The sequence below is a fragment of the Aulonocara sp. 'chitande type north' Nkhata Bay genome, linkage group LG23 (genome assembly GCF_057382095.1).
Source record: "Aulonocara sp. 'chitande type north' Nkhata Bay isolate Kocher_YH1m ecotype deep benthic linkage group LG23, A_spYH_male_GT1.1, whole genome shotgun sequence".
Lineage (NCBI taxonomy): Eukaryota > Metazoa > Chordata > Actinopteri > Cichliformes > Cichlidae > Aulonocara > Aulonocara sp. 'chitande type north' Nkhata Bay.
The window spans coordinates 39,501,232-39,573,320 of NC_141365.1; the positions used below are offsets into that span (position 1 = coordinate 39,501,232).

The 72,089-nt window shown below is 40.6% G+C and overlaps 2 protein-coding genes across 2 annotated transcripts; both read left to right on the plus strand.

Moving 5' to 3' along the window:
• Positions 1–712: 712 nt before the first annotated feature.
• Positions 713–43,143, plus strand: LOC147302395 (FERM and PDZ domain-containing protein 4-like). The gene is made up of 16 exons (XM_086282875.1): positions 713–1,285; positions 2,351–2,473; positions 11,291–11,442; positions 12,642–12,744; positions 14,473–14,518; positions 19,091–19,195; positions 19,417–19,524; positions 21,646–21,777; positions 23,687–23,806; positions 24,335–24,471; positions 27,083–27,209; positions 29,933–30,022; positions 30,131–30,313; positions 30,446–30,584; positions 35,577–36,551; positions 38,393–43,143. The coding sequence occupies exons 1-16, from the start codon at positions 1,212–1,214 to the stop codon at positions 41,743–41,745; spliced, it is 5,967 nt and encodes a 1,988-aa protein (XP_086139001.1). The 5' UTR covers positions 713–1,211; the 3' UTR covers positions 41,746–43,143.
• A 2,031-nt stretch (positions 43,144–45,174) lies between these two features.
• LOC147302396 (uncharacterized) lies at positions 45,175–48,215 on the plus strand. The gene is made up of 6 exons (XM_086282792.1): positions 45,175–45,574; positions 45,808–45,918; positions 46,089–46,219; positions 46,331–46,492; positions 46,638–46,864; positions 47,451–48,215. The coding sequence occupies exons 1-6, from the start codon at positions 45,508–45,510 to the stop codon at positions 47,551–47,553; spliced, it is 801 nt and encodes a 266-aa protein (XP_086138918.1). The 5' UTR covers positions 45,175–45,507; the 3' UTR covers positions 47,554–48,215.
• The last annotated feature ends 23,874 nt before the right edge of the window (positions 48,216–72,089 follow it).

Below are 72,089 nucleotides of genomic sequence, written 5' to 3' on the forward strand. Positions count from 1 at the left end.
AAGGAATAAGAAATGGGGCAAGTACTCATTCACAGTATGTATGTTTGACATGTTTAATACAACAGGACAGATAATACAGAAATGATACTAGTGGGGTTTTTTTGTTTGTTTTTTACACATATCACTTTTTGTAAAGCTAATGCTGCTTTTGAGCCATTAAAACTCCTCATGCACCCCCTTAAGTCTTGGCTGTACTTTGGCCACTGTGTATTACCAGAGGTTTGACACTAAGTAATCAAATTACAATTGCTAAATCATTATCTTTTGAGGGGTTGCATGCTAGCATTGTCATTCTAAGCACATTTAACTTCTTATGCTAACACTAGCATTTATTTTATAACTCGCTCATCTTTTTAGTTTTATTGTACGACATTCCTGTCTACTTAGGGAAAGTTCTTGTTTTTTTTTCCCCTTTTCTGCAAAAAGACCAAAAGTGGCAAGTAAAGCAGCGATGGCGTCCAGGTGAACTTTCAGTTTCCTCTTCCTGCTTCCTGCCGTGTGACTCCAGCTCTCAGCTGGAGCGGCGTTTCCATACACGCGGTGCTGGTCTCCCAAAATCCTCTTACTTCCCCCCTCCACACACACACACACACACACATCCTCACATAGTTATATACAGCTGAACACGCTCACACACAGAAACACTCATGCTCACACTCGCAGACACACACAGCGTGGATTTGTTTTCTCTGTGATGAGAGGGATTATGGGATAAAGGAGACGAGGCCACAGCAGTTTAGTTCAGGTTGGACCAAAGCTGCTCTCAGCAGCAGCAGCACCAGCAGCAGCACAAAGACAAATAGATGAATGTCTGGCTGCACACTGGAGATCTGCACAGCCGTTAACGCCATGGCCAGTGTGTCTTCTGGGTGCAAGAGCTTCTGATTGGGATTCTAAAGTGGAGAGTGGATATGTTTTTCTTCCAGATGACTGAAGATCAGCAGAAACAGAAGCATCTAAGCGTAATCCGTGGAAGGAAACCGAATAGAGAGGAGTGGAACTCAAAAGCCGGAAAGTGTTGAAATGGATCTGTTGCTTCTAAGGATAACTCCAAAATCAGCTGTTCATCTTTTTAAGCTCTGCAAAATGCGAAATATTTGTCGGGAGACAGCTGAAACATCCCTTTTAGACTTTATTTAAGGCCAGCATACACTTTGAGTCAAAGGACAGTTTTCTGTTTCATATACAGCACGCTATGATATGACTGACTGATGTATTCAACCCATCAAGAGCACAATATGGGAATGGATTGGCTGGATTCGTACGGCGATGATGTCCTCATCTAGTATGCAATTTCACCTGCTTTAAAAATGTGTGTCAGATAGTGACTGAACAGCTTGCCTCAGTCACTTTTGAGAAAAGCAAGAGCGGGAACATTAAATGTGCAGAAAGCACTGGAGAATCAGCTGTTCGATCAAATACAAGTCTGCATTTTGCCACTGAAATGCCGCTAAGACTAATTCTTACCGTAGCTATGCTCCGGCAGGCATAAACTTCTCCTGGTTTGCGGCAGAGGGAGTAGTCTAAACAAAACAAATCAAACAGTAAAGATGAGCACATGCAGATGCTGCACATTATTTCCGTGGAGAGTTAGGGGATGGGTGCTTAATGATCTGTGTGCGATTAGTCACTGTAGCATGTGAGACTTACTGTAAAGTCACTGAGTCACTAGGATGATACATCCAGTTCTCATCATTTTCTTTTCTGGTATAATTCCCACTGAGGTGCCACAGTGGCTCTTCTCCCATCTCTTCCCCTTTGACTCCGTGGACTCCCACCCTCCTGAAACCCATAATGGCATTGTTAGCTTAATCTGCAATAAGAGAATCAGCTGTCACATCGGTGTGTTCCCTCACCGTGTGCGTACCGTTCTGCTGAGCGACCACCGCGGAGCCGCTCGTGCGTGCAGCCATCGATTGCCTATCTGCGGAGTCGATGAGCTGTTATTTGACTGCGGTCGATTGCACTAAGCAGTGCGATCTCACACCGGGAGAGAAGAAGTCTTACTAATTGGAATGAGCAAAAATCAAACTAGAGGTGCACAAAGTGTCTCTGAGAGTTTATTTTGAATATACTAGTTTTATTTAAATGCTGTATGATGATCGCATTTTCCAAATGGAGTAAAATATGGGTAAAATTGTTACACTGTAGTCTTGAAATCCAGTAATGCTATCCATCTTACCAGGTTTTCACTGTCTTGATTAAAGATGACGGTCGCTGTTTGTCTTTATTACCCAAAACAAAAGGCCAATCGATACTTAATCGAACAGTTATTTTTAGTCTGGAATACATTATTTGCTTTAATTCTCTCTTAAAATGTGCTTGCTTTTCCTTTGCTCCATTTCTTTAGCCATAAGAACAAAACATCAGGCTGGCCGCCTCCTGGCCCAGGCTCCTGGGGAGGACTGCAGGGGCCCCCATACAGTTGGGACAGCATGAACAGCGCCAGGGAGGGACGGGAATGCCTCACCAAGTATGTATGATGATAAGCACTGGCATGCATGTGTTTAAATGTGTGTTGTCATTCTGTTTATGCACAGTTATGCACTCATGCAATAATTGTGCATAAATTATTGCATGAGTGCATCACATGTGGATGCATCATGGAAAAACTACAGTATATGAACCATAAGTGTGAAAAAAGTCATGTTCAGTGAAGTCTAAATGTTTAAGGTTTTTGCAGTGCAATTATCTTTATATGGCTAGTTGCTTTGATGACTTACACTGTGGTTAATGTGATTAGGTTAACAGATGATCCTATGTTGGCCATAGGTGTGAATGTGAATCTGACCTGTCCTGGGTGTACCCCGCCTCTCGCCCTATGGCAGTTGGGATAGGTTTAATTGAATAAGTGGAAATGGATAGTAGGCTACTTTGGTAATGCTGATATACAACATCACAATGTAACAGTTTTAGAGTAGTTTACCAAGAGTTGTGAACAGAATCATTAATATAAAAAAAAACATCCCAATTGTGAGAAAAAAAGACTAGTATGTGGAATTTATAGTACAGGGTGGGCCATTTATATGGATACACCGTAATAAAATGGGAATGGTTGGTGATATTAAAGTCCTGTTTGTGGCACATTAGTATATGTGAGGGGGCAAACTCCTCAAGATGGGTGGTGACCATGGTGGCCATTTAGAAACCGGCCATCTTGGATACAACTTTTGTTTTTTCAATAGGAAGAGGACCATGTGACACATCAAACTGATTGGTAATGTCACAAGAAAAACAATGGTGTGCTTCAACGTAACTTTATTCTTTCATGAGTTATTTACAAGTTTCTGACCATTTAAAAAAAGTATTCAATGTGCTGCCCATTGTGTTGGATTGTCAATGCAACCCTCTTCTCCCACTTTTCACACACTGATAGCAACACCGCAGGAGAAATGCCAGCACAGGCATCCAGTATCCGTAGTTTCAGGTGCTGCACATCTCGTATCTTCACACCATAGACAATTGCTTTCAGATCACCCCAAAGATAAAAGTCTAAGGTGGTCAGATTGGGAGACCTTGGGCGCCATTCAACTGGCCCACGACGACCAATCCACTTTCCAGGAAACTGTTCATCTGAGAATGTTCGGACCTGGCACCCATAATGTGGTGGTGCACCATCTTGCTGGAATAAATCAGGGAACGTGCAAGCTTCAGTGCATAAAGAGGGAAACACATCATCATGTAGCAATTTCAAATATCCAGTAGCCTTGAGGTTTCCATTGATGAAGAATGGGCCCACTATCGTTGTACCCCATATACCACACCAAACCATTACTTTTGTTGTTCTAGCAGTCTTGGAGGGATCCATCCAATGTGGGTTAGTGTCAGACCAATAGCGGTGGTTTTGTTTGTTAACTTCACCATTCACATAAAAGTTTGCCTCATCACTGAACAAGCATTGAAATCTGCTGCAATGACCCGGTTACTGCGTTCACCAGATATCAACACAATTTCGATCCGCTCCTCACGTGTTAACCTCTTCAACATGTCAATGGCTGTGAACAAAGAGAAACTTGTAAATAACTCATGAAAGAATAAAGTTGCTTTGAAACCAAGCACACCATTGTTTTTCTTGTGACATTACCAATAAGTTTGATGTGTCACATGGTCCTCTTCCTATTGAAAAAACAAAAGTTGTATCCAAGATGGCCGACTTCTAAATGGCCACCATGGTCACCACCCATCTTGAGGAGTTTGCACCCTCACATATACTAATGTGCCAAAAACAGGACTTTAATATCACCAACCATTCCCATGTTATTACGGTGTATCCATATAAATGGCCCATCCTGTATATATAAACCATTAGCGTTAACCCGTTAATGGAAATTTGCCGCGTTAATGCGGTTATGGCGTTAACGTCATTTTAACAAGATTAACACTGGCAGCACTAATATATATATATATGAACAGTTATATATTTAAATAGCTGTCAAAAAGGAATATAAACAACAGTGGAAATGCAGTATGCATGAAGCAGTGTAACAGTCCCAAAGCAGTGGGGTGGGCATTGTTTCAGCGGCCTACAAAAGTAGCCATTGTTTGAGGTAGTTTGCATTCCATCAGTGCATATGCAGGCTGTTGTCTCTGCAAATTTGTCATGCAGGAAAACACCTCCTGCCATAAGGACATGCTCAACTCACTGGCAGCGAGGTGCTGGCATAAAGAACACTATGCACATGCTCAGCTGCGTGTAGAGTCTGTGGGATTCTGTTAAGATTTCTGATTTCTCTATTAACATGAGACGAGTCCCTTCGGTCTCACAGACCTAGAGACCGGTCTCTGTAACCATCTTTTAACCTCCATTCACTAGGGAAGAATGTATATTTTCCCAACTGGCTAGGGACTGGTTACTGGAGGTTGGTGCCTGTCGCTGGCTGAAATTGGTGGTAAAACGGTGCTTGTGTAGAAGATGTTATCTGCAAATACTTGTCAACTATTCAGTGAATGATAAAAAGTGTGAAGCAAAGCAGAAACAGAAAACACAAGTCTTTCTTCATAGTAAAACTGTGCCTTATTACTGCTGCCAACACATTTCAAAAGGCCCAGCTTTTACTTTTAAGGTGAACAGTCTCTGTTTGTTGTTTGCATCATACCCTTCACAAATTTACCACCGGTAAGCTAGCAGTTGGCAAGTGTTTGCAGATAACTTGGCGACTTCACAGGCAACCGTGGCAATACATTTTTCCATAGCAACCTGTAGTTCTAGTTTAACAATCAATTTAATCATTGGTTATTATGAATCTTTGGCTCTCTTCTACAGTGTGTCTTATATACTGTCATCTTCCCATCACCCCAGACAGCAGACCTGAGTCTGGATCTATCAGAGGTTCCTTCCTGTTAAAAGGGAGTTCTTCCTTCCCACTGTCACCAAGTTATTGATCAAAGGGGGGTTGTTTGATTTTTGGGGTTTTCTCTGTATTATTTTTGGGTCTTTACTTTCCAGCATTAAGTGCCTCGAGATCACTGCTGTTGACTGCTGTGATTTGACACTATATAAATAAAAATGAATTGATTTGAACTGATAGTTGCCGTGGGATCACTGACTGGTCTCTAGGCCTGTCTTACGAGGGCTTTAGTTTTCAGGATTTTGAAAACTTAGATTATTACAGTTGTTGCCCAAGAACCATTAAATACTATAATATATAAATAGCAAGCTAAACTATTTCTTAATTACATTTCATATTGTTTTTAATCAAATCTTGCCCATCACACTGGCCTTTTGCCCTTTCCTTGATTCATTTATAGTATGAGGCATTGGAAGTAAATTGGAAGTAAGTCAAAAGCTCGCCACAAACTTTGCTTTCATGAAGCGCAGCCTGTCAAGAGAAGAGAAGAGCCATGGCTTGCTCTGAGATGAGCTGCCAAGTTGCAGATATACCCATCACTCACCCATCCCTGCTGTCCTTTCCTTTGTGTTTCCCCAAAACAATTATAAATAATGTCAAAAATCCAAATAACAAATGAGTTTGTCTCTATTAGCCAGTATATACTTGCCATATTTTTGAACTGGTTTTGCGATAGTGTGTATTTTACAAACCATAGCATTTTCTATTAACTTCCAATATTAATTTGCTTTCTTTGGACAAGAGGTTTCTTTTTTTCAGTAATCAATAAGTCATATGTCCAATGACTCGATCCTAATCATTTAAACAGAGCAGAAAAACTGAATCAATAATTACACGTCTTTATAGCAGCATACACCTTTAAACTGTGTGGAACCTGATAGTCAATACTAGGTTAGCTGGGTCTGTTAAGCCTGTTATATAACTCTAATATGCTCTGCTTTGTTCTTGACTGTATTACATTTTTTTGCCCAGTTGTTGGGTATCTATTGAAATTAACTGATGAAAGATGACTCTATTGTTTAAATGCACTCACTTAAATCTGCGCTTGAAAGGAAGAGAGCCAACCATTGCTTCCAGGAATCGTGTTTTGTTTTTTAATAAACTTCTTAAATTATTATTATTATTTTTTTGCTCAATCGTTCAGTTATTTCTCTAGCATCTATTACCATGTGTCACACTAGGCTGAGGCCTAGTGGTAGAAACCTCAGTAATGGCTACCGCGCCAGTAAGGCAAGAACCTGGAATTTCTGAAACATTACCAGGATCTGACCTTTTGTTTCCAGCTTTCCCTTGACCCCGTGATGCCCTCGTCTTTCCTTCTGCGGGATTAAATCCCACCGATCCTGACGGGGAATATGAACCGGCATTGCAGATTGGAACATGCTCTGTCACGGACAGATTTACTCTGAGATTTCTGTGCCGAATGTACAATAGAGATCAATGTGATAATGGGCTAGGGAATGAGAATGTGGAATAAATGGCATAAAAGAAGTGGGGCAGAGATTCAGATTGATTGGTCAGAGATGAAGGTATACTGTGGATGCTTGGAACATGTTTCATGCTCTGAGCAGATTTAGGCAAAGCTGTAGATATACTATAATAAATAGATATATTTCACTGGTTCCTAAATAAAAGTCTCAAACCACCTGAGACAGTAAAAGAAATTATTTTTGTGAGTATTCATATAGTTGCACATAAATGTCAGTATGCACGAGGCAGAAATTTCACATGATCTACTGTATGGATTGTAGGCACTGAACAATGGGATGGATGCTGGCCAGGCAACAATAGACACCCTGCACTGGACTTTATGTGCAGACAGGAAGCAGCAGCTGCCAAGGGAGCCTTTTAAGCTGCAAAAGAGAAAGGAAGCTAGGATAGAGACAGAGAGAATGAGTTAACCCCACTGAAAGTGTGTATCAGCTCTTAATTAACAGGCAGTCTGCATTCTCAGTGTCTCAGCTGAGACAGACGTCTGAGGTTCAGCGGGCAAGAAGTAATTTAATACAGTACATTTACATTTTAGTGGTGCTTTCACCCCGAGTGCAATGACTTGCAATAAGACAAAGAAAATGGCGATGTGAAAAATTTAATATTAACCTATATTTAATAGAGGTGACCGCATATAGCCGCCAACAGCAGAGAACTATTGATTCACAGCAAGAAGATCTGGCTGATGCAGGGTGTTTCTATTTGCATGTTCTCGTGCTTCCACTGGATTCCTCTCCAAGCGCCAAAACATGCACTAAAGCCCTCCTTAGAAGTAGTGTTGGTCCTGGGGGGCACGTGGCTGCTGACTGCTGCTAAACACACAGGGCAAGTTTCTTAATAATTTCTCTTTTTTTTCTGGTTGTTTCCATTTTCAAGCTTTTTGGAGAGAATTAAATCCTTTTATTTCACAGTAAATGTGAGAAAGGAGTAAGGGTATGACTAAGTACTCACTTCCAGTACTGAAAAACTAAACCTAATGGCCACATTTTTGTATAGCTTATTTGTTGGGATTTTCTTATGGCTTAAAATCCAGGGTGTTTCTGCCTAATTAACTCATTGAACTGGACCGCTCCATTGAGATTGTGTTGTTGGCATGTTTTAAGAGCATTTTTAATATAATTATCCAATAAAAAATATGCTTTATATGTGGAGCAGACAGTCTAAGAAGTTTGTATGCTAGTTTTGGTGAGTAAAAGCTAGTATTTTATTATCTTCTTAGGAAATATTTTGATGTTAAATACCCATTGGCCCGCTGCCTTTTCTAGATGTCTTGGCACGGTTGAAAGATCCCAAAATAAAAGCTGAACTGACATCGGTTCAAGTTGCTCCTTTAATATCTCCTGGATGTCATTGTTAGCAATAGAAAGCTAACATGCACTGTGTTAAAGAACTGTTTTATGCTATCTCATTACTGATTGGAATAAAATCAAAGAAAACATTTCCTGATTAAAAAGAATGAGAAGAAATGAAAATCAGAGTCAAAACTTCAAACTTTTGGGTCCACCACTTATCTTCCTGAGCTAATGACTTTTATCTTTAAACAAAAGCATTTTGAGTTTGTGATGCTAGCATCGCTTACAGATGCTATAATTATAAAAGTCACGCAACAGATGAAATTTACATTTACAAAAAATATAAATAGCTTAAAAGTGTGTTTTTGTAATGCTAGTCGATGATGGGCGATCGTGGCTCAAGAGTTGGGAGTTCGCCTTGTAATCGGAAGGTTACCGGTTTGAGCCCCGGCTTGGACAGTCTCGGTCGTTGTGTCCTTGGGCAAGACACTTCACCCGTTGCCTACTGGTGGTGGTCAGAGGGCCCGGTGGCTCCAGTGTCCGGCAGCCTCGCCTCTGTCAGTGCGCCCCAGGGTGGCTGTGGCTACAATGTAGCCTGCCATCACCGGTGTGTGAATGGGTGGATGACTGGATATGTAAAGCGCTTTGGGGTCCTTAGGGACTAGTAAAGCGCTATATAAATACAGGCCATTTACCATTTTACCATTTAGTCTGTGTATGTGTGGTCACAACCATCTACTAACCACATTAGTTATCGTTGCTTCAAAATAAAACAAAGAAAGATACATTTGATCCCTTCTTTGCAACACTTATATTTCCTTACTTCCAAACAGTTTTCCACCTCAGTTATCTCTTGAGCTGCATCCGTGTGTCCCTGTTGCTTATGTTAGTTTGGAACTGGTGTTTCCCACTCCTCAGAAGGATTCAGGAAGGCTTAGGTCATCTATGAAAGAGATCTGCCAACTGTTCTTATCCTGAACAGCCTGCAGACTTTCATACAGCTTCAAAAGACAAATTGCCTCCAGACTGCAAATCTGAGCGATTAAGTGAACAGAAGACCTGTACTCTCTTCTATAAGTGGCTTTTAAGCATAAAATGTTTGAAACCTGAGCCAGAGCACTGATTTATGACCAGCTGACTGCACAGCTCATATCATTCATTCCAAGTTTAAGGATCTCTGTCTCAGCTAAAATGATTTCTTCTGTACAACTGAAATTTAGTGATTGAATTCTAATGTGCATTTAGTCATATTCTCCTAGAAAACCTTCTTTATCCTGCGGGACAGATTTGATCCCTGTAATAGTCATTGTGCCCATTATGTCATCGAGAAGAGAAACTATTTGGCAACTTATTTTATGTCACTCTTCGTAAGTAGGTCAGCAAATTGTCTGAACTGAAAGTGAATTGAAGCCAAAGTTAAAGGAAAGGCGTCCTTTTTTTTTTTTTTTTTTGCCTTTTTAAATAGTGTAATTAAATTTGAGATATTGAAAATTATATTATACAAAATGATATTTCTAAGCTTGTGTTTTTTGTGGGGTAGATTTACATAATCCCATCCAATCTTTTTACACCCAAACAACAAACAGTAACCTTCCTTTATTTACTCAATATAATTGCAAAGCAGGCAGCTTCGTGGGTAGCAGAACAATTTCCCCATCGCTTTTTTCTACATGGAATTTCTAATAATGCTGAACATAGAATTGACTGGAGTCTCTTGAATAAATGCTCTATTCTATTATCTCATGCAATGACCAGGGGCAGCTCTAGAATTTTTCCATAGGGTGCCTGGATGGAGGCCACTAAAAATATTGGGGTGGCACACCAAAAACAAAATTTCCAGTTTTATTATGCTGTTGTCAAATATAGGTTACTTGAAAAATATGTGAAGAAAGAGAGAAAGAAAAAATATATGCCTAGTTGATTTCCTGCTATTAATATAAATTGATATCACTGAGAAAATGGTAAATGGCCTGTATTTGTATAGCGCTTTACTAGTCCCTAAGGACCCCAAAGCGCTTTACACACTCAGTCATCCATCCATTCACACACTGTTGAAAAAGTACATATGAAAACCAAATAAGATTTTGAAACCCATAATAATCTATTTTGATTGATTGATTGATTGATTGATTGATTGATTGATTGATTGATTGATTGCTTGATTGCTTGATTGATTGATTGATTGATTGAAGGTCCCAACCATGCTTTAATGATTCTCAGCAGAGCTGACCAGAAGAAGCCAAAGATTCACTCTCTGAGAATGGAGTTAATGTTAAGAACAAACAAGCTTTTCTGCAACCTGATCAAATAACTATAAATAACATGGCAAACAAATGCTATCAATTACTTAGATCAGTAGTGCTTTCAGTGGAAATAAGACTTTTGAAACTTCAAACAGCACACAGAGACCTTCTTGTGTTTCAAAACCAACCATTTACTGGTTTTGGTATAGTCTTGCGGGGAGGGCAAATTTTGGGGGATGGCCAGTGCCCCCCCCCCCCCCAGCCCCACCTTGGTGACGCCCCTGGCACTGACCATGGCTTCTAACTGTTAGAAAATTTAGAAGTAATGTTTATTATGTCATAATAGCACTTAGTACTAAAATACAGTACCCATGAGCCTTGACTCAATTGGATTTTTTGCTTCTCAGCCTTTAAATCAGGCTGAAAACCAGCCAGCAGCTGTATGTCTGCTATAATTCAGTTCAGTTCACTTTTATTTACTGTATATAGCACCAAATCACAACAACTGTCACCTCAAGGTGCTTTAAATGGTAAGGTAAGAGAGAGAAAACTCCAACAATCAGACCATAGCAACTTCCTTTAAGATAAAATTTCAGTTTTTAGGGCGCTTTTTAACTTTTGCACCATGCAGACATATACCAAGTTTCAGTAAATAGCTCTTTGAAAATACTTTTGTAGATATAAAAATAGTATTTTATGTTTGTCAAACTGCGTTGTTTTTGACATGTTTATAGATTAAACTGAAGAAATGGGAACGAATTGGGAAATGGGAATAGTGAGTTGGAAAGTCCAAAGAAAAACTCTGAAAGACCTTCAGAAAGCTCAAGATCATTTGCACAGTACTATACATCAATCAGAAAACTGTTTATTAGTGTTGGAATTTTACTTGAATTTCCTTGCGCTCTGTATTTTCTAGCCAAGTATCGCAGAGCAGCTCCCTGGAGGAGGTCCACCTAGATGGGGTCCCTCCTGCCCCTCGTCTGGTGGAGATGAGACGGGACCCTGTCCTGGGCTTCGGCTTTGTGGCAGGCAGTGAGAAACCGGTGGTAGTCCGCTCTGTTACACCAGGTGGGTGTCAAGATTGGCTTAAACTAACAATCTTTAAAATGAATACTTTTATTTATTCATTTGGGCAACTGTTATAATTTTATTTAGTTGCAAACTAACTGTACACTTGCCTACCCCTAACACAGTAGTCAGTGATACACCTCTACTACACAAGTACAGCTTTATTCCATGTGGGAGTTTTGACTCTCTCTCACTTTTTCGGCATGCCTGTCAAATAATCAGAGACAATACGATATGTCTTTTTATTTTGGAATATTTGAGTCAGTTTTGATTGGATTTTACCACTTGTCTCAGCTTAAAGTCGTCTAAATAATTGATTTAATATTATAATAAATAAGAATATAAAAATAAAATCACAATAAAGCATTTAGAGCAACAAAAACTTCATTCACAGTGCAAAGTCAGAAGTCCAGTGATGGAAAGCCAGGAGAGTAGTCCTCAGAGTCACTACTTACTGAAAGCAAATCTGCCTCTGCTAAGATTTGATAAGAAGGCCAATAATATAACTTAGAAACAAAATAGGAAAATGAGCCATCCAGCTAAGCTAGTGTAGTGTGCAGATTGACTTATTTTGTTAGTTCTTTCTCCCCATCTGATTGGTTCTGATCAGCACATCAAATAGCTGCTGCTGTAGGAAACCGTGCGCTCTGTTGGGCTGTGTTTGCCTCAAGTAAGCAGCCACAGGCAAGAAAAAGCATGAACACAAATTCATGTTTGGAAGTCTATTTTCCACTAAAACTTTGATTTGACTGGCAGCTTGCCACATTGCTGCCAAACAAACAGTTCACAAACCCTTATTAAGTGTCAGCTTCATTGGCTGCACGGACACAGACAGTGATTAGGCATCTCAATAATCAATCAGTGCTGAATCCTAAGCAGACAATTGAACTGATGAATATTCTATTTACAATGGTTGGCCAAGGAAGGAAACGCATGTGCTAGCAGAGAGTAGATTAATGCTTACACCTATTACACGTGTCTAGACGAGCACAAACAACAAAGTATTTGCAAATTAGCTGCATATTTCACATCTGCAAAAATCACACACACACTCATTCGCCTTGTCAATTTAGCTGTAATTACTCTTGATTTTATTTGCAGGTAATCTTTGGCTGGCTAGACGACATCTGTCTGCCTGCTGCTTTCATGGAGCGCTTTGATCAGCTGTTGCTTGTTTGCGTGTGTTTGTATGTTGGTAGGTGGTCCATCAGAGGGGAAGCTGCTGCCAGGTGATGAGATCATCATGATAAACGACGAACCCGTCAGTTCGGCTCCTAGAGAACGAGTCATCGATCTCGTCAGGTAGATACAAAATCCAGATTGGTGAAAAATAACATTTAGAGAACACTTTTCCCCCTCACACTTTATCCACTGCTGCTTTCCCTTGCTTCTTCTGATTGGCCGCCCCTCTTAAATGACAAGTCTGAACAGCCAGTGGGTGGGGCTGTTGAGCCCAAAGTTCGAGCGGTTTTCATTGGATGACTACTCTATTTGACATCACACAGATACACCAGTAGAAAATACTGTCTGAAACCAGTGTTTAGAGTAGACTGGGATGACTTTTTGCGATGTGGGACTTGCTGTTTGAAAAATTGCTCATGTTTTTTGAATAATTTATATGAGCATCAACCAGGGTAATAGTGTATATAGTCTCACCAGCCACTTTGTATGGAAAATAGCTCCAAAAAAGATTAAATATCCAGTGAGCCACAGTTCTGTAGCTCACTGGATATGGCCAGGCTGCTTTGAGCTGACAGGAAGGCAACGGTAACTCCAGCTCTAAGAAGAGCGTCTCTGAACATAAAACATGTTGAACCTTGAAGTAGATGGGCTACAGCAGCAGAAGACCACATCGGGCCCCAGTCAGTGTCAGCTAAGAATAGGAAACTGAAATCTGTACAAGATCACCAAAATTGGAAAATAAATCTCAATTTCTGTGACATTCAGGTTGTAGTGTCAGAATTCAGCATAAACAACATGAAAGCATGGATCCATGTGGGTTTGTGTTAAATATTCAGGCTGCTGCTGGTAGTTTAATGGGGTGGGGATTATTTTCTCGGCAAACTTTGGGTATCTTAGTACCATTTGAGGACCACAAATTGCCTGTTGCTCACCATGTCCATTGTGTTATGACCACCCATCTGCTTCCAGCTGGATAATGCACCATGTCACAAAAGTCAGATCATCTCAAACTGGTATCTGATAACAAGTTAATTAAACTCAAATGGCCTCCACAGTCACCAAATCTCAATCCAGTGTATAGATGGAGGTATGGATGTGCAGTCAACAAATGTGCAGTCTTATGTCAATATGTACATAGACAGATAGATAGATCACATTGTTGGATAAAGTGAGTACAGTATGGGAGAATTTATACTGCAGACATGTGACAGAGTCACACAGAGTAGCGTAACATAATGTCACATTAAGCAACAATCTGTGCACTAGATTGCCCAAAAAAAGTAATTGAAACAAAAAGATAAATAAGCTCCAGGTAAAGTGTTTAGGGTCCCTTTAAATGGCAGGTTGAAAAAACTAAAAAGTTAATTACAAAAACACAACAACATTAGTGAAACGAAAGTCATAATCATTCATTTGCTTTTAAAATTATGAAGTTTATTTCCAAGTGTTAGCGATGCTTTCCACTCGCCTGCTCAGTAGTTAGTTAACTCAGTTCTGCTTGTCACCCCAACATATTCTGAATAAATAACAAGAAAAATGAGAATCCTTTTGCTCTTTCATTGAAAACAGTGCGCAACGAAACAAATCGTGTTTCACTTCACAGGAAGTACAACCCCTTTTTTTGTAATTAAATGGGGAAAGTAATGAGTGTCTGTGTGCTTTTGGTTTTAACTGTGTCTGTTGTAAGCAGTGTTTGCCCGAGGCGTTCAATTCCATTTCACCCAGGCTAATCAAGATCGTGTTGTTTATTTGCCGTTATTGTTGAGTGGAATCATTGGGGTTTTGTTGTTGTTTATTTCTTTTTTCATGATTTTGATGACTTTACGGTTTTCTGTCTTCTTGTTCCAGGAGCTGCAAAGAATCCATCATGTTGACTGTTGTCCAACCTTATCCTGTGAGTAGATCTCGCAATATATACAGATACATTTGTCAAAATGTGTTGGGATGATTTATAAATCTAGAAAAATGTTCTGTTTTTGGTGACACATACACAAACCACTTTTTCCATCCATTCGTATTTTAAAAATGTGTTACTTTATCATGTGTTAAATTTTTTTATTGTTTTCATATATATAAATATATATATATATATATATATATATATATATATATATATATATATATATATATATATATATATATATATACACACTGTATATGTAATAGTAGAACATGAAATGTGGTTTCTGCATTTTATTTTTGAAGGACTTTTTGTTTACTTTGTTCAACCAAATAAAAAAAATATTTAAAATCACACAAGACATCCTTCTGCAGGCCTCTAAAACTCACCTGCGTTTAAACAATAAGGTGATAGTGATATACAATATTTTTATTGCTGACAACAAATTACATAAAGAGACCAAAATCAACAGTGAAACGACAACACAGTGAAACCAGCTCCTGTATATAATTATAAACACCCATTACAGTATGATTATGAGTAATTTAAGTGCTACTTTAGTGTGTTCCTGATTCAGATGTGTTGTTGCTATGCAAAACAACGCAATGTTGGATGGTACCGGGAGAGAAGATTGGCTGTTATTGGCTCTTTTCCCCATGAAGGTCTCTCTGCTGCCCACTGTGTGTGTGCAGAGCCAAATTAAGAGAGCCATTCTATTTCTTATTCAGCCAATTTTACCAAAATTGGCTACAATTCAGCCAAGGGCATAGAAGAGTTGCTCAGAAGATAGTCTTCAATTAATTGGAATGAATGCAGAAAAATGCCTAAAATCGGCAATACTGTGCAAAAGTCTTGAGCCACCCATCATTTCTTTTGATGCAGGGTCATTCTGTCTCAAATCAACCAAACCTTCTGTCTCTAATGTGCATACAAATTTCATGGTAGGAAATCTTTATACTTTTTAAGATATTTTTGAAGTATGGTCCGGTAACACACTTTCAGGACTTTTTCTTCTTTTTTGCACATTGAAATCTGAGGCACTGCTTAAATATGAATATAAGCAGTGAATATAAAACATAAAAGCCTGAAAATTCTTTCTTTCTTACCAACAAAATGAGTCAGAAAATGGAACTTGAAACAGATAGATAGAAATGTTTACGCATCAGCTGGTTAAAATATGAAAGAAAAAAATGTGTCACTCAACTTTCATGCTTGGAGTTCATGAATTGAGCAAATATAACAAGTTGTATTACAGAAAAAAAAAAGATTCACAGATTCTGACCATTTTTTCCAAAAGAATATATCATGGAAACTATCTGATATATGAAGCTAAAAGTTCACAGCAGATATTATATATAATCAGACTTTGTACCATAAAATTTTTGAGACTGAATGATCCTGCACCAGTTTATTCAAACATGCGCTGTCATGAATGCAAGTATAGTTTTTGTCTAACGAGTTACAAAGTCACTATTTGGTATGAGCAACTTTCTTCTTTAACACACCCTCAATTCTTTTAGGACACCCAGATATGCTCTTTCTGGCAAGTTGTCTGATACATGTAGACACAGCATTGTTTCATACTTTGAGTTAAGTGTTTCTTCAGTGATTCATAGGTCAGTGTTACGTAGCTTAAAAGCAAATCAAGAAAAACATTCCTCTGAAAATGTCCAAAGACAAACTTTGATAGACTTTGAGAAAGCCTGGAGAACTATTGCCCAAGACCACCTTAGTTGTTGGAAGCAAACTATAAAGAAATTATCATGGCTCAAGTACTGACTACCGCCTTCTAGACTTTTTCCAGAAGGGCTTTGTTCCCTTTAAAGCAATTTATTTTAATTGTCATTGGTAGAAACAGCATCACTGACTCAAACAGGAATGACAAGCGAACTAGCCTGATGTGCTTTTTTCTTCTGGCCCCAGGTCAGTCAAACCTTGTCTTTAACAGTAGAGGTTTCCAGTGTGTTACCTCAGCATAATCAGAAAATGAAGTCATCCCATTTGTCTGTGATTGCTTAGGGCCACATTTACAAATGTCTTGCACCAGCACAAACTGGGCTTTGGTACTAAAAAAAGTTGCTGGTATTTACAAAAAAGATCACAAAGTGCTTCACAAGGAATGACAAAGTATAAAGCAAAAACAGACAAAAGTTAACAAAATGTAAATTCTAAAAAGATGTGTTTTTAGTTGTCTAAAGTGTCACTAGCATTGACAAAATGGTAGTATTTTATAACCAAGTAGAGAAGAGGAGTCGCTCTGCAAGCTAACAGCTTACAAGCTAGCAGTTAAGTAGGCCTATAAAGTTCAGGAGTCTTCCAAGAGGAAATAAAAGTGAGACTTGTGGAAGAAAATCAAATTTTTGTGCGAGATTTTTGCAACTTACCCTGTTCTATGTGTATTTCTGGGAGTTTCTCTTTCAAGATCTAAATCATTTAGAGAATAATTTACTGCTATTTAACGTGGGTTTTTTTTGTTTTGTTTTGTTTTTTGGTGTGCTGGGACTGCACCTGGGTTTAGTGCAACTTTTTTAAAACAGTAAATCTGGCCCATAGTTTTTTAATTCCACTACCTAATGGCAAGAATAAACTTCAGCTTTCAGCCACTATAGAGAAAAAGTCCTGTAAATACAGTGTATGAATGTTTTTGGAAGTAGTTTTTAGTTTGTTTTTAGTTTTAGCTATTTTAGGGGGATATCTCTGTGTGCAGGTGACTATTACTGTGCATAATTATTAGGCAACTTAACAAAAAACAAATATATACCCATTTCAATTATTTATTTTTACCAGTGACACCAATATAACATCTCCACATTCACAAATATACATTTCTGACATTCAAAAACGAAACAAAAACAAATCAGCGACCAATATAGCCACCTTTCTTTGCAAGGACACTCAAAAGCCTGCCATCCATGGATTCTGTCAGTGTTTTGATCTGTTCACCATCAACATTGCGTGCAGCAGCAACCACAGCCTCCCAGACACTGTTCAGAGAGGTGTACTGTTTTCCCTCCTTGTAAATCTCACATTTGATGATGGACCACAGGTTCTCAATGGGGTTCAGATCAGGTGAACAAGGAGGCCATGTCATTAGTTTTTCTTCTTTTATACCCTTTCTTGCCAGCCACACTGTGGAGTACTTGGACACGTGTGATGGAGCATTGTCCTGCATGAAAATCATGTTTTTCTTGAAGGATGCAGACTTCTTCCTGTACCACTGCTTGAAGAAGGTGTCTTCCAGAAACTGGCAGTAGGACTGGGAGTTGAGCTTGACTCCATCCTCAACCCGAAAAGGCCCCACAAGCTCATCTTTGATGATACCAGCCCAAACCAGTACTCCACCTCCACCTTGCTGGCGTCTGAGTCGGACTGGAGCTCTCTGCCCTTTACCAATCCAGCCACGGGCCCATCCATCTGGCCCATCAAGACTCACTCTCATTTCATCAGTCCATAAAACCTTAGAAAAATCAATCTTGAGATATTTCTTGGCCCAGTCTTGACGTTTCAGCTTGTGTGTCTTGTTCAGTGGTGGTCGCCTTTCAGCCTTTCTTACCTTGGCCATGTCTCTGAGTATTGCACACCTTGTGCTTTTGTGCACTCCAGTGATGTTGCAGCTCTGAAATATGGCCAAACTGGTGGCAAGTGGCATCTTGGCAGCTGCACGCTTGACTTTTCTCAGTTCATGGGCAGTTATTTTGCGCCTTGGTTTTTCCACACGCTTCTTGCGACCCTGTTGACTATTTTGAATGAAACGCTTGATTGTTCGATGATCACGCTTCAGAAGCTTTGCAATTTTGAGACTGCTGCATCCCTCTGCAAGATATCTCACTATTTTTGACTTTTCTGAGCCTGTCAAGTCCTTCTTTTGACCCATTTTGCCAAAGGAAAGGACGTTGCCTAATAATTATGCACACCTGATATAGGGTGTTGATGTCATTAGACCACACCCCTTCTCATTACAGAGATGCACATCACCTAATATGCTTAATTGGTAGTAGGCTTTCGAGCCTATACAGCTTGGAGTAAGACAACATGCATGAAGAGGATGATGTGGACAAAATACTAATTTGCCTAATAATTCTGCACTCCCTGTAGCTCCTAACAGCTGCACCATTTCTTTCTCTTTAAAGAAAACATGTCCTCCTCCTTCCACTGGAGGAAATGTGCTCTAGGTGGAATGCAACAGAAAGGTTATGATGTCAGTGTTTTCATGGCATTTGTTACTGTCACGAACAAAGGAGTTTAAGTTTAATCGTTTAAAGGAGTGGAAGTGATGATCCTGTATTTCCTAACACTTCAGAATTTCCTCCTGGGTTACATTTCTGCTAAATAAAGTATGAAGAGTCTGCTGTAAAAGTGCTGTTTTTGATTGATTTTGGGGGGGGGGGAAAGAGTCAAACATAGCTCTTATAGTCCATAAACTGGGACTGAAAACAGTTTTTTTTGTTTGTTTGAACATCGATTTTCCTGTTGATCTCTTTCTCTCCATCTGTTTGTCTCTTTCTTCCCTTCCTCTCCTCTCTTGCTTGCTTTCGCTCTATCACTTTTTGGACGCTTGCCTCCTAGTCCCCTAAATCAGCGTTCATCAGTGCAGCCAAAAAAGCCATGCTCAAGTCCAATCCGGTCAAAGTACGCTTTGCTGAGGAGGTCATTATAAACGGCCAGGTTCCGGTCAGTTCTCCCACACAAACACATGCACTCGCGCATACACACGAGCTTGTATGACCTATATAGGCAATGCCAGCTGGTTTCCACTTTAGACAGCGATTTCAATGGATGTAAGACAGTCACATAAATGAGTTACGACATGGCACTTTTATGAATTCCTTCCATGTATTGAACCCACGGCACGTGCACAGAATGAAAAGACTAATCCTGTCCCTCCTTTGCAGAACCCGATGAAGGACAACTCTCTTCTGTTCATGCCAAATGTCCTAAAGGTCTACCTGGAGAACGGGCAGACAAAGTCCTTTCGCTTTGACTGTAGTACCTCCATCAAGGTATGCGTGTGCAACAACTTAAGGCTTACGTCATGAAATAAGCAGCTTCTGCTGCATTTGTAATTACAGTAGGGGGATGTTATCAAGAGTCCAAATTAGTGAGTCTTAACACACGCGCGGACTGTGAAATTCACTTCCATTTGTTTGAGCTCTTTAGTTATTCAGTCAAGGCGACAAAGAGCGTATTCTCATTTTTTGACTTGTTAATTCTTATTCAGCTATGATCCTCTGAAACTCCCAGAGCGAATTCAGAAAGCAAGAGGCATAATGACTTTCTTTTCTCTCAACCTCACAGCAAAGGATGTCATCCTAACCTGGACAGAAATTGCCTTTTATCTTTCTTATTCACCGCTCTCCAGTGGGTGGGACAGAAATGACCAGTAGAATAAAGCTGCCAGGTGATGCCAAATGATCAAGTTGGGGTATACAGTGAATAGGAGACAGCATTTACTGACTAAAGAGATTTTCGGGATCAGAATGAGGTGCTGCACCTGGTCAAAGTGGACGATTCTTTGATGAACTCAGTCACAGCTGCTACATTTTCTTTTAACCTGAGCTCACCTATTTGATCGCTGCACACTGCTACTGTTTGAACTGCTGCTGTTGAGGTACACCTCATGCAAATGTGTTACTACCAAAGCTCCAAAAGCAAGCAGCAATCAGATGAGTGACAGGCCTGCTGGAAGCAAGACACCTTACTTACTAAAACATGCTTTGACCTTTTTATATAAAGTTACCACCAGAATAAGTTATCCTGCACTCCACACCGCTTTGTTGCTTCTGTCATTTAGTTTATGTTACAAACACAGGAAAAATAACAGTTTTGCATAAAATTCAGGCGTAATGCCATCATATCTTCCCTGCATGGAACTGTAGTCATGACCTACTTAAACACTTAGATATGCTTATATTGTAATCCAGTGCAGAATATGTTAAGGAATTAAGAGGGTAATTAGCAGCATAAGTGTTGCTGATCAGATGCTAATCATCACCAAGTATGAGCACTTCTATATATTCACTCCAGAGTCAGGCCTTGCAATGATTCACCATGCACAAGACTTCAACAGCAATTTCCTTCGGACAGATGAGACCAAAATGGAGATGTTTACCATAATGCACAGCATCATGTCTGGTGGAAATCAAACATAACACATCAGCACAAACACCTCATACCAACTATCAAGCACGGTGGTGGAGTGGTGATGATTTGGGCTTGTTTTGGAACTACAGGACCTGGGTATCTTGCAGTCACTGAGTCAGCCATGAACGTCTCTGTCTACCAAAGTATTTTAGAGTCAAATATGTATCTGTTCAAAAGCTAAAGCTTGGCCAAATTGGGTCATGCAACAGGACAATAAACCCAGGCAAGGCAATAAATCTATAACAGAATTACTGAAGGTTGAAGAGTTTTCTACAGACTTTTCTTCATCACTCAGTTTAAGACTGTTTTTCTTCTTTTGGCTATGTATGATGTCATAGAAAGTAATCTCAATAAGACATAGTTTTGGGTATGAGTGGAACCCTCACCCTTTAAATTGCTTTAAATTGTCTGATTGGCTGACTCTCACAAACAGGCAGCAAATCGGAAGATATTTGTCCTGAAGGGAAGGATGATAAAAAAAAGACATATTTCAGACTCGCCAAATTAGTGAAACCTCTCTTTCTGTCAGTGTGAAGAAGTTTAACAACACATTTAAATTCTGAAATATAATATAAGAAAAAGAAGTGCAAATTCAATAGTATGTGTAAAACATATGAAAACACAATTAAAAGTCCAACATTTATGAACACCTTTGATCACCTTTGTCATATTTTGCAATACAGTCCAGTGGGTTGGACTGCTGTCTTTGTCTGGCCGATTATGGCCCTCATGCCTTATGTTTGACTGTCATGGGTGAAGCCCATGAGAGTCCCAGTATAAGAGCAGTAGGTTTTTTTGATAGCCAATGAAGAATAAAAAGTTTCAGTAGAACCCTAGACTTAAAATATTAAGTTGGAAATAACCGTAATAGGTCCCTTTTAAGTGTGCTTAAAAGTCTTTTTTATTTTAAAGGTATCCTGAGGAAGGTTTTCAAGAACAGTTAAAATCTGTTATTGTGAGTTTTTCTATTATTCTTTCAGGAAGTTATCCTGACCCTGCAAGAGAAGCTGTCAATCAAATGCATCGAGCACTTCTCCCTGGTGTTGGAACAGAGGACCGAAGGCTCTGAGAGTAAACTGCTTCTCCTGCACGAACAGGAGATGCTTACTCAGGTCGGGGATGTTGCCTTGTTCTTTTCACTTTCTTTGCCTTCTTTTCTGTCTTTCACACACAACAACTGGCACACACACACACACACACACACACACACACATTCCTGCTCAGTATTCAAGCAGCATTTAGACCCCAGTGTCATTTATCAGCACTTGCACAGCAGTGGCGACAGCTCACATTACACCTACACAACCACACACACATACACAGTGCCCAGTATATTCTAATAGGGTTCATCACAGGAGGACAATATTAATATTCATGCCACACAGTTCAGATGTGAAGAGCTCTGCACGTGGCACACACAATGGCTGAAGACTCTTTGAGAGTCTGAAAACCATTCTCTATACTGTAATACACCCGAGTGTCACTACTGAGGACAGGTGTGTTTGAGGAAGCTGGTAACTCTTGAAGTGTATAGATTAAAAGAAAAAAAAAACTCTTGCCCTTTCTACACGACGCAATATTAAATAATTTACAAAATATGATCAATATTTAAAAGACGATGCCAGTCTTGTGGTTTTGTCTTGAATGGAGGATGGAAGCAAATGCATGAACAACCACAGCAAGCAAAGTGAGGTTTTTCTAGGTTACTGCTGCTGGATTGCACAAGCATGTCTTTAGGTTGCAAAGTGGTCTTAATACAACTAATATGGCTATGAATATACAAAACAAAACAGTGCCGCTGCTGCTGTCGTTGCTTTTGTACCATTACTAATGTTTCTGCAGCCAATGCTATATATGTTCACCACTGGTCATAAATGTATTCATAAATTTAAGACTTTTACTTGAAGATTCACATTTTTGGCAGTTTGATTTTGCACTGGTTTGACACCCATAATAAGTGGTTATTTTTCAGAGTTTATTTAGTTTAATTGGTTTTTAAAATACGACGCCTGGTAAAAACTAGTTAACTACCCTATAGGTTGTCACAAAATGAACCTGAGCTTTTAAGCTGACATGCAGTCATTATTAATTATTAACTTATTTTCTCATATAACTATTTATTAACTTCATTTCTTTGAATTAGTTTGAGTTAGTTTTTTACATAGACACAAATGCCATTTTTTTACGTTCTGTATTTAGTAGTGACTCGAACAAAAATTTAATCGCAAATACAAATTTTAGTAAATGTGAAGTTTTGAACAGGTGACATAAGTAGGACATTTGAATCATATGGAAAGTAACATAACATTCACTCGGTTATGATGATGAAATAAACTAAAAATCAAAAGGACTGAGATTCATGATAACTCTTTTTTAAGAACATATAGATCTTAGTAATGTATGTGTGATGATGTCTGTGAAAGGCTTGCTTCAGATTGGCCCACCCATACCTACATACATATACAAACACTAAGATAACAGGACGTCCGTGCATTCCCAAAATCCGGGAAGTAGACTTAATTGGAGTGTCATCCTACTTTTTCACTACTTCTCTTTGAAATTGAAAGAATATTTGAGCAGCTTAGGCCCCAGTCACACAGGCCTAGAAACCAATGATTGACCCTTTGAATCTCCTTTTAAAAATGACCCTTCTTCTCACTTGAATGAATACAACAATAAGACTTTTCTTCTTGGGTTTATGATCTTATTTAATAAGACGTGAAGCCAGTCTTATTAAATCAAACTAGCTTCAAGTCTTTTTTTTAATTAAAGGATGATGTTCATCTTTGTCCCATGTAAAAGAAAAAAAAAGGCAATAAAATGGGACATGATTTAGGGTGTTGCACTTACTGAAAAACCCCACATGACCTCTGATAGTGATTGGTACGATGACTCTCAAAGCTCGTAATGATCCAACATGAACTTTTGAACAACTTGAGTTTCTGCATATACTTACACATAGCTTGTTTACTGTGTTTTCACATGTTCACACTTCTCTTTGTCTGTGCTTTTCAACCCCAGGTGACTCAGAGACCCGGCTGTGACAAGATGAAGTGTTTCTTTAGAATCAGCTTTGTTCCCAGGGACCCAGTGGAGCTGCTGCGGAGAGACGCTGTTGCGTTTGAATACCTCTATGTTCAGGTGAGCGGTGGCAACAGTAGCAGCATGAGCACGAGGTGAGACTTGTCGACTGTTAAATATAAATACATCCAAATCCTCTGCTGCCAGATGGTTTGGAAATTATTTTTCATGATCTACAGACTTACTTAGTTTTGTGGAGAATTAATCCTTTCAAGACAAAAATCCTCATTTGCAAATAAAGTCTTTATATCAACTGTTGTATGAACTACTTCCCTCTGAAATAATAAATTGCTTCCTGAGGATTCCTTTGATAATTAGTCAAGTGAAATAGCCTGAGAGAAGCCAAGTTAATCATCTTTTTTTTCTTTCTGTCAGAGTTCACTATTTTGTGTTTCCGAGTCCTTCATCTGGGACTGGAAGCTACAGCGCATCCCTTTGAAGGGATCTCTAGCCACAGAGGTTGTGAACAACTTATTACAGCTCAGTGGGGATGCGCTGGTGCTCGAATAGCTCTTTGTAGAGATGAAATGCGCTTCACAAGCCCCAAAAAACTTAAGGACTCTTACGTAACTTTCTCCTTTGCTGCAGAGTTGTAACGATGTGGTCTTAGAGCGGTTTGGCCAGGAGCTCAAGTATGATGCTGCGCTGCGATTGGCTGCATTGCAGATGTACATCCTCACCATGACAACCAGACAGAGTCAGAAGGTCTCCCTGAAATACATCCAGTAAGTGTGCATGTAAATGCAGCTGTGGGTACGAGTGTGTTTTTGACACTCTTAACATGTCTGTAAATGTAAAACTCTTGTACAGGCTGCAGCTGCTCATTAATAATAAATAACAGAGTTTTTTTTCTAAAAGTTTTCTGATGGTTTTGCAAAAGTTTATCTGGCATTATTCGAATTCGTTGCCCTTGTTCCCTTCTTGGATGAATGCATCTTTCTGGCTAAACAAAAAAAATCACATAACAGAAAGAAATGTTTCCTTGAATAGTTTGCTGACACTGTCAGACTGTTGTTAATGGCAACTTGAGAAAATTTATGGCATTCTCAGATGTGCTTACATCAAAACTCATGGCTGATTATTAGTTTGAATATGATACGGGTAAAATAAAACTCCAAATAATACAAAAATATTTTCGAATAATCTTTGTACATGAATATATGACTAGCAGTGAGCACACTGTGTAGGGTTAGAAAATGTTCGCCTATAATGAAGAGACTTGAATTTAAAAGGTAATATTTTCTAGTTTCTTAAATTATGTTTTTTTCAGTATTCTGCAGTTCAGTGTTGAGATATTAACCCACCTCTAAATCGTCATCAGTGATTAAGTGATCAGCATTAATAATCACCATTGATGCAAGTTTTGCTCTAAAAAAGTTATCTTGTAAAAACCTGATACAGTTACAGTTGAGAATTGTAATCGAAGTCCATTCAATTACCAACAATTTGGACCCATTAGAAATACAATAGGAAGATGTAACTTAATAGTAGTCATACCCCATTGTGTATGTGGTACAACCAATATTGTCAGCTATTTATGTTGATTGTTATAGATATCTTTTCTGTTGCATGATCTACCCATAAAACCTTAAGAGCTTAATTACTACTAAATGACTGCTAAATGCATACCTGAAAATGGCATAGATTCTTGAACCTGCCCTAATCATGCAACTTCTATATCCAAATACAGATAAACAGAAACAGTTACTTTTTATGTGAGATAAATACTTTAATCAATCACCATGTTGATGTTATGGGGCGATCGTGGCTCAAGAGTTGGGAGTTCGCCTTGTAATCGGAAGGTTGCCGGTTTGAGCCCTGGCTTGGACAGTCTCGGTCGTTGTGTCCTTGGGCAAGACACTTCACCTGTTGCCTACTGGTGGTGGTCAGAGGGCCTGGTGGCGCCAGTGTCCGGCAGCCTCACCTCTGTCAGTGCGTCCCAGGGTGGCTGTGGCTACAATGTAGCTTGCCATCATCAATGGGTGAATGACTGGTTGTGTAAAGCGCTTTGGGGTACTTAGGGACTAGTAAAGTGCTATACAAATACATGCCATTTACCATTTATGAATCTTGGTACCCAAAGTAGTTTTTAGGCCAAGTTTAATCAAGATTGAGCCAGTTCTGGGAGGTCTGGGAACGATTATACATACATACATTGTAATAGTAGGATGATGATGCATCCAGAGGCACAGGTAAGGAGTGCCAAAGGAACCACGATAGAATAAAGTTTAGTCACCCGACACAAGCAAAGGTAAAAGAAATCAGTGCTCAGTACTCGAAGAGGCGGGGTTACATGGAGTAACTACTGTAACTACTACCCACGTAGACAAATTTTAACACTAAAGACACCTTTTTAAATGGTAAATTTCCTGTTTTTTGACAACAGTTAAACCGTTATTTTTAGTGGTGGATGCTCATATTAAAGATGGCCAAAGGATTAAATAATAAAATCATCATATTGCCCAAATGGGCTGAAGTCAGGTTGCGGCTGGATTTTATATGCCCTTTCACTCTGTTTCACACTTTATTTAATGTCACTCAGTGTGGATATCCCTAATATGAATGTTTTAAGGAAGCCCCACCCATCAATTAGAAAGCCAATTAAGAGAAACCTGGGTTAGAGGCAGGGTGGCCTTAAAGGCCACCAGTGTGTGAATGTGAGAGTGAATGAATAGTGGCATTGTAAAGCACTTTGGGTGCCTTGAAAAGCGCCATATAAATCCAATCCATTATTATTATTATTATTATTATTATTATTATTATTATTATTATTAAAGGGAGAGGAGCTAAAACAGGAGACAGTGGCTCAGTATGAGAAAAATGAAGAGTACTTCGAATTATGAAATATGCAAAGCTACCCTTGTAGAGTCTAAGTACAAAAAAATAGAGTTGTAAATGAGCATAACCGGTCACCTTTAGAAGAAGCATGACTTTAGCAAACAGTCAGGATGTTTGTTTGTTTTTTAATCAATTGAGAGTTACAAGAAAATGCTGTTATTGTACTTTTATATGGCAATATAATGTTGACACATCTGTTTCTGTGCAGTCCCAGTGTAAGTAAGGGAATCCGCCTGGCTGCCCTTATTTAACTTGTCCTCCAGCACTGAGTAAAGCACTGTAAATATTAGGGTCTCAGCGCATATAGCTCTCTCACATTTTTAAGGTCCTGTTGAGGAAACACTTTCCCCTTTGACAAAGCTGTCCACCTGAAAGTCAATTCATCGTTTTGTTGTTACTAACAGCTTCCCTCCCAATTTGTAGCTGTTTTTTAACCACTGTGGAAGGATTTTTTTTTCTAAGGGCTGCTTTATGCTGAAATCAATCTTCTCTCGACAGAAAAGAGTGGGGTTTGTCACTGTTTCTGCCTCCTGCTGTGCTGTCCAGCATGAAGGAGAAAAACGTCAAGAAGGCTCTGACACACATCCTCAAAACCAACCAGAACCTCGTGCCTCCAGGGAAAAAAGTAACCAGCTCTCTTTGTCTTTCCTTGCCCTTGTTAATAAGCTGACACACTCTGACACACACACATGCACGCAAACACACTGCCTCTCCGTTTTCTGACGCAATATCCTAAAATAGCATCGCTGCCATACTCCACCTTGTAAAGGTTCTCACCCTTGTCAACCTAAGACCCTTTGTCAAGCTAGACCTTGAATGCTAATGTGAATAACAATGGATTGTCAAACTTTATGCATAATAAGATATTTAAATTTAAAAGCGCACACATGTTCCAGTCAGGGGAAGCTAATCAAACTTGGGCTGAACTTTTTAGCTTTTTAAAAAAACAAACAAACAAACAAAAACTGTTTCAATGATGCAAGCAGCTGCCAGTCTTCTCATTCTCCAGCACCCATATTAACTTTGACAAGTACAAATCAGCAGCCGACCCTTGCAAGAGTTTCAGCGGCACCCAGTGATTTACAATCAGCTGTCATGCAAATTCTGTTAGTGAATCAGAGTTAGATAGAGTGTATTCATGGTAAGCCATCGGCACTTGTTTGTGAGTTCTTGCGGACTTTAATGTCCCATAGAGTCATGGGATAGGCCATGGGCTCACATTTCTGAGCCTCGCTGCGTAAATCAACTCTGGACATGTTGTATTTGATGCATGATGTAGGAAGTAGATATTATTTCTTAAATTCTAAAAAAGCTCCAAAACAATGCTGTGAAACAGCAAATTGAGCATGGCATTAGTTCAGACAGACCACCAGCTCAAGTTCAGCCACAATCCCAGCAGATCAGCTGATTTCGATACTAACCCATATCAGGCTATGGCTTCTCTTCTACACATAGAATGGACAAATCTCACATAGTGTGCAGCATTTAAGTTACACTGAACTAGGCCATGCTGTAGCTCATTTCTATAAATAACAAAAGCTAAATGTATTCAATTAAAAACACATGGATGAACCACAGCATTGCACTGATGGAAATTTTCATTTATTGCGATGAACATATATCCCTAATGCTCACAGCTGATCTCACATGCATAGTCGAGTCTCCACAAATGCTCACTGGAGCACCAAACATGTATTCATTCCGACTGAATATTATGTATGCGCAAGTTTCTCCTCGAGGATACACATATTTCATACCATTTTACGACCCCACAAAACAAGTCTCATATTGCAGCCGAGCTCTTGATCATTCATTTCTGTTATTTGCTATGAAATATGATGCATATTTAGAGTCAGATTCTCAGTTTTCTAAACTAATAAATGAAACCATTTGCATCTGACAGACAAATCAAAGCAAAACCTGAGCCTTTGACTCCTATAGGAAGGGGATTTAATGGCTGTCTTGTGCTATGGGATCATTTTGTGCTAACGTTTTAGGCCCAACTGTCATTATCTAAACACAAAGTGAGGCAATACCTAGAAGAATAGTGCGTCATCTGTCTGGATCCGTCATTTAATCCAGGGATGTCAAACTCATTTTACACGATGGGCTGTATGGAGCCCAATGTGATCTTAAGTGGGTGAGACCACTGAAACTCCCATTTTCCAGAAGTTTAACTAAAAAAGTACAATTTTAACAGCATGTCTCAGTTTTTCTACATGATAAAGAAATGCTGTAGTAAATGAAAGCACTCTGACAGCTTTGGGCTTAAAGTGCAATAACTAAATGTGTAAAATTGTAGAAAAGGTCCTGGTACTTTGTTGTAATATGAATGGTGATGTGGGCCACCTTTATCAGCAGGAAATGCTTTAAAACTTCAATTAAGCAAATACAAAAATTTTCCTAAAGCTATCCAGTGGCCTGGATTGGAGTCTTTGCTGGGCTGATTTTAGCCCCTGGGTCATATGTTTACCACCCTTGACCTAATCCATCAAGAACCAACAGTAAGGTGCAAAGGCTATGTCCACCATGATTTATTTATTTTTTTTCAAATGACCCCCATTCTCCACTCCAGAACACATCATAAGCTCATGTACAACTTCCCGAGCATGTTGAAACATGGGCTGGGTCTCAAAAAGCACCAAGCCAGGCACAGTGCCTGTGCTTATTTGATTTATAACACGTCTGTACATCATAATATACAAAGAGCCACTCTAAAGCAGAAGTGGGCAAAGAACCTGAATGCTGGCGACATCAATTATCAGCAGGCAAACTGATATTACTCCAGTTTAATTGTCCAGTTTAATCAAAGTAATGCAGCTTTATGTTGTAGGTGATGAATGTATATCAGTTGAAACACACCAAAGCTTCAGCCCATGTGCATAAGGCCAAGCGGCTCGATTGGCACTAGCTAATCAAATGTATTCACAGAGATCAGACGTTCCCATTAGCATTTTCTATGTGAGGCTGACTGCACAGTAAAATATTGCTGGACTACACTTTGGAATTAAGAGTGAAGGGATAAAACCTCAGGTCATGAATGAATGAACACTGGAGTAAAATGAAAGCAGCTGTAATGTTTGGCATCTCGAGTTTAAATCACACTCACAGGAGAGGCACAACTCCACAAAAGCAGGGTGTAAAGAGTGGCACTGCTGTGGAGCAGCTCTTTGGAACCTTATCAGATATAAATGACATGATGGGATATAATGGAAAATCAGCGGGCCAGATCAAAATAGTTTTGAGAGTGCTTTACATCCTGACATTAGAAGACAAATTGCATTTGCTTGTGGTGGAAGCTATTTCCTTTTCAGATTCTTACTAATGTCCTTGCTCCTCTCTGCACAGTTGACCGCTTTGCAGGCCAAGGTGCATTACCTGAGGTACCTCAGTGAACTCAGACTCTTTGGAGGGAGGGAGTTCAAATCAATACTGTTGGTAAGCCCATTTGATCCAGGAAGCCTTGTGAAAAATTTGAGAGTAAATGTCAGTTCTTCTTGAGCTTTTCGCTGATTTTAATTTGTTTGTTTGTTTTGAAATCCGTAGCAAGGTGAGAAACAGACAGAGGTGACGCTGTTAGTGGGCCCACGTTACGGCATCAGCCACGTCATCAATGCCCGCACAAACCTGGTGGCCCTATTGGCTGACTTCAGCCATGTGAATCGCATTGAGATCCTCACTGAGGATGAGACCAATGTCCGGCTGGAGCTGCATGTTCTGGACGTCAGGGTGAGAGCAGAGCACAGCTGTCTTTGAAAACAAGTCTCCCCCCACCCCAAAAATGCCTTGCATTAATTTTAGCATCTGTTGTTTTCTTTAACTATTTTTTTTCTGCACATCCTCCCTTTTTTGTTTTCACAGCCCATCACACTGATCATGGAGTCAAGTGATGCAATGAACCTGGCTTGTCTAACAGCAGGATACTATCGCCTCCTAGTGGACTCGAGAAGATCTATTTTCAGCATGGCCCACTGCAATAGCACAGGAGTGGATGACCTTAGTAAGTATGATCCATGTCTGTGTGTAGGGCAGGGCAATATGGCCAAAAATATTTATCACGATATATATTTGAAAATTTGCGATAACTTTATAACTGACGATATAATTGACACTAGACACAATACTTTGCAACTCTGCAACTTTATTAGTGCAAAAAAAAACAACAACAAAAAAAGCAAGCAGCTGTTTTTTAATGTGCATTAAAGCTACATAAAAATTTAACAGTGAAAATGCAAATTCCTTGCTGGCAGTTTAGCCAAAAGGCATTTCCAGTGGAAATTGGCCGACGTATCCTCAGCATAACCATGGATAATATCCACAAAACTTAAAAATGAGGTTATACACACACAATACGGTAATATTGAAGCACAGTACGTATCACTCTGCAAGGTTCCCGACTACGATAGCTGTAATGCTCCGACAATCCATCAAGCGGTGTGGCTTCGTAGCTTAGCAAAGTCGTACTAAAACATTTTTTTACAGATTTTTGAGCGCCGTGTACCACAAATCGGTTCGAGGTCAGTAAGTACAACCAGAATTCATACAGAAGAATTATAAGGGGCACTGTCGATTTTTTCAGAAAATCAAAGGATTTTAAGAGCAACTTATTTTCCGAAAAATACGGTAATAACAACCAGTGTTGGGTAAGTTACTTTAAAATAGTAACTTAGTTACATTACTAGTTACTTCTCTCAAAAGTAACTCAGTTACTTCAAGTTACTCGTTACTTTCAAAGTAACTAGTTACTAGGGAAAGTAACTTTGGTTTTACTCAGAATTCTCTTGTTAATGTGTTGCTTCCATAACTTTGCCAGTCTTCTAGCTTGCTTACTTGCCACAAGTGCACTGTGCCACCTACCAATAGAAAGGAAAAGATAATGTGCATATTTCCACGAGAGAAATCCCACGCCTGGACCGTCATTGACTGCTGCCATGATTCTAGCCTACGTCACAGCATCATGTGCGCCTTTTACATCCAACACAAAAACTGCAGTCGTGGTGCTTTCGATTGTACTCAGAACTCGGAAATTCTGCCTTCTGAATAGGAAGATGTAGGTAACACCAGACTGCAGATGAGCTGCATACAGAGCTGGACTGGGACAAAAAAATCGTCCCGGGCATTTTGACTAGAGACCAGCCCACCATTATAGGAAAAATCATAAAGCCTTTGAATGAAAATAAACACTGTTGTGACAGTGATGTACACTGTTTTGATGGTATATACAGTGGGGCAAAAAAGTATTTAGTCAGCCACCGATTGTGCAAGTTCCCCCACTTAAAATGATGACAGAGGTCAGTAATTTGCACCAGAGGTACACTTCAACTGTGAGAGACAGAATGTGAAAAAAAAAATCCATGAATCCACATGGTAGGATTTGTAAAGAATTTATTCGTAAATCAGGGTGGAAAATAAGTATTTGGTCAATAACAAAAATACAACTCAATACTTTGTAACATAACCTTTGTTGGCAATAACAGAGGTCAAACGTTTACTATAGGTCTTTACCAGGTTTGCACACACAGTAGCTGGTATTTTGGCCCATTCCTCCATGCAGATCTTCTCGAGAGCAGTGATGTTTTGGGGCTGTCGCCGAGAAACACGGACTTTCAACTCCCGCCACAGATTTTCTATGGGGTTGAGGTCTGGAGACTGGCTAGGCCACTCCAGGACTTTCAAATGCTTCTTACGGAGCCACTCCTTTGTTGCCCGGGCGGTGTGTTTTGGATCATTGTCATGTTGGAAGACCCAGCCTCGTTTCATCTTCAAAGTTCTCACTGATGGAAGGAGGTTTTGGCTCAAAATCTCACGATACATGGCCCCATTCATTCTGTCCTTAACACGGATCAGTCGTCCTGTCCCCTTGGCAGAAAAACAGCCCTATAGCATGATGTTTCCACCCCCATGCTTCACAGTAGGTATGGTGTTCTTGGGATGCAACTCAGTATTCTTCTTCCTCCAAACACGACGAGTTGAGTTTATACCAAAAAGTTCTACTTTGGTTTCATCTGACCACATGACAGTCTCCCAATCCTCTGCTGTATCATCCATGTGCTCTCTGGCAAACTTCAGACGGGCCTGGACATGCACTGGCTTCAGCAGCGGAACACGTCTGGCACTGCGGGATTTGATTCCCTGCCGTTGTAGTGTGTTACTGATGGTGACCTTTGTTACTTTGGTCCCAGCTCTCTGCAGGTCATTCACCAGGTCCCCCCGTGTGGTTCTGGGATCTTTGCTCACCGTTCTCATGATCATTTTGACCCCACGGGATGAGATCTTGCGTGGAGCCCCAGATCGAGGGAGATTATCAGTGGTCTTGTATGTCTTCCATTTTCTGATGATTGCTCCCACAGTTGATTTTTTCACACCAAGCTGCTTGCCTATTGTAGATTCACTCTTCCCAGTCTGGTGCAGGTCTACAATACTTTTCCTGGTGTCCTTCGAAAGCTCTTTGGTCTTGGCCATGGCGGAGTTTGGAGTCTGACTGTTTGAGGCTGTGGACAGGTGTCTTTTATACAGATGATGAGTTCAAACAGGTGCCATTCATACAGGTAACGAGTGGGGGACAGAAAAGCTTCTTACAGAAGACGTTACAGGTCTGTGAGAGCCAGAGATTTTCCTTGTTTGAGGTGACCAAATACTTATTTTCCACCCTAATTTATGAATAAATTCTTTACAAATCCTACCATGTGGATTCATGGATTTTTTTTTCACATTCTGTCTCTCACAGTTGAAGTGTACCTCTGGTGCAAATTACTGACCTCTGTCATCATTTTAAGTGGGGGAACTTGCACAATCGGTGGCTGACTAAATACTTTTTTGCCCCACTGTATGCATCAATCTATCAATCGTTTGTTGTAAGATTCAGATAATTATTTTTTAAAAGCTAGACATTTTAAATGAGAATAAGAAAGAAAAGTATTTCTTTGTGCCCCCCTTTCCCCGTTAATGCCCTACCTGCCCCCCTGGCAACACTTCACTAGATCCGCACCTGCACAGTTACCAGCTGTCAGCTACCTAAAAAAGGATCCTGGGGTTATTTGTCTCTCAGAAACAGTTCATAACTTCCCTTCAACTCATTCATGTCACCTAAAAGGTAAACCTGTTTCTCCATCACCTGTTCAGCTCTCATGATTCAGTAAGGACATCTCCTGGTTTCATCTTCATGTTTCCCTCTCACCAGATAACCAAACCATATCATGACCAGCAGCTTTTGTGCAGCTGTTGCTCCAGCAAACATCAGCTGATACTAGAAATTAATATTAAATAAATTCTAACAACAGCTGATCAAGCTTAAACGTGCTGCTGTTGTTTAGCGCGACATCCGCTGGTTTCCTCTTTCGGCGCAAAGTGAGCGATAAACAAACAAGAGAGAAAAGACGATCAGCTGATCATTGATCAGTTTTCATGATTGAAGTAGAAACGGGAGAGGGAGGGGGAGAATGAAAGAAGAGGCAGCTGTGCAGCAAAGACACAGAATAACTGCAGCTTTGTGCCTTTTTCATTGTAGCTGAATTACGGGACAAACTGTTCCTTTTCACCTCAATACGAAACGCGTAATATTTTCTCTGAATACCAGACGGGACGGTTGGCAACTCTCATAACTTATGAACAAAATAAAGTTCAACATCATTAACTTCATAGCACCCACCCAGCTGTATAGAAACTCCGTCATGCTAGCTAGCACGCAGTACGGAAAAAGTCAGAATAACGAAAATAAACTCCACCTAAACTTGGTTTATATCTGACCCAGATAGACTGCAGGTCATAACTTCTTACCTGAAGTTCAGTTCACACTTGGACCGGCGGCCGCCTCGGGTCTCTTTTCCTTCTGCGTCCCCTTTCCTTCATCCACCTGCTGGCCTCCACCACTTGCTAATGTTACTGAATCTGTGGAAGCTCCGCGATAGCCACCACACGAAGTAACGAGTAACGACCCTATCTAAATCCCAGTAACGAGTAACGCGTTCCTGGTTTTGGCATAATAACTAGTTACCGTGCTCGTTACCACAATAATAACGTAGTTACTGTAACGCGTTACTTAATAACGCGTTAGTCCCAACACTGATAACAACGGCCCGCTTGCATGCGCTACCAAAAATTGTGCTTTGGTGTGTATCTAATGGACGAAAGCCAAACCAGTTCCACACCACTGAAGTTGCACCATTTTAACAAACCAATCCTGGTTCATCTGTTTCGTTCAACAAACCGCTTCTGTCCTTCCCATTCTGAGCGATCGTGGCTCAAGAGTTGGGAGTTCACCTTGTAATCGGAAGGTTGCCGGTTCTCTTGGACAGTCTCGGTCGTTGTGTCCTTGGGCAAGACACTTCACCTGTTGCCTACTGGTGGTGGTCAGAGGGCCCGGTGGCGCCAGTGTCCGGCAGCCTCGCCTCTGTCAGTGCGCCCCAGGGTGGCTGTGGCTACAATGTAGCTTACCATCACCAGTGTGTGAATGTGTGTGTGAATGGGTGGATGACTGGATATGTAAAGCGCTTTGGGGTCCTTAGGGACTAGTAAAGCGCTATATAAATACAGGCCATTTACCATTCTCCGTTGCCGCCATGCTTTTTCTGCCATGTGCGTCTGAAAACAAAGGCACTGCGCAGGCGCGTTTTAACCATTTTCCATTGCGATATTTCATTTTCTTATCGCCTAACATTATACCGGTATTACCGTGAATAGGATATGGTATGGTATGATATGGCCCAGCCCTGTCTGTGTGTATGTGACATAATATGGATTACAAGCCATCTGTTTAGGACAAATTGGTGGATATCTAAAGTTTCACTTGAGTAGTAGATGTTGATAGTCTGGAAAAATACTCCACATGAAACTATGAAAACTTGTTGCGAGGTCACACATTTAAAAATTGACGTTTTACAGTGCTGCATAAACCCTGCTTTGAAATAGAGTGCTTAACTGAAACAGGTCTTTAAAGTTGAATCAAAATCAAATACAAAACAGGTAAAGCGATAAAATCTTGTGTTCCTTGCAGGTCAGGAACGTGTCCTGGAGTGGCCTTACAGCACATCTTTTGGGGACAATGAGGAGCCTGGTCAAGTAGAGATCTACAGCAGAGACTCTGAGTACTCAGACAATGGGCAAAGGGAAAACAGCATTTCTCCTTACTTCCACGAACCACCAAACCCTGACAGAGACCTTGAGAACCGAAGGAGTCCGTTGCCCCCTCCTCTGCCTCCAGCTACCAGACACAAAACTCAAGACTCACCTCGGAGTGCCAAAGTGTCATTTATTTTTGAGGGGAACCCACCCCTCAATAAATTTAAGAACTTACGCTATGAAAGACTGTTAGAGAGCCCGGAGGTACCCAACTACGGACCGCCCTACTTGCACAACAACACATACTTTCAGCAACAGGACAGAGAGCCATTTCAGCACGTCTATAGTAACATCATAAGCGAGGAAAGTAGTGAGGAGCTAAGGGAACTAGTTTATCGTGGCAATACAAGCGATCCAGACGAGGATTCTTGTGAAGAAGATTCCACTGGGGGGACGCCAGTGGGTGATGAGACACATGATGGTATCCAAGGGGAGGGCCTACCCACAGCAGCCGGCAAAGCTACCTTTCTCACACTTTCCGGTTCTACGGACGACATTATCGACCTGACGTCGCTGCCTCCTCCCGAGGGCGATGATGGTGTTGACGATGATGAAGACGACACCCTGCTGCAGACACTCAACCTTGCGATCGCAGCACCACCACCAGGCTTTCGCGACAGTTTGGATGAGGACGTTGCACCCGAGGGAAGGCCTCTAAGCACACGTGAAAATGACGATATTCCGGTTTCACTAATCGATGCCATTCCAACGCATGGGGAGGGGGAAGGGAGCAGGGGAGGGGAGAGAGGACTGGAAAATGCGGTCATGAATACACTGCAAGCGCTGCAAGCTCTCTCTGTCTCTGAACAGAAGCCTCCACCACCGCCACCACCCAGCGGTAACAATCCAGGTCTGTTGAATACTAATGCAGCAAAGTAATGTTGATGCCTTTATTTAGCACTGATTTTACAGCACTTTAACTTGACTGAGCCAGTGGTTACCAACTTTTCTTTGTCTTAAATTCTCCCTCCCTAGCTCTGTCAAATGGACTTTAAACTCATTTTAAACTAGATCTGAATTGCTTTCAGCTTACAATTTAGTCTTAACAATTACATATTTAGCAGCTATGGTCTGTAAACTGCCTCAATCATTAACCATAACTACTAGCTTGGTCAACATTGAGTAGCAACTAGTGGAGTAATTCAAACATTAATCCACTAGTTTTAGTTACAGTTCCACCCTAACCTTCAACATCCATTTAAGCTGTTAATTATGTTTACTGATACTTTCAAAAGTGTAACTATTACTTGTTGCTAAAAGTTTCATATGTTCATCTTCCGTTTTAGCTCAGTTTCAACTGCTGGCTACACATTTGCTAATTAAGGTTTTGCAGACAAGTGACCACGTGACATTAACTTGCCCACCATTTTGGATGTGTGACAACCATGATGACACTGTGGGATCAAGCATGTAAGACAGTCGCAAAGGTCTAAAGACTGGTCCAACCCTCTGAAAACCACCGATTATGAGGAAAAAGTTTATATTCTCAACTGGTCACAAGGAGCGGCTGGAAGTTAATGGCAGTCTCTGAGAAAATTATTGCTAAAGTACTAGTCACGCAAGCCTAAAGACTGATCAATGACCTCTTGGCATCCACCTGTCACTAAGGAAAAATGCATATTCCCTAACCAGTTGGCAAAAACAAATATCTAGTTATGTCTTTCTAGGTTCCCAGTCATCTAGGGCATAGTAGTCTTGAGAGCTTGAAAAAGAAGACAACTGGACAGTTTCATTAGTTCTTAAAAATGATGGAGTGTCAACCTTCAGCGACCCCAATATGTTGCCTCAGTGATCTCCATAGGCCACATGATGGATTGGGGCAAGGTCTTGCAGTGGTTTCACCCATAACCCCATGTGATGATACTCATGCCCTTTTTCATACCTCAGCTCATGTGATGACTCATATGATCTACAGTGCTCAGGACTACTTCCAAAGGGGACAACTCCCACTAGGGGTTAAATACCTGAGACTCTACACCATTTTATAGAACTCAGAAAGGTTCTGGGATGAGAGGTGAAACATCTTGTAGAAGTACACTTGCCTTCTTTTTCAAGCTCTCAAGACTTTTAGCTAGGAATTTCGACAGTTAGCCATACCTTGGCTTAAAAATTAAAAATCAATCATATTCCTATTTTCAGACATCTATGTCAATTTCTAGTATATTTAGCTTGCATTTTATTTTTTAAACTATACTTTTAGCTACTACATCAAACTACTTCAACCATTTTCCTTACTTTTTGACCACTATGTATCTATTTACATCATATATCAGTGCAAACTATTTTAAATGTTTTACCATTTGCTTGCTTTTTTTTTCTTTCATATTTAGATTTACGACAATTAATTGCTAACTTTTAATGCTACCTGCCAGTCAGGGCCTTTGTTTAGGAGTCTATGGAGCAGAGTTAGCTGTTAGCCATATCAGGTACATGTGTTGTGCATTGTGCCTGCTAAATAGAATTAACAATATGTTTAGCTTGGTTCTCTGTCACTACTGTCTAAGATTTCATATTAACTGCTACTTCTGCACAAAATTGTTTTGGTGTAGATTCACAAGTTCATTTGGGATTCACTATAAGCTATGGAAAAAAAACCCAAAGATGTTCAGAGTTCTAACTGTCAAAGCTTTCAGCAGCAGATAAATTGAGATTGAATGATCTACATTTAACTTTGTATCTCTTATCACCTAGGTGTTTATATATCTCATGGCTTTAGTCCAGAGTCATCCTCAGACTCTGGTAATGAGACCAACTCCTCAGAGATGACTGAGATCTCTGAACTAGCTGCTACTCACCGACTGAGCGAGAGCCACATGCGTCTTCTGGTGGCCACAAGGGAAGGATACCAACCTTTAATTGAAGAAAAAACTGAATTTCCTGTCTCCCCCAGTACCGGAGGAACAATACAAAAGAAACCTCGCAGTCCAACACGACACCTTCATCCTCCAGCAGTTCCTCCAAGACGGAGCCCTCAATTAAGCACCACATCATCACGGCCGGACAGCTCAGAAGTAAGGCCCCAGACTAATCTCTCAGCCACTCTTCAGCGCCCAAGCTCCACCACACCAGGAGGCAAGCACCATAAAAAATCAGCAGACTCCAGCGGAAAGTATAACACCTTCAGCACAAGGGAAGGATATCGAGGAGAGAGCATTGGGAGCCGCAGCCATCTTGACTTGGACCAGCGCACCTCATTCTGCGAACGAGAAGACAGCCAAAGAAGGCAGGATTCTTTTTTAGCAGAAAACTCTGTAGCCGAGAGCCATGGAGTCAACAGCCTCCCTCGTGATCATCATAGAAGTCCCCGCCCTTCCTCCGTTATCTCTGACCGCTTCTCAGATGTTGTCAACTTGGGGGGCTGTGATGCAGATAACGGAGCTTCAGCTGCTGAGCAAGATGAACATCTAGTTGTAGCATCGTTGCTATCCCCAACCAAAAAATCTAGATCAGGGGGATCAGACCAGGGATCAGACCTACAGAGTGACCATCAGCCCATTTCGAGACAACAGAGTGTGGCCCGGCTGTGTGAATACCATCTAGCAAAAAGGATTTCAAATCTGCAAGGAGAAGCACACAGTTCACTGCAGGGCTCTCTGTGCTCATCACTGGATGCTGGTGGCAGCACGAACAGTAGCGTTTGTGCTACCCCAAATGATTCACCCCTTGGCCCTGGTGCCATTGAATCAAAACACCACCATCTGCAAAGGCACCCGCTTTCTAGTTCCTCCTCCTCGTTACTCAGGGTGTTAAACTATGAAGATAACAAACCCGGAACCCCCTTTGGCACCCCTGCCCAGAGTACTCAGGGAAAAGACCTCCACCCTCATGCAGATCCTGCCCTCCTTCGGAAAATGCTGCCCAATATTCACCAACCTTCCCCTGGGTCAGAACCGGGCCGGCCGTCCTCAGCCACACCATCTAAGCATAAAGACCCTTTAGGAAACAAGCGACTCCAGAATGATCAGCATGCTAAACAACAGGCCTGTCTGAAAGGGCTGAACCAGAAGGAAGGCAGCGAGGCCTACAGGCAATTGATTAACTATCTAACAGTCAGCCAGATGCATCAGGGAGGGAAGTTGCAGAGTGCGGGCATGGGAGGAGGAGTTAAAAAGGACACAAGGCGTTTTATTACTAGCAACCCCCAGCTTGTTGAAATGGTTAAAAATAGGGGAAACACCATCGCTCGCTGCCCGTGTATGCCTTCATCCATATCATCTCCATTCCTCAGCCCAAATGTAGTTAACCCTAATGCTGCTGCCATGCAGGCAGCAAACAAAAATGCACGGTCATACTATTCTGCAACACTTCCTACCAAACTCAAGAGAAGTCCTGATATGCATGCTCAGAGAAGAAATGAGACTTTAGATTTCAGGAAAGCTACTTCTGAGAGGAGGAGCTCCTTTTCTGGCCTAGAAAGTGAGCTAGAGAGGAGTGGTCTGGACCCAGAGCACTTTCTGTCCCTCTATAAGAGAGAGGGCTGTAACAGCCGCGACGGAGGACTTGCTACAGGCGGAAACCGTGAGGGGGGAGGTACCACTAGCCGTCATCCACCTCGATCAAGAAGCCAAGTTAGCAGCAAAGAGGAATGGTTCAGATCAGACCTGAAGTCAAAGCATACAGTTCGTCAGTCCCGCCCTAATGATTCTCTTTGTTTCTCTGCTGCCCCCGGTGGTCAAAGAGCAGACCTCAACACTATCTCACTAGGAAGGGGAGACCACCCTTCTGCTTTTGTCAGGCAGGCATCAGCTGGTCCAAGAGCTTGCATTACATCTCCAACACCCAATCCTCAGAATCCACCTCCCCCACCACCTCCCCCACCACCTCCTTCTTTTTCCCAGCCTGTTCAAGTCAACACTAGTTCCAGCAATTCAGGATGCACACAGGACCCCAATCATTCTGTCCAGTCCCGGCCGAGTCAGAACCACATTCAGGCTGTCACCCCGACGCTACCACACACAGATCCCTTCAGTAGCCTGCAACGGGGCCAGGAGCTTAAACGGAGCTCTAGCAATGTAACTGCAAGTTCTGGTAGTGTTGAAGCTCTATTTGAGAAGCCCACCCGAAGCCGGAGCCAGCAGCCCCTGTCACTGTCTCTGCCCCCGCAAGGTGACACCAAAGTCCAGCGGAGACCAACTAGGAAGAGGCTCTCCAAGAGCTACTCCCAAGGCTCTGTGTCTTCCCACACCACGTGCTGGTCCACAGGCAGTAGGGTAGACAGTAGAAGGGCATCTGTGGCTTTTCCATTGCAGAAAGATGCGAAACAAATGAAGGGCTCTCAAAAACTGGACACAAGTCCCTGGAGATGTAATGGGCCCTTTAGTTACTGTTTCTTTAAACGTAAGAGTGAGGGCGAAGAGGATGAGATCGAATGGGAGAGGCCCAGACGAAGTCGCAGTGGACCTGATTTCGAGGATAACGGTGCTGCTTCAGCCATATTCCCCTGCGGTTCCGCACTGGACGCTGCTGGCGAGCAGCTGTATGGCGAGGTCCTTAATAACATGAGCTTCAGTGACCGACTGGCACGAATCAACGCCCTCAAAGACCACATGTACGGTTTCCCTTCCGGCTTCACTGATGCCCGCCGTGATGCCAGCGAGCTCATCGCATTAGTGAGATCCAGCATAGGTCGCTGTGAGCGCGGCATCCAGATGCCTAACCAGGATGTATCACAGTATAAACAGCTCCTCTCCGTTGAGTCAAAAGAATTAGGCCGGGCGTGCCGGAGGATGGCACAGGCCCACAGCAGTCCAGAGGAAATGCTGCTAGCCGTGACTTGTAGCTTTCAGGTGCTTTGTTGTCTCTGCGAAGCTTGCATGTGTCTGGTTAGGGGACTCGGAGCCTCAGCCTCACACCAACAGAGAGAAGTCGTGGCAAAGGTTGACGAGGTTGTTATGAACTATATCTGTTTGCTCAAAGCAGCTGAGGCTGCCACTGTTGGAGCGCCAGGGGAGCACAGCATGAAAGCCCTGGTCCGCCACTCTAGTACCATGTCAGCCATTGCTAACGCACTCACCCGCTCCCTTAAAACGCTGCTTAGCAAGTAGAGGCTACTCCTTATAATTTATAGTGTGGCCTCTGCTGTCAGCGGGAGTATGTCTTTAAGCGTCTTGTCGTCTTTGAGTCAGCTGTAAGAGTCATGTATTTTTCATAAAGGTTTAGAGCTGTCTCCATATCAAAGTTTAAAAAGCAAAAGGCAGGAGTTAGACTAAACATTAAAGTTACATAACATTTACAATGAATAGATGTATAAGATGCTTAAAGAGTCCTCTGACTGCACTTGCTTTTTTTCTGATGACAATATTGTAATGCATATTTACAAAGCCATACTGTCACAGACCTTTGTAATATGATATGTACCTAATAGAAATTATACCCTTTTAAGTGTGCATTATGTAAGTTATTTAGAAAATGTGTATATAATGTACATAATTAATTATCAAATTTACTGTAGCAGTTTCAAGAAGCCATCGAGTATTCAGTTTAACCCTCTCAGGCTCAGATTAAACTTTTTGTTGCTAATGCACAACCAAGTCCTGCAGTGGTACATCTGAGTAAAAAAAAACTCATAAAATATGTATGTGGGGTAATCAGGTTGTTAGTTTTTAAATGTTGCAAATCAGCAACGCCTGCCTGGAGAGGGTTAATTTGCTTTGATACTGTGCAGGGCTAGGGGTGACTTCACTTTCAGTTCAATCAGTTCACGAGCAGCAGTTTTACAATAACTGTATTTATTTTAAAAGAAAATGTACCTCTAGACATGTAAGTAAAAAAACAAGTTTCATTGTCAGTCCAGTGAGGAAGCGGTATAGTTATATTTAAATGCTCTAAAATGACTGTGTAACAGTGAGCTGATTTTAACAGATTACATTATGATGCTTGTTTTTCTTTCTTTGGTTTTTGTTTATTTTACAAGATGACTGGAAAATTCAGTAAAAGTGTTGAACATACAGGTTACACTAAACATTGCACTTCATTCACACAACCACTTTGTATTCTACCACTAATCTACTACCACTTAGATTATTTTGCTATATATATATTTAAAAAAAGAAATATATAATTTCCCCCAACATCAAATATAAACTTTGCTAAACTTTTGCTAAGTTAGCAAAAGTTTAGCAAAGTTTATATTTGATGTTGGGGGAACATCAACATATATATATATACATATATATATATATATATGTGTGTGTGTATAACTTAGCAAAGTTTAAAGGCATATTTCAGATTGAACACACTGTGTGGATTATATCCGATTACTTTTTTAGTTTGTTTTTTTATTACCATCGCTTTTGGAATGAGTTTTGTGCGTGAATGATTTACTAAACCACGCTGTGTATCAAGATGTGGTTATGTCTCTCAACAAAGAAGAAATCACTGCTTTTTTTCAGCAACCCACCAACCAACCTATTAAAAGATATTTTGCAGAAAAACTTGTCTTATTCCATGCAGCTTTGGTTTGAATGAGTTACTACAACATGCAATCATGCTGTGATTTGTTTTGTAAAGTTTGCCATCCTAAAATCAACAGCCATTTATTTTAATGTCTGTTTCATAAAAGGTACTGTCTGTCAGTTTACATGCGATTTATTGGGGGATATATTAAAATACCCCCCTTTTTAAACTGACAGTGAAATGTGAATCTATTTAAACTAATGTCTAGTGTAAAACTACTCATTTTCCTGATATTTCTCTCACACAGTGGAAATTTTAAGTTGTCTTTTCACAGTAATATTTCAGTCTTTATATCAGTTGAGGAGGTATGGATTGGGTGTTAAAGCGCATTGCTATATATTACAGGTAATTTGACATACATGCATCAACAATCAACTGGTACAGACAGGAGAGGATGCTAGGGATAGGGTGAATGGATGCAGATGGCTTGCTGTGTTTACCCTTAAGGGGAGGAGCCAAAAGAAGAAGAGGAGTGTTATCTTAATGCATGCTCAATCATCCAGGTAAGTAAATCTCCAAAAGTTGATTCTGTTCCAGGTAGGAACGCTGGTTTGAGCAGGGAGTCAAGGAGGCCATTTACGTGAAAAGGGAAAGACCATCTCTGAATCGAGGAGGGGGCTTAAGAGTACATCTTTTGCCATCTTGCAATGCTGTGATTGCAGCAATTCCCCCACTCTCTGTGAATGGTATTCATGGCCATTGATCAGTGGGCTTTGATCAGTGGGCTTTGATCAGTGGTTGTTTATCAATGGTCATGAGAATTTGCCCATTGTTCCTTCAGTGGTGCTAGTTTCAGTCATTATGCAAATGTACTGTTTATAAGATTGGGGAAACCTGCAGTCAGCTGAGACTGACGAAGTCACTTGGATGAGTGACGAAACGTTTCTCCCACTGAAAACACTACATCCAGATGAATAGAATCAACTCGGGAGAAGAGGAGAGATAGTGTCATCCTGCTGAGACAGACGGACCTTCCAGCAGAGAACCCAGGTTAATGTGCCTGCAGTATCCTTCTAGTCCACTTTGACTTTGGTCAAAAGCAGCCTAGTAGCATTAAAATGAAAAGATATCCAAGTATAGTTTAGCTAGTTTTAAAACTACAAATCTGGCGATTTGTAACTGTAACTGTAAGGTAAGAAATTAAGTATCTAACTACTTCTGACAATCATACACAATCCTAAATGAAGAGATCTCTGCTAACCAAGTGTCTCTATTAGAACCCCATAGCAGCAGCTGGTGTTATCGGTACTGACCCATAAATGGAAATTAAAAAGTAAAGAAGAGACAGGAGAAACACCCGTCAAACATATGGTGAGCGTTGACCCCAATTGTTGCATAGTTTGTCCACCAGAGGTCACTCTGCAACTTCCTAGTTGGTAATACAAGTTTGTAATACTACAAAAACAACAACCAGGCGATCAGTATGTAAATAACTACAGATAAAGAACAGTCGGGAAATCTACTTGTGTTTTGTGTATTGGAAAGAAAAAGAAAATCGGCCAATATATGGGAGTATCCAATTTTTAAATCACCAAATATCGGCATTGATGTCAGCCTTAAAAACCCTATTTTGTTTGTACTATAGTCTCTGTAACCCTATGTCTGTGTGTAAGAGAAGAGATATGACATTTAAAAATACCAATAATAATAATAACCAAATGGAAGTTCGGGGTCGCCATGCAAAACTATCCCCATATCAAATGTTCGAATCTGCAAGATTCTTACAGGCCTACAAGTAAGCATTACCTCACATATGCTATATGTACTGCACTTCCTCTCTCCGTCCATGGCAGAGATGTATCATGCACGCGGGTCTCAAGCCATGCAGTTTACTACCTAAAGGGCTCTGGGTTCAGCCACAGCTGGCTGTTCGTTCACGTGATGTTTTCCCCAAGAGCCAAAGAGAAGTAGAGAAGAGTACGTGCAGGACGGAGAAGTATGTTTAATTTGCATACTGGGCGCCTGTTCTGAGCATGTCGTGACGTCTAACCAATCAGGTCAGCGAATCCCACAAACCACGCCCGCGCGGTAACTCGTGTCGCGCGCTTCACAATCAGCATTGTACTAGTGTGCAAGTGAAAGAACCAAAAGTTACAAGCGTCTTTTTGTCACCGTTTCAGCAGGTTTACCTGACAGGAGGACTTTTTGTGTAGCAAGTTAAACTCAGGCAGAGCTCAAAGAACTGCGAGGACGTCTTCGGAACAAGCTCGTGGCTGCCGAGTTTAAACTGCTACCAGCGTGGAGAAGTTATTGTTCGCCACTCCGTGGGGTTTAAATTTCGGCTAACAGAAGCGCCCCAGGCCGAAGCAGGTTGTAAGCCCCGAGTGTTATAAACCGTAAGTTAAGTCGCAATGGCAGCTGTGTGCCAGCCACGACGGGCCTTGGCGGAAATACCTGCTCCACAGCCCAAAATTGCCGGTGAGTTTTTAGCTTCTCATTTAACATGTGTAACTTGTTGTTTGGAGAGAGGCGCCACCCTGCTCGAGCTATCGAGGCGCTCGCGCCCACTACATGTCGATAACAGCGCCAAATTTGAAAAAACAAAAAAAACAATTAAAAGTATTTCTGGTAGTTTCGTATCATGCTGTGAGTGTAAAATTATGTTAAATATTTTAACAATGCAACTTTTAAAAATATTAAATTCTTTACAGCTCGAATGAGGAGGTCCTACTTGGAAATATTAAGTTCACGTATGGTCCCGACCCCGTCCCCACTTCCAAGAGGAAGAAACACAGCCGCAAGCACAAAGCGTATGCAGTCATGTAAGTTACGCTGTTAACCTTAAGTTAATTGTAGCTATACTTGCTGAGCTGATATGCGGTTGATTTTGTGATCTGACCTTATTGGAAGCTACATGGCAAAAAACAAAACGCGCTTGATATTAGAAAGGGAGTTAAGGGCTAACTTTGCTTGGTGTTCCCTGGTTTTGCAGTGGACTTGGCAGTTGGTGGAGCGTGGAGAGGAAGGCTAGAGGAGCAGTGTGAGAAGATGGATGAGCACCACACACCGCTCTCCAAACAGCAGCTTGTGCAGCTCATTAGATCCCTCATCTTGGTCGAACAGGTATTCATCAGTGGACAATTGAGCTTATAGTAAAGCTAATGCGGCAGTGTTTTTGAAGAAACGCTGCGATTGACATAATTTAACAAGGCGTGCATTCCTGTTGTACCCTAGAGCCAAGAGCCCAGGGTCATGGCATCAGACCTGAAGTATCTACAGGAAGACCTGCAGCTAAAGAAGGCCAATGTTTACAGGTCCATACCTTACTCACGGTTTGGATCCAACAGGGACGCTCACTGTTACAGAAAGGCATACCCTCACCTGGTGGCATTCAAAGTGAGTCTTTGTCATGCACAGTTGTGTTTTTAGGCCTTTAAAAGTAGGTTCTTTAAGGCTGCTATTTGTGTCCAGTGGAGATCTCCTTTTGCTATTCTTAAGTACATTTATGTCACATTAAACACCTCCTCGTCTTCCACCTCAGGTTTCGTGTCAGGAGTGGGGCCAAGTTCTGCTGAGGAACAAAGATTGGGACGCCGTGTTGGAGCACTCACTGATGGCGTGGCGTTACACCAGTGAGCTGCCGCAGTGGGACACTGCGAGCCACAACGCCCTTCGAGAGCAGTGTTACAGCATCCTGGTGGCTCACAGCCTCACCGCTCTCCAGCACTATTCCCCCGAACCCAACAGAGGACGCGAGCTGCTCAGAAGGTAACACTCATTTTGCTCTGATGCGGGATGCCACGGCACCCACCCGCCCCCTTCCTTGTAGTGAGGTTTAGGCAGAGGATTGCACTATAAACACCTCAGTTTGGTTAGAACATAATACTTGTACATGCATGTGGGTGGTGTTTATATACACCAACGGCTTTCCGCAACCTCTCTGCTGATGGGCTGGCAACAAACTATTGACTTGAATATCAAGTTTAAGCAAAGCATCATGGACATCCTGCTGAAGTCTGTCACCTGTTGAGTGCAAGTTTACACACCTTTCAACACCGATTCACAGATCACGAATGTGTTTGCCTCTCCACTTTCTTCCATGCGCCTGTCAGTCATTTTAGCAGCTAAAGTGAATTGAGCTTCACTTTGTGTTCTGAGGTTGTTGCTAACATTTGCTAATGTTCTGTTGGCACTGTGTAGACTCTAAATAAACTTGGTGCAAAAAAGCTTTTATTTATAGATTTAAGATTATTTAAGAGCAAAAAATAATATATAACAGGGAGTTATTAGTGCAAGTGTGACTAGATGTTTTTCAATCAACCCTAACAGATGGCTCTAATCTTTTTGTCTCTAGAATGAAGATGGCTCAGCTGTATAGCCAGTCAATTGTTCCCTGCATACAGGAGTTGCAGAGGATAATGGAATGTCTCGATGACTCATCCATGGATACAAAATGAAAGGAGAAACCGGCAAAAGAGTGCAAACTGTGGATGACCAAAAAAAAAAAAGTGCTTTATGTGTGGTGATGGGCCAGAAACATTGAACACATTAGTGTTTGTGTTAAACCACTACAATATTCTTCCAAAGGGCACGGTGGCAAGTGCAAAATGAACAAAATGAATAATGCCGGTTTCAAAGGGTAATAAATAATACTTCCTAAATGGCTGAAAATGGCATTTTAACAGCATGTGGAAAGTGTTATTTTAAGAGTTGTTGCACTGCACAATGGCAGAGTATTAATTAATGTAACAGTTTGTTCATACATTACCAGCCTATATGAAAATGGAGAAGGAGCATTTACATTCCGAAAAGCATCCACTTGGTGCTTACTGTTAAAATGTTTGTATACTTTTAGACATCATATAGTTTCATCTGTGTCGAGGGCTGAAATATAAAAAGTATGAAATTTCCCCTGCTTGTTGTTTTTGCAGGGTAGTGTGTATATATGTTCTTGTTACTGTTTACATTACTTGAAGCTGTGGCCTTTGTCTTAGACTATAGTAATCTATCTTGTGTGTACAGATACTCATCTGTCAATGATTGCACTGTTGTTTGTCCTGAAAACTTGAACAATTTTGATAAGACTCCTAATTTAATTAAAGACGTTCTTTAAACTGCACTCATGTGTCTTTGTTTTGTGCGAGTGCTTTGCATGCATGCCAAGCACTGTGAACCTAGACGATCTGAGGACAGTGCTGTTTTCATGTAGTAACTCTAAAGTTTCTAAGTGTGGTGTGTTTTGTTTTTTTGTTTCTTTTGGTTTTTTTTTGTTTTGTTTTGGGGGTTTTCCCCCCCCCCCCCCAACCTCTCTGTTTCTATGCCCACAGTTTTATCTGAAATGGATCATAGGCTGTGGCTTGTAGGCTCCGAGAGTTGATTTGTATTGTTCAGTTTGTAAAGTTGATTGGAAACAGTTTCTCAAAGATAGGCCATTATAGAATTAATTGACCAATAAGTTGATCGTAAGTCTATCTTGGCAGTGTCAGAGTTGTCGTGCTCTTTGAGTTCCCATTTTGTACCACTAGGTGGAGCCCATGTAGCACGATTCTCCACAGGTGTTTGTGTTTCCAGAGTCAGGCTTGTGACTTCAGAGGAGAGGCAATATTAATGCCACTGGAGAAACAGCTGTTGCCATGGCACTCTGTAAAGTGAATATTAAATAATTTTAAATGCTATTTACGGTTTGAGATAATGAATGGGCGGATGATAGGGTGAGAGGCTGCTGGATGACAAGCAGACTTCCTGCTGCAGCAATGTTATTTCTGTTTGGAGAGTTGGATCTCCTGTTATATCTTCAGCTTTTGTAAGAGGATATCACAAAATCCAAGATTAATACAATTATTTGTCTCCATGGTGTTGCAGAGTGGAACCTATTAATATTACTGCCTATGGCCACTCATGCAAATGTGGCTAACCCACTCACGTAACTTTGGTGTTAATTTATTATCCGTAGGCTGGAAGTGAAATGGCTAGGCTCACGATAGTCCTGGTTCTGTTAACATAGCCCACATACAGACCTCCAACCTACAAAACAAATAATACCAAAGAAGAGAACAGTGCCATCCCAACAATTTAGCTTTCAGAGACTGCACTGATAGAAAAAAGAAAAGCTTAGCAGTAATACAGAAATTTCATGTTGTGCATTTTGTTCAATCTGTAAGCGTTGAGCTTTTTCACAAATACCCTAAAGGCATGATGGGGTTCTCACCTTTCACTAGCACTACAAGAAAATGGGTCTCAAAGGATCTCTGGAGAAGCCACCATGAAATCCTTAGCGAGATCAGAAACTTGGAATCAAATGCACAATGTTGAATGTGTGTAATATTCTGTGATCTTGTAGAGGAAATATTGTTTAAAGAAGTCCACACCGATGCAGTGCACACACACACAAAAACAACTATCAGTGCATTACAGCTCCCCTGTGCCTTGGATGTGTTTTTGAGGTTGTCTTCACTACAGTGCCAGCATCACAGAGGTTTGAGCTACAAAGAAAGACCTCCCTGTTTGCTTGCCTCTCTGCATAGCAGTAAATTCTGTATTTTATCTCCACACTATAAACACCCCAAACAGTGCCCGCTTATATCCCCAATAGATTCTGTCACTCGAGGTTAGTCCGAGAGGGAATGAAAGAATATTTCACATTTTCAATTATTGCCTTCGAATTCGGGCTTAAGGAGCCGCATTACTCTACGGAGCTAAGATTTTTATGTTTATGTTGAACTGTTTCCAGTGTGTCTCTTATATCAAATTGGAAATGCAGAGTACTTTGTTTTCCACAGCAAAGGAAACATCCACCCTGAAACACTATCTGTACCTAGTCTTCATGGTTCTGGTGTCTCATCTTACAAAAGATAATAAAGCTAAAACAAAACAGTGAAATATTGAAATATCTGTCTTAAAAGAAGCACAAATTAGTGTATAAATTTATTTCTACACATGCATGGGTGTCTTTTAAACAGGAAGTTTTCCTTAAAAAAAAAACCCCATCTTCATCCATAATGATGTCAAGAACTTGACAAAGAAAAGTCTTTTATCCCTAACTGTACAGAAATGTTTCCATGTAGGTTAAAGGTGTAAAACACACAGAAAAGCTAAGCTAACAAAAATACCCATGTATGTGTGTACAGGCCATCAGGTAACAGGAGTTAAGATGTGCAGTTATATTTTAAAATAAAAAAACGTTTATGGAGGCTACAGTAGCAACACTAAAGTAGGAGTAGCACTGCTAACAAACAGCTAACAGTATTGTACAACAGAGTACTGTAACTGTTTTAACATTAGAAAGATGTAATGTTGTAATTTAACACAGAAAATTCTTACAGTACCTGCTCAAACATAATAGAGCCATAATAAACAGTGTGTCTGCTTATGAGATGGAAGAGGCAGTTCCTCCAGTATTGCTGCTACTTTTGTTCTTTCCACCTGCACATTCAAACCAAAGCTGTGAGGCTCCAGGTCTCCGAGTGGCATAAACGTGTTATCCTGGATGGCAGGTACTAGCACAATTTGTTATTTAAATTGGAAGGCTTGTTGTTTATACTAGCACATACTTGTAGCCAATCTGGAAATAAGATACCCATATGCTATTTAAATTTTTAGATAGCAACATTTACCTGAACTGACCTTTAAATACGGACCATTCATTAGCTTAAGGATTAGGGATGGGTACCGGTGTTCTGACATAAACGGTAGTAACCAGACCGAAAAGCAGCGCACATTTCGGTGCTTTATTTCGGTGCTTTTTTTTCCTGAGCTGTGATACACTTTAGATTCTAGCCAATCATATTACGTTTCCCAGGATAGTAGGCGGGGCCAGGTACGTATGTTCAGTTAGAGCAGAGCTACAGATTAAAAATGTCCAAGGCGAAGCGGTCAAAAGTCTGGTTGTACTTCACAGCAAAATATGCAAACTCAGCAGCCTGCAACAAGTGCTTTAAGCTGATACTGTGATACTGTCAAAGGAGGAAACACCTCAAATCCGATGAAACACCTGGCGACGCATAGCGTTTTTTTTTAAAAGCCGAGAAATGCGCCGTATTTGATAGCTTGCTGCGAGACCTCACACTGTGCACGTTGGGTGGGTTGCCAGTTATCGGACCCGGAGCAACATCCCCCAAAAACCCGAAGAATAGAGTCCTGGTCCCTAGCCCTGCCAGTGTAGCAGAAATGATGAGGATATTGATGCAGCAGCAGCCGTTCTTCTCTGCGTGAGTCGCTTAATGTTGTTCGAGTGTAATTTACGTTGAGTAGGCTAACCACGTTATTACATTAATGCATGTAAGGTGAACTAGCAAACATCATCATAGCTACATGCGGCTGTCCTCTTGTTTGATGGCAGATACTCCCTTCACCCTGGACAAAAAGGCTAAAATGACCAAAGAAAAAGTGGGAAACAGCTGAACATGAGAGGTTTTTGGACAAAGTTTGTGTTTTTTTACCATTGTTTAAGCACTGCTTCCAGCCAAGAGTGATACCATATATGCCCCACAGCTGAAGAAAAGGCTAACATTGTTATCTTTTTACAAAAAACAAACAAACAGCTGAACATGAGAGGTTTTTGGACAAAGTTTGTGTTCTCCATTCTTTAAGCACCGGTTCGAGCACCGTTTAAGCACCGGCACCGTTTCAAAAGTACCGATTTGGCACCGGTATCGGATAAAACCTAAACGATACCCATCCCTATTAAGGATTAACACCTTTTTGCTATATGTAGCGCCTGAATTAGAAAAACAAGTAGCAAATTTGTAAACCATAAAAAGAAATGCAGCATAAAATAAATACGCAGGATAAAGAAAACTGAATGTACCAAAAGAAAAAAAAGCTACAACACTTCATCCTAAAATAGCTCCTGCAATGCCCTGGACATCACAGATGGATTGTGCACCCAAGGAATGACTAATTCCCGCTGCTAGAATGTCAGGTTTGCATTGGTGGGTTTTATCTTCTTGCAGAGCTTCTTTTCATTCCTCTCTAGCCGTCTAATATGGGACTGATTTACACCTGGGATGCCAGGTGAGTGTAATTAACAGTAATTAACTAGCTGTGAGGATGGAAAACCAACACCCGTGAGTCCCAAGGAGTTACAGAAGGGGCTCAGAATGAGCGAACACAGTGACAGAGTGTTTGCACATGACTTCAATAGTCCTAACATAGCTAAATTCCTCTCATAGACATCTGCACTCGCATTCAAACATCTGTCACTTCAGCTTGGGCAAATAGAGCTGGAAGGGGGGGAGAAAGAGCACTTTGGATTTATCATTATAATTCCAGCTACATGGCTTCAAAGACCTGAGCAGGTACCAAGGACGGTGATAAGAAAAGCAAGGACAAAACCTGCTGCCTCAGTCCTAGAGATGCCCTTTACAGTCTTACACCGTTCAACTTTAATAATGCTGTATAAGTGTAGTCTCCTTCAAAACAATAAACATTGTCTTTTTTTCTCTTCGTGCTAGCAGAGCTATGAGCTAGTTTTTCCTGTTGCTAGTAATCTCTGAAAGGGATAAAAGTTAATAACTCAATGGGTAAAAAAGAAAAAAAGGAAGGAACACCATGTACAATTTTGAGAACCCTATGAGAATTGAGCTTTAAGATAAGTTTTCAGACCCTAATTAGCCTGTTAGGGATATGGCTTGTTAACAATCATTATAAGGAAAGGCCAAACTATGAAAGTTTCAAAGCAAGTGGTGCCGAATGTCACGAAAAGATTATCTTTCCTAGGTTTAAGCATGGGGTTGAATCAGTCGGGCTGCTGGCTTGAGTTGCAGCCTGTGGCAATGGTAGAGAGAAGGATAGATTCAGTTAAAAACCAGCAAAATTCTGGAAGGATCTCATTGTGATAATGATCCAAAACAGAGCCAGGAATCTTCCATGGGCTACCTCAAAACATGCAAGATCAAGGTTTTATCATGGCCGGCAGGGGCAGTCAATTCTTTCTCTTAGTTTTTTTGAAACTATGAGTTGTTGCTTTAACTATTTAAAAAGTCATCTGGCATTGTATAATACAGATCGCCGCTAATTACTGTTTGCAGGGGAATATTATTGATTGTCGGAATTTTAATGAAATTCTTACTGAATGTTGATTTGGATTTGAAGCTAATCATTTCTGTCTGATAAGATTTAAAGCGCTGAGGCTGCAGCGCTCACAGGCAAAGGTGTTTGAAATAGAACAAAAATAAGCGAAACCGTTTTCTATAAATGGCGTGAACTCTGAATCCTGACACCTGAAACATTTATTTTTTCATCTTTGGTCTAAATTATCTGGTAAACCTTTCTCCCAGCAAATATTTTGACATGTCACAGCAGGAGAACGTGCAGGTAACAACAACAGGGTTTCATTCCATTGAAGTTACCCAGGAAGCTAATTGTGCTTTTCCAGCAATGTTAAGTCTTTTTTAAGACAATGCCTGCTGTGTTACTCTGATTTCATATGACATATTGTTGTGTTGCATAACACATAATTCTAAATGGGGTTCTGATATATATTAAAAATATCTATAGTCTTTAACCTTGGCTCCTCCACGAGAGGCCCGTGGAGGGTCCTGTGAAGTATCTTAGCTGTTTCTAGGACTGAGCTCTTCTGGACAGAGATCTTGGATGTTGTTCCTGGAATCTGCTGGAGCCACTCGCCCAGCTTAGGAGCCCTGAGTACTCTGACTACTCTAATTACCATTGTTGCCTCCAGCCTATACATCTTCTCTAGCTCCTCTCTCAACCCTTGGTATCTCTAAAGCTTCTCATGTTCCTACTTCTTAATGTATCTGGTTGGTTAGCCATCACCAGTTTGTCCGTCTGTATCTCGAAGTCCCACAGGATCTTAACTTCCAGGCCATACTCGGTACAAATGTTCCTGTACACTATGCCAGCTGCTTGGTTATGGCGTTCCCTGCCTGCTAGCATCTTGCACCCTGTTGTTATGTCCGGACTGTCTCAGAGGGATCTTTGCACAGCCTGCATCTGAGATCTAGACCCCGTGTCTATCGAACTTGTGTTTGGACCTTGATCCTTTGCTGCCACGTTTGGGGCCTTTGTTCTGGCTTTCAGTCCAGTTTTGCCAAGCCACTAGTAGGATTTTTCAACATCACCCACTCCTTTTATCTGCCAGTGGTACATGATGTCTGTGTGTGCACACAAAATAAAAAAATGAAATTCTGTATGAGAATTAGTGAGCTTATTACAGTTGCCAGTAGGTTTTGCTACCTTTGGAGTCAAGCTTGTATTGATTTTCTTACCTTGTCAGTTTGTGTGTGTGTGCTTTGGTGGTAAGTAGCTTAGAATTAAACTACATACAAGTGCATCAAAAACTAACCTGATAGTAAAAACATGCGCTTTCTGGTCTAAGAGAAACATCAAGTCTGACAGGTGAAGAATTTGCTTGCAGACTTAAGCAGTTTCATACACTGCTGTGTGTGTGTGCGTGTATATGTGTGAGCATAGCAAAAACTGAGCACACCTACTGTAGGGGAACTACATCAAAGGTGGTTGTTGGTGGAGTTCTTCGGCACGTGTTTGTAGCTATCAGAGATTTAGGCAGTGAATATCTCTTGGGCGATTGTCCATTTTTAGACATCTCGTAATGTTTGTAAAATATCCTTCACAACTAACAATCTCTGATGTACCTTACCCTCAGCTTCATCTCAGTTTTCATAAAAAGCATAATAATATGATCAATAATTGTTTGAAGAAAACAACATCCTTGATTGTTGACCTATTGCCATTGCTGTCAACAGCAACCTTTTTTGATGCTAGACAGAGCATTGCTGTCGCAAAGCTTTCTACTAGGTGTAACTTCAGTCGGAGAGTATAGCAACGGTTAAGGATACAGTCATGAAACTTTACAGGTAGCTGAGATCAGACTTAATGAGTCACTTCTTTACAACATACGGGATCAATCTCCCACTATAACACCCCTTCGGATTCCATTATCCCACACCATGCTCAACCCTGGGGCATAAATGAGCACCACATAGTCAAACCAACTGACAAGGCACATTTACATATAGGATGTCCTTTAGCGTGTGTGCCGTCATGCCCTGGATTATGATATAAAGCTGAATTTATCATTATGAGATGTGCCTTCACACAAGTGGCTGACACTGTTGCCAGCATTCACACGATGTGCGCCTCTGTTGTTCATTAATTTTGTTGCCAAAACACTAGTTGTTGGTAGATTTTGTCTGCTTGAGTTAATTTATTCTCTTCCAGTCAATTAGAAACATGGAGTCAGAAGAATCAGTCAGCTTGGTGTGAGCTGTGTTGATGCAATGTGTAGTTACAGAAGGTAAAAAAAAAGTATTGAACACGTCACCAAATTTCTAAGTAAATATATATTTTAAAGGCAACGTTGGTAACAGCCCATCCAATCCACACATGCAAAAAAAAAAAAAAAAAAATCAAACCATAAATGTCTATAAGGGAAATAGTATAGAACACGCTTACTGAGATTTATTTATTACTTAGTACAAAAGCCTTTGCTGATGACAGCTTTGAGAATGCTGAATGCATTGTTCAGGTGTTCTTCCACACAAACAGTCTTTCATTGGTCCCTTTTGTGAACTCTGAGCTTTAGTTCCTTCTGTAGCTCGTTGGCTGGATTCTGGTCAGATGATTGGCCCGGCCAGCTTTATTTTTTATCTGAAACTAGTTGAGTTTCCTTGGCTGTGTTCAGGATCGTCTTCTCGCTGAAACGTCCACTCTCATTTCATCTTCATCATCCTAGTTGATGGAAGCAGCTTTTATATTTGGTGTGGTGCTTTTGGAGTGACAGGCAGTGCCTTTTGACCTCCAAACACGGTGTGTATTATGGCATCAAAGAGGTCGATTTCCAGAGTTTCTAGTACTCTTGCCAGGACTGACTTCCCTGCCCCCCAGGTTGCAGTCATTTCAGATCAGTTAGAATCTGCAAATGATGACTTTCAAACTGTGGTTAAATTAATCAAGCTCACATAAACTAGGGAAACACTGAATGCGTTAAGGTCGCTACACAAGACAGCCCCTTTATTTACACGTCCTTGCTAAGATAAGCTATCCAGCTTTGTGTCTGGCTAAACACACACATAATAATGGAATCAGTCTCCTCGTTTAACTCATGACAGGAGAGTGAACAAGCATTTTTTTCTTTAAAATGAATGAAACTCCCTCTTTAATCAAGTCAGAATTACCATAGAATGACAATATCATGACTTCACGTTTAAAAAAAAAGATATCATCATTTTTTTATCTTTTCCAATGGTACTGCAGTGTGGTGTCCAAACATTGAGATTAACATGCAAATGTAATCAGCAGCCTCTCTGTCAACTGCACTTCAAAGCACAATGGAGCACTTGAATCACTCTTTTTTTTAAGCAATACGCTAATTTTGATTTTATTGTTGTTGAAGTGTTTGGTGTCAAATTTTTTGTTCTTTTTTTTCTTCTCACATGTACAAAGCATTCAATTTATTTTATTTCCAGATAGTAAACCCAGTATTTATGCGATGCGATTTTTTTTTAGAGAAGAATTTTTTTGTGGCAAAAGGTCAAAAGAAATTAGTCTACTTGGAATGAAAGAATGTGCAATAATATGTAGCTTCACAAAGAGATCTGCTGCTGTGTTTTACATTGTTTTTCTGACATTTCTTCTTTTAAAGAGTCTGCACAGCAGAGAGAAGCAGACCAAAAAAAAGGAGGATGAAGAATGTAACAAAGGTCAAAAGTCTTGTTTGTAGTAAGGCTCAGGCTCAGGCTTACTTGGCTTATATGTAAGACTCGGATGGTTACGTGACTCGAACACTAAGCATATTAAAATGTCTTTGACTACTGACAAAGAGTGAGCATCATTTGGCAGGATGTGTTTCAGAGAGCATAAATGACCACATAATGGCACTGTCAAAACGAATCATGTCAAGCTGTTTTAGATCTCTAAAATGTTTGACTCCCGCATCTAGTCTCTCGACTGCAAATGTTTAAAATGCAGGTTGATTCTGCGCAGCCCTCAGGTCAAAGGAAGCAGGTGCTCATGAATAAAGAGGATGGTAAATATGCGTGAAGTTATTAATTACAAGCCTGATATTTTTACAAGGCGTCTCTGTATTTTCACCTGGGCCAGTCGGGCACGGTTGTCAATACAGTTCTTCTTCTCGTGCCTTTTGTGTGGCTTGTCTTCCTCCCTCACCTTTTCTTTTTGAAGCTGGTTACAGCCTGCTGTCAGGTCTACAAAGATGCAATGTCCCAGTGCTAAAGTGGCACTCAGACTTTTCCTTTGGCACAAACTGTGATTATTTTTGTAAAATCTGTTTTAGCTTATTCCTGTTTTATGCAGCGCCGGTCAGTGAGGAGCATTTGTTTAGTGCCTGAAGCTAAAATGATAAGATGAGGATGCAAATGCACCACGACACATTCAAAACAGCTGCACCAAGGATTGTCAGGGTTTTCTTTACTGACCTTTGTTTAAGACATTGAACAAAGTTTCTCGCATTTCCTCTGTTTAGCCGACATTTATGTCCATGATTTACTGGATAAGTGAGTATATTTTGCTGCATGTCTCAGTCACAATTATCAGTACTGACCTAAAGAGTCAATGCTCACTTTCAATGAAGGATGACAATAATGCTAATCATTGGTGTGGTGTTGCTGTAGCGCACTACAAAAATGCTCCACCATTTTTTTCTCAAGAAATGGAATATTCACTCAATAAAAGGTTAATGTGGTTTAAATTCATTCACCACCACAGCAACTAAATGGAATGATCAAAGCTGATGATTTTTAAGGTGTTTTGATTGATTAACAACCCCAACTCCTGCACTGAGTAAAACAAAAGAAGACATTCCACCTTAAAAGCTACACCTTGCTTTTTTAAAATCTCTTGCCTATATGTTAATTTTGAAAGATAAAAAGGAGTCAAAAGAGGGGAGAGAACATGTAACTATCCCAGTGGAACAGAAGAAGGCAGGACACTGGGATTTGAAGGTGGTGTGACAGCAGAGATAGAGATGTGGCCAGAAAGACAAAGAACTTTCTGAACTATTCAAAGTCTGTCTAACATTTCATCGTGTGGTCAGCTATAGTTGACTAATAAATGTGAGGCTGGGTTGCTGTCCTAAGTTGCGTTAGATGTGGCTGTAATGATAATACTGAATAATTGTAACGACATGAGCACAAAACACAACACACCAGGATGCTGATTTCATTTCCATAGAAAATATCCTGATAATAGCATTTAGATTGATGTTGTTGCTTTTGGAATATTTTAAATCAGAAGTGTCGAACATAAGGCCTGGAGGCCAGAACTGGCCCACAGAAGGAAAATTCAGTTTTACTTATATAGCACCAAATCACAATAACAGTCACCTCGTGGTACTTTCAATTATAAGGCAAAGACACAACAATCAGACACTCGCATGAGCAATGTTCCCTCTAATTTTTCATGTGTCTGAGCAAACACACAAACTCCCTGAGCGATCTCATGGACCACTGTGAGCGACATCAGACGTGTGCACTGTGGTCACACGTCTGACGAAGTTACATGGTTTATTAAAATAATCAAATTACAGCATTTACATTTATGTTAGACTACTTTTAATTAACTGCTTTAGCCCACTTACAATAAAAAATTTAAAATCTTGTTCATGACCTGTGTAGTATGTCAACACTATTGGAAGTAAAAAAAACTTGAACTCCAAATTTTTTTTAAATAAAACTGACTTGTATTATGAGTCTGTGGTCTGGGAGAGAGTCCTGTAACATAAATGTATGTTATGCCTTGTATGCAGACTATACGTTTCTCTGTCTACAAAATACAGTATATAATGACCAATGTTAGACAATTAATTCTATAGTTACTCAAAAAAGTTACTGAGTTATGCAAACAACAAAGTTTTCTGCAGCTGTTTACCTAAAAATGCAGCCAAGGCGTTTTTAAATAAACATTTCAAACTATTTACAGAACAATCAGCTGTTCTGCATCAAATCTGATGCCACACAAATTATTTGTGCCACTCCAAAAAAATAATTTCTGTCCACTATGAGATGAAGGAGAACAACAGCCTGATACATGCAGGCCTGACAACAGGAGATGTATCACTGCTGTATCACTGCTGTATCACCTGTAACATTCAGCAGTGACACACACAACAAAACTATTGACTACACTACACACTAACTACACAAGATTTGCGCTAAACGTTGTAAATCTCTCACATCTCAAAACACCGCCGTCACTCCTAAAACTTCCTCCCGTTTCTTAACAACTAAATGCCATGTGTTGATTGGTCGACATGGTACATTTTTTTCGACCAATGGGAAAGTGTGGTGGTTTTTTTTGTTTTCGTCTTTGCTCACAGGCGGAGAGTGCTTTTGAGCGTTTTCCTTATAAAACACAGTTATTACCGTTTCTTCCTGCAGTAAATATGAACAACAATAGTATTCAGGAAGAAAACCAAACATTGCAAATATTTTTATCATAACTCTGGTTTTTGGTGGCCTATCAACACAATTTAAAAACTGGTATGAAGTCCACACTTGTTCCGTCTGTCCTGCTCACATCTCCAGTGGTTGTACATGTTGTCATTAACGTGGCTTCACTCCACATCAGCCATGCCGCTTTGCTAGCTAAATCACTGGTGTCAGCACATATTTACTTTAATTTCAATTCAGGTTAGATTTTTTTGTTGTGTGCCCAACGCAGAATCTCTCTGCGCAGAGACCGTGCTAACAGTGCGCAATTGCGCACGTGTGCAGCTTAGAGGGAACATTGCCCATGAGCACATGGCAACAGTGGAAAAGAAAAACTCCCTTTTAACAGGAAGAAACCACCACAATCAAGCTCAGCCACGGGCAGTCTACTGCGACTGATTAGGGGCAACAGGAGGGAGACAGGACAAAAGACACTACGGAAGACAGCTGTGGATGAATAATAGCTAATGATTAAATGGGTACATTAAATGGCTCATTGGATACATGCACTTCTTTCTTCTTCTTCAGTCTTTTTAATGTAAAAAAAATCGACCACATCTGTTACAGTCACATATCATGTGGTGCTTGATTCAGCACGGTCAGACCTTTCCAGCAAATCTAGGTTGGTGCTTCTGGGAAAATCTCTGCAAAAAACTGTCAAAAGTATATGAATCAATTCATCACTTATTCACATAGTATTTGAAATGTTAGCCTATTGTATATGTGTGTTTGTAGAGCTGTATTTCCTCAATACATCAAGATAGTGACATTCTGTTTTTTCAGACATGTAGAGGAGTCCACTGTCCTCTGTCTCACCTGGTTTGGAATGAATCAGAGCTTCCATTATTAAATTACACGAATTCAGGTGTAGCATCTCCCATTGGGTTTGTCTTTATTTTGTGTTTTTTTTTATTTACAGTGGGGCAAAAAAGTATTTAGTCAGCCACCGATTGTGCAAGTTCCCCCACCTAAAATGATGACAGAGGTCAGTAATTTGCACCAGAGGTACACTTCAACTGTGAGAGACAGAATGTGAAAAAAAAAATCCATGAATCCACATGGTAGGATTTGTAAAGAATTTATTCGTAAATCAGGGTGGAAAATAAGTATTTGGTCAATAACAAAAATACAACTCAATACTTTGTAACATAACCTTTGTTGGCAATAACAGAGGTCAAACGTTTACTATAGGTCTTTACCAGGTTTGCACACACAGTAGCTGGTATTTTGGCCCATTCCTCCATGCAGATCTTCTCGAGAGCAGTGATGTTTTGGGGCTGTCGCCGAGCAACACGGACTTTCAACTCCCGCCACAGATTTTCTATGGGGTTGAGGTCTGGAGACTGGCTAGGCCACTCCAGGACTTTCAAATGCTTCTTACGGAGCCACTCCTTTGTTGCCCGGGCGGTGTGTTTTGGATCATTGTCATGTTGGAAGACCCAGCCTCGTTTCATCTTCAAAGTTCTCACTGATGGAAGGAGGTTTTGGCTCAAAATCTCACGATACATGGCCCCATTCATTCTGTCCTTAACACGGATCAGTCGTCCTGTCCCCTTGGCAGAAAAACAGCCCCATAGCATGATCTTTCCACCCCCATGCTTCACAGTAGATATGGTGTTCTTGGGATGCAACTCAGTATTCTTCTTCCTCCAAACACGACGAGTTGAGTTCATACCAAAAAGTTCTACTTTGGTTTCATCTGACCACATGACATTCTCCCAATCCTCTGCTGTATCATCCATGTGCTCTCTGGCAAACTTCAGACGGGCCTGGACGTGCACTGGCTTCAGCAGCGGAACACGTTTGGCACTGCGGGATTTGATTCCCTGCCGTTGTAGTGTGTTACTGATGGTGACCTTTGTTACTTTGGTCCCAGCTCTCTGCAGGTCATTCACCAGGTCCCCCCGTGTGGTTCTGGGATCTTTGCTCACCGTTCTCATGATCATTTTGACCCCACGGGATGAGATCTTGCGTGGAGCCCCAGATCGAGGGAGATTATCAGTGGTCTTGTATGTCTTCCATTTTCTGATGATTGCTCCCACAGTTGATTTTTTCACACCAAGCTGCTTGCCTATTGTAGATTCACTCTTCCCAGTCTGGTGCAGGTCTACAATACTTTTCCTGGTGTCCTTCGAAAGCTCTTTGGTCTTGGCCATGGCGGAGTTTGGAGTCTGACTGTTTGAGGCTGTGGACAGGTGTCTTTTATACAAATGATGAGTTCAAACAGGTGCCATTCATACAGGTAACGAGTGGGGGACAGAAAAGCTTCTTACAGAAGACGTTACAGGTCTGTGAGAGCCAGAGATTTTCCATGTTTGAGGTGACCAAATACTTATTTTCCACCCTGATTTACGAATAAATTCTTTACAAATCCTACCATGTGGATTCATGGATTTTTTTTTCACATTCTGTCTCTCACAGTTGAAGTGTACCTCTGGTGCAAATTACTGACCTCTGTCATCATTTTAAGTGGGGGAACTTGCACAATCGGTGGCTGACTAAATACTTTTTTGCCCCACTGTATTGGCTGAAAACTATTCAGCCTTACCTTTTCTCAGTGGTTCCTGACTTTCCATGTTTGTCTCCCTAATAATAATTTCCTGTTTCACTTTGTTTTTCCTTATCTTTGTCTGTTGATTGCATATAAAAGATGGATGGATAGCCTCCAGGTCTGAATAGTGAAGCCAGTTTGTTGTGTTGAAGTTCAAGTGCTTGTCACCTTTGTAGGTGATGGTCTCAGCCATTAGTTTTAAACCACATTAAATATAACGAGATGGTTATTTTGTAAATAAGAGTGAAAAGTGAGCATAAATGTATGTTATGCCTTGTATGCAGACTATATGTTTCCAGTGTTTGGGATTACAGGACCCAGTCTCATGATTTCAGCTCTGTTGCTTGTGTATTTCTAGTCTGTCGATTTACTCATCCATTCTCCTCGTGTTCCTCATGCCTAAACTCGCCTTGTGTTTCAAAGTTTAATCAGCGTTATATTAAAGCTGAACCCAACTCCTACTTTGTGTCCTGCATCTGGGTCCCCATTTTGAACACGCATCACACGGAGGTTGTTAAAATTCAGCTGCAGCGGTTACCGTCTAATTGCCCTTTTAAATGAAGTCAAATCAAATTTTTGGTGTGCGATAAATGAGAAAAGTTTGAACTCCGCCTACTTTCCAGAGAAACTGTAAGCATGATTAAAGAGCGAAATCAGAAAACCCATCAAAAATCCTAAAAACTCTGACAACACGTTATCCAGAGCAGTGCTCTAATAGCAGCAGCTAGACAGGTGAGCACCTGGGTTCACCGAGGTAATGCTGTGTGTGTGACAGAGTGAGCGAGAGGCAACTGCGATGGAAAGTATAATGGTGGGTGGTGGGGTCTTAAAATGACAGAGACGAGCTGCTGATCAACCCCGAGGGGTCCCATCCTGGGGTCATGTGTCATTAGCTCAGTCTGAATTGGTGGCAGACTACGGGACAGCCAAGCAGCGGGGACGGCGATGCTGTTTTCATGGCTGAGTGGAAAGCGCTCGCGGCCATCGCCTGTCCTCACTTTGCCTCTTTCCAAGGGAATAAGCTCCACGCAGGCAGTGTCAGGCGAGCAGAAGATTCCTCCCACTCCCTCAGCTGCACTGCCAGATGCATATTACGAGTGCATATTACCTTATTTTGACAATTTCATGTTGTTGTGTGGAAAACTGGCAGCGGTAATTTAATTTTCAGGCATAAAAACAATCAGTGTTTACATTAATCTGCTCCTATTAGAGTTCGTTCAACATATCTAAGCAAATTGTGCACTGGTAGCCTGGAGCTACTGTACATCAGCAGCACAAAGGCTGAAGACGGCTGAACCGATTTGTAAATAAAGAGCACAATCGGAGATGGAGTTTACATCTGCTGTCCGTCTTTTCTCAGTCGTAGCGACGATACTATTTAAATTTAGATCATGAGTCACGCTGATAGGCGTGCAAGATCTGGAGTGAAAGCTAAATTACTGCCACAGAACCTGAACACAGAAGTGTTGATGGTGCTGAAAGTGGAACACAAAAGTAGAGAGCTGCCAAGCTATAAAATTACACAGCAAGCTGGGTGAAAAGATGATTACGGGCAATTATGCAGCCGCAAATGCCCTCCAAGGGGAGACCTTCCGCATTTCAAAGGTTGGATGGGATGGACATACAAACAGCAATACAGCTGAGCGTCTGCTGTGTTTGTTCATGACAACTGTGCGGTCTCATGTGTGTGAATGCAATTGCATGTCAGTTGCTCACTGAGGGCATTAAGCTTAAAATGGACCAATTAAATATTTTCATGTGTGTGCTAGCAGAGTGGTTATATATGAATGCATCATGTTGATCACTTTATTATATCAGGAAAAATTATGAACAAAGATTAATCTGTAGGTAGTTGTTTATTTACTCGTTTACCCGACTTCACTTGGATGTATGTGCTATCCTGGTATCCTTCTTTAAAATCCTACCTCATATCATTGTACAAAAATAGCTTTTATGTTAGTAATCAACTGGGAATTTTTCATAGATATGTTAAGAAAAAAGGCCAAAAATGAACAAATGAAATCAGTAAACAATAAAAAGGGATGAAGGACAGGGTTATATGCTGGAGAAGTGTTATAGCTTTGTTTGTTGCTAGTTTTGTTAGCTGTATTATCATATACAGTTTCATGAAAATGTGTTCAGGAAAGTTCCTTTCCTGATTTCTTTGTTATATTTGGATATTTGTCACACTTACATGTTTTAAATCATCAAAGAAATTTTATTTTTAGTCAAAGATAACCTGAGTAAATATAAAATGCAGTCCAGTGTTCATACAAACCTTCCTGGTCATCAAAGGAGCTTGCAAAGAAAAGCGTCTGGACTTCTTTAAGTTGCTTGAAGACGTTTCACCTTTCATCCGAGAAGCTTCTTCAGAACTGAAGAACTTTCATTCAATCTTTCACTGTGGAGGAATTCTGGCCCACTCTTTTTTATAGAGGCATTTTAATTCAGACACACTGGAGGGGTTTCAAGCATGAACAGGCTGTTTAAGGTCATGCCATCAGATTTAAGTCTGGACTTTGCCAAGGCCACTCCAAAACCTTTAGTGTTTTTTTCTAATAAGCAAGTCCACCTTCTAATCAGAGGTGGACTAGCTGCTGTGTTTTGGATCTGTTTCATCATAATTAAAAGCGCTCTTGAGCTTCACGACATGAACTGATGGTCATACGTTCTCCTTCAGGATTTTGCAGTAGAGAGCAGAATTCATGGTTCCATCAATCACAGCAGCAACACAGCCCCAGAGCATCACACTACCACCACCATGTTTGCCTGTTGCTATGATGATCTTTTTATAAAATGTTGTTAGTTTTACATCAGATGTAACAGGACTCAAACCTTCCAAAAAGTTCAACTTTTGTCTCGTCATTCCACAGCATATATTCCCAAACGTCTTGGGGATCATCAAAATGTTTTTTTACCCAAGTGGGACGAGCCTCCTAGAGTGCTCTCACTGTGGTTCACTGGAGTCTTAAATTCTTAAAAATGGCTTTGTGAGTCTTTCCAGACTGATAAATGTCAGTGACTTTCTTTAGATCATTGCGTGATGCTTTTTGAGATTTTCTTTTTTCAAATCTTACTGCACTTTGTGAAAAAGCAACTGCCCCCCTTGTTAAATCATGAATTAACTGTGATTAAGCACATTTTTGATAAAGGGCCAAGTAGGTTTACATGGTGTTTTTGCCTCTTAATAAATGAAATCATCATTTGAAAACTGCATTTTGTATTCTTATGGGTTATCTTTGTCTAATGTTAAAGTTTGGTTGGTGATCAGAAACATTTAAGTGTGACAAATATACAAAAAACGAAGAAATCTGGAAAATAAATTCTCTATATAGCTTCAACATGAGCAGTGGCACTCTCATTTAATTGTAGGCGGTGTACAATTTTTATTACATATTATATACTTGGATGAGAAATGTGTATAATATTTTGATCAAGATGTACTTGGCAAACACAGACTAATCATAATTAAAATGTGCTATAATTGTGGGGGGTTTTCAGCATTGCTATGCTTGCATATTTTATATTAGCAGCAGCCAGCGCTTTAGCTACAGAATTACTTTAACATTGTTTGTCCATTAGGAGTATAATGTGAAACATTTTGGCTGTATTGTCCCGGCGATAACTCATTCCTTTTATCAGCATCCTCCCCTTTTTAAACTTTCAGCAGCTCACTCTGACAAATTTGTCCATTTTTACTTCAAAGAGCCACAGTGACAGGACTTTTACCACCTAAAAAAGCATGAACATTCACTGTTTTGCCACTTCCAACCACACCTTTCATGTTTTCAAACGGACTGTGTTTTTCAGCCCTCCCTACACGCCAGTCTTCCTTCCCAGACAGGAAGTCATTACAGGGGCTCTCACCCCGTCACAGATGGCCATTTAACACTTCGCTGGCAACTGCAAATGAACCAGGAGTAGCAGCCGCTTGACTAGACCCGGCCGACTTTGCACAAATGTTTCTCTCTCACTCACCTGCTGTGCGGGGATTGGTGGTGCACTTCAACCTTGGCTCGAGTTTTACTTTATTTATATAGTTCTGTTTGCTCGTCACAGGGAGCTCTCACTTTTAAATTTGCTTTCTAGCATCTTGGGAATGCTCGATGATACTTTTTATTTTACACACTTTTCTGAGAGACACTATGAAACATTATGAAACATTGCAGACAGCAACCTGTCCTTTGTTTAGTGTCTGTTTTGAATTTTACTGTATTTCTTTGAAAGAACAGTTGTTTGGTGCCCCCCTCCCCCTTCCTCCGTCCCATTGAAATTTGTAATAGCCATATTTGCTCTGTCAAGCTGCCTTAGCCTTTTGGTGCATTTGGAGTTCCACTGGCGATAAAACAGATAAAGCCTTCCTGACAAGTTAAAAATGAGAAAGCAATTGTGGCTGACACCCTGGAGACAGCCATCCTCTCTCTCCCTCTCTCTGTCTCTTCCTCGCTCGCTCTCTCTCCCTCTCTCGACATGTCCTGTTTGCTCGCGCTCTCTGGAAGTGCCTTGCTTGTTATTTACTATCTCTACTGAGTAAAATATTAACGAAGATACCTCTTGAGGATGTTTGCAAGTGCTGAGCGGTACAACTGTTGCTAGGCTATTAAGGGAGTGAGAGCCTAAGCTTGGAGGGATGTAAACACAGGGCCTATTCATTAGGCCCTTCCTATCATTCCTCCACTTTGAATTTAATACGGTATATCCGTGTTTCCTATCTGTGAAAAGATGTAGTAGACGTACATGCTGTAACCACCTATCTGTCTACAGGTATGGAAACACAGGAAGGGCTGCTAATTGTCTGTTTTCGCGCATTTGGTAAACTTTGTGCAAGTCAGGCAATGGAGGATTGTAAAGACAGAGTGCCTTGCGTGTGAAAAATTCACATGAGAGACCGGGGGGGGGGGGGGGGGGGGGTTGATAGAGCAGTGCTGGCAAGGCTGAGCGTCTAAATCACGGTTTGGAATGGACCCTCGGTGTGGCGATTGGCTGTCACAGCCACAGATGGAGGACGGCGCCCACAGGAAAAGGATAAACTGTCTGATAAGCGCACGGTGAGGTACAGGGCTTCTGCTGGCAGGCGGGCTCTTGAGAGAGAAGGGGGGGACTGGGGGCTGGGGAGAAGATGGGAACAGAAAAGGAAAACAAGTCAAGAGGGAACAGGCAACAGATGAATCTCCATCTGTGTTCAGAGGCAAACAGGAATGGCAGTGAAAAAACAAGCCAAATGACCACTGAGGTGCAGCTTTGGTCTCATACCTCTTGTGGGTTTACCTCTCCGAAGGAACGCCAACGAGCAGTTTGATATTTACCCCTTCAGCAGAGGAGAGCATACTCCTGTAATAATGAGCTGGGATCAGCGCACTCGCTCAGCTGTTGAGAATTTGAGACCAATGACAGCAACTGCGGTCGTAGAACCGGTTTGGAAAGTGTATATTTAATCAATAAAATAAATTTAAAAAATCAGTCATTGACTCATTGAAAAGCCAGTAAAACTGCAGCTGCTACTAGATAATCATATATATTACTGAAGACAGACATTGCCCAGAAAATAGCCTCATGAGCTTTTATTGTTACAGCCGGATATCAAAATGATTGAACTGTGTGAATAAGTTCAAATCTTGAAATTTACAATGGCGTTGTTACCTTAAGAACTGGCAAATCTTGGCACACAGGAAACCTCATGTTTGCTGGTGCCCAGTGTACAGCTGGTTTAATTCATTTTTCATTTAAAAAAAAATAGGAAAATAATGATGCTGGTGCCAAGAACGACTTCCAATATGCAATTATACCAACTTACTGATCCTAAGACTTAGACCACTTATGTTAGTGTTTATGGATGGAGCTGCCTTCCAAAAGTTATGGATAATTTATAGCTGCAGCTTTGAGAGCAAATGGCCCCAACCTTTGCAAACACTAGTAACTCTACATATGCATATCTATATCTGTCTACATATGGATGTAACTTTGAGTTCTCAAATTTGCCTGAATGTAGGCTGGTTCTCAAAAGACTTCCAGGGAAAAGCACTTCAGAATTGGGCACCAGTAGTGGAACAACATCATTGCAAAAGACATATGTGAGAATTGAATGGTCTGACATGTGTTCAACGTTGTAAAAGTGTATTTAAACCTGAAAAATGACTTTGAGTATAATGGTGGAAGAACAGAATATATCCTCATGTCATCATCCCTGGCACCAGAAAGTATACATTCCACTTATATGTAGTGCCATGTAATTTGTTTTTCAAAGTCCGAGTGGGCAAACCCTCAGGAATCCACCCACTATTGTAAAAATCTCAATTCTGCTGTTGGGAATGGCAGGTTTTCTCTGCATCTATCTCTGACACAGTGTTACAAATTTGTATGTATTTCCATTATCTGGCGTAACTATAGCAATTACTCTTGTGCTTTCAAGATCCAGTAGCTTTACCTCAGCCTGTGTACATGCTGCATTAGGGAATCTCAAGCTTCTGATGTCTGAAGACACTTCTGCTAATACTCCTGACCATCCTTTTAATCTTCTAAAACACTTTGGTCTAATGCAAGTTCGACTGACAGAGTGCCCCACGCTCCATCTTGCGGTGTGTATCAAGAGATAGGTAGTGCAGTAAAACTGGTCTTTAAGCAAACGTAATAAAATCCCTCCAGTAATACAAAGGGATCCGTGAACGAATCCAAATACAAATACCTCCCAGATTGACAGAGCCCTATCTGTTATTCCCACAGCCTGTTTTGGGTTAAGTGGCTTTTCTGCCTAAGACCAAGCTGGAGATGGAATTGGCTCATGAAAAATGGTGCTTATACAGTGATGTGGGTGTTTGTTTGTAATATAATATGAATTATAGAACCACCTATTATTACTGTATTGGACCTGGAGTGTTATTGCCTCCCCAAAGCAAAAACAAAGAAGAAATAATAAAAGAAATAGCGCGAGCTGCTACCTACTCTAAAATTACAAGTCAATATTTATGCTTTATTCTTGGCCTTTTTAGACAGTATTTACCAGGCTTTTATATGGGTTGCTTCATATGAAATGGAGCAATAGAATTTGTTTTTTTAAAGGCGAGTTTTAGTGTAAAATGTAATATACCTTAACCTGAAACAATTGTTTTATGACATCTGAGGCAAAATAACAAAGGCCCAGACTTTTTTCTGTTTCTTATGCTCTACATATGACTTCCCATTGCTGTTAATATTAAATCAACACGAAGACTGAACCAAGACTTAGCTGTGCATAATGTGATTTATACTTCATTGCATTCACATCACAGAAAAGACCATGTAAAAGAATATTGTAACTGACTGAATTCATTATAACTTAAGAGTGCAACTAGAAAATAAAAAAGTAACCAGCTAAAAATAAAAAGAAGCCCTGTCCACACTGGTGAGCAGAGATTTTTGCAAATATATACATTGCAATATGGTAAGAGAAGTCATCATCAAACGGAAAGGTTTGAGGGTGGGGGACATTTCCTACAAGACTAGAGCAGCACAGGCAGTAGCTAATAGTCTAAGGCAACATCTGAGACTTTATTCTATTAAGATGAAGGCCATCCTATTTTAATCAGCATGACCTAGCCCAGAAAAAAGTCAAAGTTATTTAAAGCGTGATCCTAATATCTGCACAGCAGCAAGTCCGAGTCAGAGATGTAGAATTAACAAACTCTCCACCGTCTCTCTGCTCCTGTGCAAGTGGAAAAAAGTCAGAATATGGGTTTCTGAACGTGGTGAAGAGAAGGAGTGTGTCAGGGTTTTTGTAAATTTAGCAATTTTTGTCAAAAGTTTCATTTGGTAGGATTGTTTCCTTAGTGTCTCCTGTGCTTCCTTGTTTGTTTCTCCCTCTGTATATCTAGCTATGCTTTTTGTGTTTTATTTTGGTAATTGTTTTCATTGTACTGTTTTTGTTGTTTCTTTACTTCCTGTCTTTGTCTTTTTCCTGTCCTTTTCCACCTATGTTCTATTAGGCATTTAGTTTTCAGTGTGTTTTTAGTCCGGTCTTTTATTTTCTTGTCAGGTAACATTCTGTTCATAAGTCCAGTTTTATTTTCTGAGTTTTAGTTTCTCCGGTCGGATTCTTATGGGACGTATCCTGTCTTAGCGTATGGTGGCCCTGATAGGTCAAACAAGCTGTGACTTAAGAAAACACCAACAAATAGAAAAACACAGCAAAAGCACAGAAAACGCAATAGATGTTAAATAAATCCAACAGAAGAAAAAATAAAACAAAATTTCACAAAACGCAACTGACATTTTTTTGGAGAGAAGATAATGTACGGAAACAAGTAACAGAAACCAAAACCGAGGATTTCACTGAGACACACTCAGAAGAAGCGTAGGATCCATCTGTGTTATGATGGAGAAAATGATGTAAGGTAAGGAGAGTTTTAATCGCATATTTCATGTTATAAAAGCTAAAAGTAGCCTTTGACTGTTAGTTTGTCACAGCTAGCTAGTCTGTCACGTTATTGTGTTATATGTTTCTCCTCTCATCCAAAAAGCTTCTTCAGTTCTAAGAGCAATTGGTGGAGAGTCCCAGATTTTTAAGCCCTATTGGGAGTGTCACTAAGAGGGTTGTGTTCCCCCTATTGTTCCTCTGCCTAATAACACGAGTCAAGGTGTGAAAAGGAGTTATTTTGTGAGCTTATCTGATATTGTTTCTATTTTTATTGTTTCATTCAACTTTCTTTTGCTGGTGGTTAGCTTTGTGTGCTTTTGGAGCATTTTCCTGTTTGCTTGTATTTCTTAAGTTGCAGTGTATTTGACCTCTCAGGGCTACCATAGTAATGCCTGATTTTTTTGTACTTGCAGTTTGGAGATATTGTGAATTCATGCCAGATACAGTATGTCTCAAAAACAAAACTGAATGGCTTTTTCCTCCGCCTCATTAGCAAAGGAAAAAGCCATTCATTGTATAAGAGGACTGTTTATAACCCTTTAAAGGACTGTGTATGATGTAAGGGACAAATAAGGACCCACATATAAAAAAATAATTAATAAACATAAAACTTGTTGACATCTTTGACATTACGGGTGTGCAACTCCAGGCCTCTAGTGCCGGTATCCTGCAAGTTGATGGATCAAGGACACATCTAAAACCTGCAGGACACCGGCACTCGAGGCCTGGAGTTGCCTACCCCTGAATGCGGTAGTTTCAGTCTTGGAAGCAGTTTGTGCCCTACCATTGTGCTTTTGTCCTTTTGTGCATTTTTTTCAAAGTATGTTGATGTTCATAAAAAGTTGTAGACCAGTACAACATTTTCCTCCTCTTGCACATAAACTGAAATCAGCAGACTGCAGCGCAAGTGTACAGGAAGGCAAAAAGTGTGATCGTTTGATGACTAAATTTAGTACTGTAACGTGTTACACCCAACTCTGTTTAAAACTAGATAATTTATACAAATGGAAAGAATCTGAAATCAGGCATCCAGGCTTCCAGTTTATTCCTTGAATTGAGTAGAGATAGTGGAGAACAGTGGAATCATGGGTAATTAGGCGTTTGGACCCAGTTGCTGTGCCAAATCAGGGATTTTCCAGGTTCAGTATGGAAACTCAGGGATGACTATGTACTTTACGTGCCTTGTACAATAAAGTCAAAAACTAGGTGTTTGGCAGAAATCTATGTATTTTTTTCCCTTTAAGTTCTTAAACAAATGTCTGTTATTCTTACATAAATGAAACCTGCATTAAAACAACTGAAAATAACATCACAGTTCTTTAGTAGCTTTCTACTATTCCTTTACATGCTCTGTAAAATTGAGATTTTAAGCTAGCATATCCGTAAGATATGTATTGGTAACTTTAATATACTTTTAAAATAAGCTCCTCCATTCAAGTGGGAAGCTATGAATTCCATTCATCTTTTCTTTCTTTCTTTTTTAGATGAGCTGATACTCTAATGATATGGCCACTCTTTGATGCTGGAGAACAAGTTGGAAATAAAAGAAGTAAAACTAGCTAGCAGTCATTCCTATATCCCTATGCATAGCTGATTTTATGAACATGAAAAAATGCTGGCAGCTTC

What these genes read in the sequence shown, in the direction of transcription:
- LOC147302395 (XM_086282875.1), top strand. Translation starts at nt 1,212, where the DNA reads ATGTATTCAACCCATCAAGAGCACAATATGGGAATGGATTGGCTGGAT. An exon ending in GGCGATGATGTCCTCATCTA is followed by an intron (nt 1,286 to 2,350) that starts GTATGCAATTTC and finishes CCATTTCTTTAG; the next exon opens with CCATAAGAACAAAACATCAG. An exon ending in GTCTCCCTGAAATACATCCA is followed by an intron (nt 24,472 to 27,082) that starts GTAAGTGTGCAT and finishes TTCTCTCGACAG; the next exon opens with AAAAGAGTGGGGTTTGTCAC.
- LOC147302396 (XM_086282792.1), top strand. Translation starts at nt 45,508, where the DNA reads ATGGCAGCTGTGTGCCAGCCACGACGGGCCTTGGCGGAAATACCTGCT. An exon ending in CCCTCATCTTGGTCGAACAG is followed by an intron (nt 46,220 to 46,330) that starts GTATTCATCAGT and finishes GTTGTACCCTAG; the next exon opens with AGCCAAGAGCCCAGGGTCAT. An exon ending in GGACGCGAGCTGCTCAGAAG is followed by an intron (nt 46,865 to 47,450) that starts GTAACACTCATT and finishes TTTTGTCTCTAG; the next exon opens with AATGAAGATGGCTCAGCTGT.